The sequence below is a fragment of the Camelus dromedarius genome, chromosome 21, assembly GCF_036321535.1.
Source record: "Camelus dromedarius isolate mCamDro1 chromosome 21, mCamDro1.pat, whole genome shotgun sequence".
Lineage (NCBI taxonomy): Eukaryota > Metazoa > Chordata > Mammalia > Artiodactyla > Camelidae > Camelus > Camelus dromedarius.
In genome coordinates, this window is record NC_087456.1 from 4,450,365 (window position 1) to 4,511,312 (window position 60,948).

Genomic DNA, 60,948 nt, shown 5'->3' on the forward strand with positions numbered 1-60,948 from the left:
TTTGCTGTGTACCTTCCTGGGGCAGAACCCAGATGGATGAGTTTCCAAGCATGGTGTTCAACCATAAAACGGAAGTAATGAGCACCTAGCCTGGCATCTTCTTCCCAGCCCCCACCCTCTGGGCTGCGCTTGGATGCTCAGCTAACCTCTGTCTCTTTTTCTTTGTCTGTCTGTGTCTGTCTCCCTCTCTCTCTGCCTCTCTTTGTGGAAGGAGGCTCCGCCTCTTCTCTTTCATCCTCTGGATGTGTGCCCCTATGACGCTGGCCTCCGCCTCCTCTCTGTCTCTCTTTTTTTTCGTGCCTCTGCCTCCCTCCCCATGCCTACCCTGGTCTTTCTGCAGGACCTTCTGGTGGACATGGTGGGGGGCTCTGGGGCCAGCCTTGCTGCTCACCTCACTCCTTGATGCCTGGGCAGGGCTGGGCCCCGGGCAGGGCGAGCAGGCTGTGACGGTGGCCGTGGTGTTCGGCAGCTCAGGGCCATTGCAGGCCCAGGCCCATACCCGCCTCATCCCCCAGAGCTTCCTGGACCTGCTCCTAGAGATCCAACCACTCACCGTGGGGGTCAACACCACCAACCCCAGCAGTCTTCTCACCAAGATCTGCGGGCTGCTGGGTGCTGCCCGCGTCCAAGGCATCGTCTCTGAGGGCAACGTCGGCACTGAGGCCGTGGAGCAGATCCTGGACGTCATCTCCTCCCAGCCCCTCGTTCCTATCCTCAGCATCAGTGGGGGCTCTGCCGTGGTCCTCACCCCTAAGGTGCCTGTTCAGAATCATGTCCCCTCATCCCTGGAGCCTGGAGCCAGGCTGGGGCTGGGGGAGTGGGGCTGATTCTGGGCCAGGGAGACACTCAGGTCCTGGGAAGCTGGGATTGGGTGGGATCAGCAAGGAGGTGGGGGCTCAGGGAGACACGGGTGAGGCAGGAGAAGGCTGTGGGGATGACGTTCCCATGCTCTAGAGGAGAAACTTCCTGGGCTGCTTTGAAATTCATGTCTGGATGAGGGCTGGGCAGGTGGCAAACCCACCTTTGGTTCTGGGGGCAACCCTGGCCCACCTTCTCCCTGTTTCTCTGGCCTTCCTTGGTCAGGCTCCAGATCCAGGGCAAAGGGCCAGGCTGGGACCTGACGTAGATGACTGGCAGGGGAGGGCATTCCGGGACAGGCACTGCCTGAGGCCTGGGGGTGGCAGGCCCTCGCAGAGCTGGCCGTCCTGTGGGGAGAAAGTTCCAAACACATTCCTGCCCTCACAGCTGGGATAAGCCTCCTGAAGGAAGAACACAGGATGCCGTGCCACAAGGGAGTCTAATGGGGCCCCCTGTGGGTTGGTGGTTGATAAAAGTGCCTTAAGAAATATGTCTAAGCTGAGACCTGGGGGGTGAGGGAGGGTTGATAAGGTGTGTTGATAAGGTGGTGGGGGGCTTCAGGTAGAGGGGGCAGGTGGCAGGTGGTGCGAATGCCCAGCGGTGGGAAGGAGCTTGGGGTTTCTGAGGGACAGAGAGAAGCCTGCAGAAAGTGGTGGGGTCCCAACCACACAGGAAAATATTTGGATTTTACCCTAAGTAACTGCGGAGCTGAGGAAGCTTTTGAGGGGAGAGACTGATCTGATTTGCATTTCTTTTATGATTATTTTTCATTGTAGGGAATTTTGAGCAGACACAAAAGTAGACAATTATAATAATCCCATGTGCCCCTGGCTAAGCACGCCTCACCCTTACCCCCACCCACTTCCCCTCGTCTGTATTATTTTGAAGCAAAGCCCAGACATATTTATATCATCCATAAATACTTCAGTACACATATCTAGACGATAGGGCTTTAAAAATAAAACCACCATACATCATCACATTTAAAAAATAATAAAAATTCCTTATCCTCATTTACAAAAAGGATGTTTTTTACATTTTTGAAAGGGTGTCCAAAATAAAGAAATCAAAGAATATACCTGAAAAGCCACTGATAGGGATCAAAGAATACATCCATAAGTTAAAATTGCATATTTTAATATAACAAAAATTGTGCCAATTACCTGCTTATAGTTTAAATGTTGAATTTCTGGCATTTCTTTTGGCTTTGTATCAAGCATGTAATCTCCTGTAAAGAGAAATTGTAAAATTGCCTTTTAGAAATGTTTTCTTTCTAATTACGAAGGTAATATATTTTAATGATAAATTATAGCAACAAGCGACATACAAAAGTGACTCCTCAATCCCATTCAGAGAAAATCAATGTTAACTGTTAGTCACAGTCTCACATAAATTTTCCCAGTGTACATCCTACAATGTTTTGGAATTTTTTCTTACCCTTTACAATATATTTGAGCATCTTGCCATGTCACTACAATAAAGCTCTAAAAGGTTTAACCAAGTTTCATCAACAAGTATAAACATTACCTCCACACTTTTCCAAGAACAAGCGTTACCACTCTTCTAAATGTCTGCCATTCTTAGACATAAACAAACTTCTCCTTACATTAAAAAAACTGATATCTTAGCGATTACCTGTGGAGAGAGGGAAGGGGGAGGGGCAACACAGGGGTACGGAACTGAAAGATACAAACAATGATATACTGTATAGCACTTGGAATTATAACCATTATCTTGTAATAATTTTTAACAGAGGATAATCTATAAAAATACTGAATCACTATACTGTATATCTAAAACTAATATAATATTGTAAAGCAACTATACTTCAAAAAGTTTAATAGTTTTTATACATGTACTTTTATTGGTCTCACATTTTAATTAATTAATTTTACTTAAGTATAGTCAGTTTACACTGTGTCAATTTCTGGTGTATAGCATAATGTGCCAGTCATACATATACATACATATATTAATTTTCATATTTTTTATTATAGATTACTACAAGATATTGAATATAGTTCCCTGTGCTGTACAGAAGAAACCTGTTTATCTATTTTATATATAGTAGTTAATATTTCCAAAGCACAAACTCCCAATTTATCCCTTCCCACCTCCTATCCCCCAGTAACCATAAGTTTGTCATCTATGTCTGTAAGTCTGTTTCTGTTTTGTAAATAAGTTCATTTGTGTCTTTTTTCTTTTTATGGTTCCACATATGAGTGATATCATATGGTATTTTTCTTTCTTTTTCTGGCTTACTTCACTTAGAATAACGACCTCCAAGTCCACTGATATTGCAAATTGCATTATTTTATTATTTTTTATGGCTGAGTAGTATTCCATTGTACAAATACATCACAGCTTCTTTTTCTAGTCACCTGTTGATGCACATTTAAGTTGTTTCCATGTCTTAGCTATTGTATATAGTGCTGCTATGAACATTGGAGTGCACATATCTTTTAAAATCAGAGTTCCCTCTGGATATATGCTGAGTGGGATTGCTGGATCATAGGGTAAGTCTATGTTTAGTTTTTTGAGGAATCTCCATACTGTTTTCCATAATGGCAGCAGCAAACTACATTCCCACCAACAGTGTAGGAGGGTTCCCTTTTCTCCACATTCTCTCTAGCATTTATCATTTGTGGATCACATTTTTAATACATATATGACTTTTAGTGTATGTGGCACCTTTTAAACATATGTAGCACTATTTTAATATATGCAGTACCTTTTAAATCTATGTTTTGCCTTTTTAATTATGTATTAACTATATACACTTTTTTCTTTGAATCACTTGCCTATACAAGTTTTACTCTTTTCTTATTGAATTATAAAAGTTATTTTTCTATTAGACGAATTAGAACATTTCCTGTTATATGTGTGGTAAATATTTATTTTCCCCATTTTTTTGCCTATTTTCACCATTCAGAAATAATTAGTTTTAATACAGTCAGTTCTCCTATAATGGCTTCTGGGTTGGATGTCATGTTTAGAAAGATATTCACCTTTTCAGAGTCTACAAACATTTCCAAATGCATTCTTCATGTAATTTTATGTTTGCTTTTTTTAATGTTTAAATCTTTAACTTACCTGGAATTTATTTTGATATAAACAGTAACATATGGAACCAACTTCTCATCCAGCCTACCAAGTCACTAACATGTTGATGAAACTGTAAATATAATCTTTATTTTCTAATTTAATATAAACTTCTAAAGACTGCATCAAGTATTCTCTTAATCTTTCCAACTCTGATAATGAAAGAATTCCTATGAGCATCAATATATTATTATTTATGCTTTTAATTAGAACTTTAAGAGCAAAATCTAGTAGTAATTTTATTCCACCATAGGCACAGGAACTCTAAAAGCACTAAATTAATTGATTCACAGAAATATATAGCCCTAACAGCATTAAATTAACTGATTCATAGAATTATATAGCCCTAAAAGCATTAAACTAATTGATTCATAGAAATATATATGATATACACACACACACACACACACACACACACTTAACAAATATGTTTGTGTCCTTATCATACATGGCACATTATATATTTATATGTTGAGGTTTTAATACATTTAACTGAAAATTATGTTTTGAGTAAGTTTTATACATTATTTATTCAAATGATTGAGAGCATATTTGCTATACTTGTATCCTGTATTTCATTACAATTCTGTATTGATCCTGATAACAGACTGTAGTATATGCTTTCCTAACACTTTAGAAGGGTCAGGATGCAGAACACTATATTATTCAATATTAAAATGGCTCTAGAAAGGCTATCATTGATTAAAAACTTAAGTGCTAAGAATAGAATAATTTTGGAAAAGAATCCAGTTAAGAACTCCTCTTTTTCTGATGTCAGAAAACCTCTATGGACAAGAGAATAGCCTAGTTGAGAGAGGCAGCCTCTTCAATGGACCTCAATCATCCCCATCTCCTGACAGTCATACCTTTTTATAACCCCCTTCCCTTGAGTGTGGATTGGACTCCCTTCTAGTGAATAAAATGACAGAATTAATGAGATACCACTTCCAAAATAAGAATACAAACTATTGTGGCTTTGGGCACAGTGCTCCTCATTTGCTCCCTCTGAGGAATGCCAGCTGCCATATTTTGAGCTGTCCTGGAGAGACCTGCATGGAAAGGAGCTGAAGGAGGCCTCTGGGCACAGTGAGGAACTGAGGACCTCAATCCAACAACCTGTGAGGAGCTGAATCCTGCCAATAACCACATAAGCTTGAAAGCAGATCCTCCTGAGTTGGTCTGGAGACGAGACTGCATCCTAGCTGACACACTGAATGCAACTTCATGAGAGAGAGAGACCTTAAGCCAGAATCACTCACCTGCACCCAGCTTCCTGACCTACATGAGATAACAAAGGTTCATTATTTTAAGCAACCAAATTTTCAGCTGATATGTTATGCAGCAATAGATATCTATATTTTTAGGAAAACTTATAATAGAGAGTTAGATTTTTTACAAGACTGAGTTTGAGTTTCTAAGGGAGCAGCTTTCAGCTTCAGATATCTAAGTAAATCATCGCTTACGGATGCTGCTTTATCTCGCTTATCTAACCTTTCTATCACAATTGGTCAACAACACTATTTCAATCAAAAATATTGAGAATCTGTTCTGTGTTTAGTAACAGGTTAAAGCAAATAACTTGTTTGGAAATGCCTGTTCCCTTAAAGAAGCTAATAATCCAGTTGGGCAAAGAACATACAGGAAACAGAGATTAAGATAATGATAAAGTATAATAAAGTGTAAAATGTAATAAATGCCTTAAGCACCGAATGAGTTTGAAAAGAGATGTTGATAAATCCTGTAGCACTTAGAAATATCCTTTGGAGAGGATCATATCTAAACCAGATTCAGAAAAATGGACAGAACTTGCCAAGGTAGTGAGAGAAGCAGCATTCTCTGAGGGAGAACAAGTGATGGAAAAAACACACATAAGAAACATCGTGCCATATGGACAGATTATAAGAAGGTTTATACATAAGATTATGTTGCAGAGTGGTGGGAAATATGGCTGGATGGGCAAACTTGATCAGATTATAGAAAATCATAAATAATACATTAATAAGTTTGGCTATATGTGAAAAATCATAAGGGATCTTTATGCTTTTAATAAAGCAGACAAGTGAAGGATGAAATTGGTGCTTAGGAAGGTAACAATGGTACATAAGCTAATTTGGAGAGGAGAGGAAACAAAAGAGTCTGCACTAAACCCTGCTGTGAAGCACCAGCACACAGAGAGAGGAAAGGATTTCAGAGAAAGGATCCATCAGACTTTGCTACTAATGGGATATTCTAGACAAAGAGAAATCAAGGAACAAAAACCTGCAGCTAGCTACATTAAGCCAAAAATGGAAGAGAAGGCTTGGCAGAAGCCCCAGGTGAGCATTTGGAAAAAAGGAGAGACAGTCAACTCTGAACAAAATTAAAATGTTTCCACACTGACCTCCTTTTATTGTATTTGTTTTCAAAAGATGAACATAAGTTATCTTTTGAAAAGTCAGACAGCACCACCATCTCAATAACTATTTTCCTGACTGTGACACACAGTGCTAGTCTCACCATCACACAGACTGGCCTGCGCAGTTAAAGTCACGCTGCACGTTCTAGTTTGTGCTATGCTTTTTTACTTTGTCTTCCTACCCATTTTCTGCTTTCCACCTGCACGTCCTCCTCACCTTATTACTGAGATCCCCCAGGGCTTCCTAGGTACCCCAGCTTGCCGTGTTACTCTCCCCACGCTAGAGCCTCCAACAAGCTGTGCCCAGCTCTGGCCCTGCTCTAACACTCTAGGAACAGAAATTTCCAAATTAAAATTCACTCCTCCTCTAACCTTTGCCAGCCAAAATCCCCTTTCCCTGTGGTTCCTCAGCTAGGTGCTAGGGAAGCAATTAATTTTACAGTCTTTTGCAATCTTTCTTCTATTGTTTGCTTATTAATGCAAAAGTATCTCTGGTTTCTCCAGAGAACTGGAGTAAGCTCAAGAGGAGAAAATCCACAGAGCTTAGAAAATTAAACCATTTGTTCTGGCAGGATTGGCCTTGAATGAAGTTCGCTTTTGGTGAGGCCGAGTTTTCAGAATCTCTTTCCTCACATCATGCTGGCTCACTCCTCCCCCCTCCCATTAGGATCATACTACTCTCACGACATCCCTGGCAGCTGAGCCCCCTCATTAAGGATGTTCAGGCCTCTTTAGGTACCCCGGATCTGGATAGTCTTCATTGATTTTTCTTTTTTCCTAATTAAAAAAATTCTCTATTGTATGTCCTATTTCCTCAGGACTTTGCTAGCTAGATAAATTTAATATACCAAGTTACTTTCTTTTCAAGAAAAATACCATGTTAACGTTTTCATTGTAAAGTACGTTTATGTAGTCACACTGACTGTATTGCTGACACCTTCAAATAAGCTGTCCGCAGAACATAAGTCTGTGCTTGCTGGATAAGAAAAAAGGGAGAGGAGAAGAAAAAGAAAAGTATAGGAATTTAAAATATACTAAAAACACTTTTGAGGGGTGGAGAGGGAAAGGGGATATATTTTTGAGATTTTTAAAAATCTGACAAGAAGGTGTCCAGATAGAGACAGCTCGTTATCTCACCTTTCTGAGCTCACCTCATCTGTAAATGATGAGGCATTACAACTGACAATGCTTTTATTTCCACTCCAGTCCTACCCTTTTCTACCATTAGTTCCTCCACTCAGACACCCTCTGCCTCTGCTCATGGGTCTCTGCCACTACGTGTTCTTTAGTTATGGGAACTAACAGCAAATGAGCTCATTTTCTCACCGGGCAGTGTAGACAAAGACAAGTAGAGTGATGGCATTAACTAGCAGGGTGGAGGGCAGGTAGGTGGCATCAGCCTCTGACAGCACAGAGAGCAGAGCTAGAAAGCAGTTAGCAGCTGTGGCGTGGCGGCATGATTTAGGTTAGCGCTGTCCAGTAGGAATATAATGCAAACCACAAATGCGAGTCTATGTGTAACTTTAAATTTTTAGTAGCCACATTAAAAAAAGTAAAAAGAAACAGGTGAAATTAATAAATAACATTTTATTTAGCCTAGTATATTATAAATATTTAATTTCAACACATAATCATTTTAAATAATTATTGATATTTTATATTCTTTTTTGTGTGGGCTAAATCTTTGAAATCCAGGGTGTATTTTACACTTCGAGAACATCTCAGTTCACCCTGGCAATATTTCAAGCGCTCAATATCCACCCGTGGCTAGTGACTGCTATACTGGACAGTGCATGTTTAGGTGACTATGGTCACGATATGAGAACAAAAAAAGTAGGGCAGACAGTGGTTGGATAATGGAAGAGATGAATAGGAAACTGGGCTCAAAAATACACATTTTCTATATAGAGTAGGCATTCAAAAATCTGTTAATATTTGACTACATGTGAACTACTGTTTCCTGTTTGGTCTCAACCAGACCACCCTAAACATTGCACTTAACATGTTATTTACTCCACGTAAGAAACTAAGATAAATTAAGCGGCCTACCATAGTAAACCCAAACTGTCCTGCTTAGCTCCCAAGACTCTTGAGTTTAGCTGCAGCCTACTAATACAGTCTCCATCCCTAAAACAGTGTGACACACAGCTACCAACCACGGGCAAATTGTACTCCTTCACCGTTCTTCCAAATACGTCTTACATGTTTTCACCTCTAGCTTGAGCTTAAAATAGTTTCCACCTACCAAAACATTCTTTCTGCTTCTTTGTAAGGGTTTAGAGTCTAACTGTATCACACAACTGACAGCAAGGCTCATGTTCCCCATTAAGCCTCCTCCTGCTCTTCGCCGACTCCTCATACTCATCTACAGACAAGCTTCTCAAAGCCACCCTCACTTGAGCCTTCATTTACTCGCCTCTTAGATGCTCTTCACTCACCGCTGCATTTCTGGCCCGTCAGTTTGCTGACGCTGCTTCTGTGATGGTCACAGTAACCTCCATGTTGCCAAATCATGTGGAAAGTACTCTCCAGTATTCAGTACCCTTTCTTGTCCCTTCTCACACGCTCCTTCTCCTGGCTTCACTATGTCACCCTCTCCTGGCTTTTCTCCTGTCTTAGTGGTTACTCCTCCCCTCACTTCTCTATCCTGTGACCCATGCAGTTCAGTGGAGGCAACCTTGCCCCCAAAGGAGCAAAAAACGCTTCTTGGAAGGTGGGGGGAAATTATCTCAGATATTATAATGGTTTGTGGCCTTCAAAGGGTCACAGTACATGAAGAGACAAACAGTGTATCTGTGGTGTTAAAATTTCCTGGAGTGCATGATTAGGACACAAATGTCTACAAAGGCTCCTTGGGGAACAATGAAAAAAAAGGTGAGAAACACTGCTTTACCCAAATCTTGGCATGCTGGGAAGCTTCAGGGGACAATCCTGGACCCACTTCTGTTCTCTCTCTATACTTCCTCTCTTCATGATCTCACCAATTTCCGAAGATTTAAATACTATTTTTATATGAATGACTCCTAAATTCTTATCTTGAATTTCAGTGTCCCCTGGAACTCATGGTCTCTCAACAACAAAATTTTCCAAGTATTTTGTTTTCTTAATTTGTCCTTTACCTTCTTGCCTAAATTAAATTTGCCCTTTGATGATACTCCCACCCTCTCTAGTGAAAGCTCTTTTCTCTCATACATTCTTACCAGTGAGCCTGGAGGTAGATCAGGTATCTATTGCTCCTCATTGTCATTCCTTCTCCCTCTTCTCCCTGAAATGCCGAGTTGCAATACCCGTGCCATCATCTAATACTACCCATTATCCACCCGCCTGACTATAGTCCTCCTCCAACTTCTGACTGGTCTTGAGACGTTCTCACTGAATCTCCTCATTTCCAGCTCTCTTTCTGACACAAACCTTGCCATAAATTTCAGTAATTTCAATATTCATAGAGATAACTCATCTGATACCCTGGTCTTTGTTAATTGACATCTTCTCCAACAAAAATCTTCTATTTCACCTTATCTCAGATCTTATGGTCACATGGGTTTGTTATTATCAGGTTCCAAAAATTCTTCAGCTCTATCAGAGCCTACCATCCATTAACCCAATCACATCTTCCTTCCACATATTTATAGCCTTATTGTCTCTTAATGCAACTTAAATTCTATGGCTCATGTTTATAATCACTCTCTACACATATCTTCAATTTTGTAGACTCTTCAACGTGCTCACTTGGCAAAAACCCAGCTCTGGTTAAATCCCGCTATTCAGACCTGCCCTTGTGCAGCGGAATGTGACTGGAGAAGCCCTGCTGGCTGGTCTCACCAACCTCACAGGTGATGCTGAGGAATCGTCCTGCACCTCCCTCCTCACTCGTCTGTGTTACACCTTCCTTCCCATCCTCAAACAGCTCCTCCTTCATCCTCACTCTCAGCTGATGGTCTGGTTTCCCATTTCACTGAGAGAAAAAAAACCAGTCAAAAGACCTTCCAAAAAGCTACCACAACCACCATCTACCCACTTACCTGCATCTATTTTTAATACATCTTATCTTCCCTCCTGTTGCTAAGGATGAACTAGCTGTACTACCTAAGACTAATTCTTCTATTTGTCTCAAGTACTCTTGTCAATTCCTTACCTTTCTCTTTTTAAAAACAGCTTTATTGAAATACAATTCACATACCATATAATTAACCCATTTAAAGTATCAATGTTTTTAAAGTATATTAACAGGATTGTGAAATTAACATGATCTAATTTTAAAAATTTGTCTCCCTAACTAAAAGAAATTCTATACCTATTAGCAGTCAGTCTCTACTTCCCTCCTACCTCCCCCAGTTCTAAGCAACCACTGACCTACTCTCTGTATACATTTGCCCGTTCTGGACACTTCGTATAAATGGAATCACATAATATGTGGTCTTCTGTGACTTGGCTTCTTTGACTTATACCTTTAAAGCTTTTCCATACCTTAGCATGTATCAGTACATCCCTTTTTAAGGCTGAATAATGACTCAGCGTATGGCTACACCATGTTTGCTTACCCATTCATAAATTCATGGATAGCTGGGCTGTTTCTATGTTTTGGCTATTATGAATAATGTTGCTATGAATATTTCAGTACAGGTTTTTGTATGGACATGTATTTTTACTTCTCTTGGGTGAAACTGTAGGTTCCTATGGTAATTCTGTATTTACCTTTTTTTTAACATTTTTTATTGATTTATAATCATTTTACAATGTTGTGTCAAATTCCAGTGTTCAGCACAATTTATCAGTTATTCATGGACATATACACACTCATTGTCACATTTTTTTCTCTGTGAGTTATCATAACATTTTGTGTATATTTCCCTGTGCTATACAGTGTAGTCTATTCTACAATTTTGAAATCCCAGTCTATCCCTTCCCACCCTCCACCCCCCTGGTAACCACAAGTCTGTATTCTCTGTCTGTGAGTCTATTTCTGTCCTTTATTTATGCTTTGTTTTTGTTTGTTTGCTTTTGTTTTTGTTTTTTAGATTCCACATATGAGCGATCTCTTATGGTATTTTTCTTTCTCTTTCTGGCTTACTTCGCTTAGAATGACATTCTCCAGGAGCATCCATGTTGCTGCAAATGGCATTATGTTGTCAGTTTTTATGGCTGAGTAGTATTCCATTGTATAAATATACCACATCTTCTTTATCCAGTCACCTGTTGATGGACATTTAGGCTGTTTCCATGTTTTGGCTTGTATTTACCTTTTTAAGGAGCTGATAAATCATTTCCCACAGTGGCTGCACTGTGTTACATTCCTGCTGGCTATGTCTGAGGGCTTCTGATTTTCTCTTGTGCCCATTCTAGTCAGGTATTCATCCCACGTACTTGTCAAGGTTAATGATTACTTCCCTACAGCTCGATCAATGGTCATTTTTTCAGTCTTCATCCTGCAAAACCTATTAGCAGCATCTGATTCAGCTAATCTCTCACTTTTCTTTGAAACTCTTCATTTAGATTCTGGGCAATCAGTCTCCTGTTTGTCTTCGACAGAGCTGAACACCCCTATACTTCCTCTTCTTCAGCTTCTAATCACTGGCATGTCTCAGATTCAGTCCACTCATCTCCTCCCTCCTCTATCTACATTTATTCTATTCGTGATCTCACTCAGTCTAACTACCACTACAAAACTGGTGAGCACAGAAACAGAACATGTCCATCAACACAGGAAGTCTTATTGTACAGTGATGATTTACACTTCTTTTCTGAACTCTACACCCTGCTGCCTCCCTGGTATCTTCACTTGGATGTCAGTAAACATCTCAAAACCAAGCTCCTCAGGTTCCTCCCTAAACATGTTCCTTCCATTTTTTTCCTGTTTCAATTGATATTAACTCCAACTTTCTGGTTGTTCAAACCAAAAACTACAGGGTAACTAACCCTTGACTTCACTCACACTGCACATTCAACTGATCAGCAAATTCCATCAGCCCTGTATCCAGAATCTGAGCACAGTTTATAATCTCCACTTCTACCACCCTGTTTGAAGAACCACCACCTTTTGCCAGTGTAACAGCTTCCTGACTGATCTCCCTGCTTCTGTCTTTACCCCCTACCAACTTCTATTTTCAACATAACAGCCAGAGAATTCTAGTAAAACTCAAAGTCAGATCATGTCAATCCTCTGTCCAAAATCCTTGAATGGCTTCCCAGATCACTCACAGCAAAAGTCAAAGTTGCTACAATAGCCTAGCGCCCTATATGATATTACACTATTACCTCACTAATTTCATCTCCTAATACCTTCCCTTGGCATAGTCCTTGGCAGTCATACTGGCTGTTCCTCAAAAGCACCAAGCATATTTCAGCCTTCTCCATGAAATGTAATTCAGAAATCACAAAGTTTAAGAATCACCAAGAGGGGAGCAAGGGGCAGGTGTCATGGGAGGGAAGGAGTGAACCGGAGAACATCGTCCTGAGAGGAGTGAAGGCGGCAAGAGGGCAGACTGCTTCTCCCACTTCAACAAGGACCAAGATTTTCAGGGTAATCACTTTGATCAGTATGAAGAAAGACATTTGGAAATTGAACAAGCATCACTTGACAAGCCTATAGAACTGGAGAATATTGGACATCACTTACTCCAGACACATGGGTGGAAGCTGGGCCAGGCATTGGGGAAAATCTCTTCAGGGGAAAACTGATCCCATTCTGATTGTTGTCAAGTATGATGTCATGGGCATGGGTTTGCATGGAAATGGAGCTTGCTTATGCTGAAGATGCTACGGTATGGCGCCGTGTCCTAGAAGTGGAAAAAGAAGACACAGAAGAACTGAGACATAAGTACAGGGATTATGTTGACAAAGAAAAGGCAATTGCCAAAGCATTGGAAGATCTCAGAGCCAGCTTTTACTGTGAACTCCGTGATAAGCAATATCAGAAACACCAGGAATTTGACAACCATATCAACTCCTATGGTCATGCACACAAGCAGAGATGGAAGGATCTTAAGCAGAGAGAGTTTGCTTGAAATGTATCTTCAAAATCCCGCAAGGATGAGGGGAAACAGGAGAAAGCCCTACAGTGGCTCCATGAGCTGGCAGAGCAAAGAAAACAAGCTGAATGTGCACCTGGAAGTGGCCCGCTACTTGCGGTCTGGGATCTGAATTCTCCACAGATAAAGGAGGCCCTTTCACTGCAATACAAATCACTAATACCACTGGACTGGCACAGGCTCACTGGCTAGCCTCTCAAGGCATCAGCTTTGGCATTAAGAATAATCTGGGGACCCCACTGCAAAAACTGGGGCTGTCATTTTCCTTTGCCAAGAAGGATCCTGTCAAACTTGAATCAATAGCATCAGTTTTCAGTGACCAGGCAGAGGAAGGGACCTCTGAAGATGGAACAAAAGCTGCTGAGAAGGCTTCTGACTAAGGACTTCAGAAGGTGGGAGACTCTGATGGTAGCAATAATCTTGATGGTAAAAAAGAGGATGAACACGCTCAGGATGGAGGGTCCCTTGTCTCAACATTATCTAAGTTAAAAAGAATAAAGTAAGAAGAAGGAGCTGGGGCTGCAGAGCCAGAATACTACCACTACATCCCCCCAGCACAGTGCAAAGTAAAACCTAATCTTCCTTTCCTACTCTTCATGACAGCCAGTGAACAAAGGGAAGGTGATAATAGTACACAACCAAAGAATCCCCCAGAGAGCAAAACAAGTAGTTCTCCCAAGCCTAAGGGCTGCGTCAAGCTGGCAGCAAGCCAAGGATTAGAAAAGACCAATGGAAACCAGTGTGGCTGAGCCCACAGAGCGTAGGAGCAAAGCTGAGACAAAGACGACCTCAGGAGGGGATGAAAGTGAACAAAGCTTAGAAAGTCAGTCAGAAGGATTCAGAGTCTAACCCTTCTAAAGAACCCCCTCAGGCCCCTCCACCAGGGAAAGAAAGCCAGGAGGGGCCTAAACATCCTACTGGTCCCTTCTTTCCAGTTTTGAGCAAAGATGAAAGCACTGCCCTCCACTGGCCATCAGAACTATTAATTTTCAAGAAGGCAGAACCCTCCATTTCATACAGTTGTAACTCTTTGTACTTTGACTTTAAGCTTTCAAAGAACAACGATGCCAGAGCTAAAGGGACAGAAAAGCCAAAGGACATAGGAGGCTCCTCAAAGGACCGTCTCCAAGGCTGTGATCCTGGTGAGCCAAATAAAAGCAAGGAAGAGGGGGATAATGTAGAGCATTCTTCAGGAGGTGGATTGGATGCCCCTGCTTCAGGGTCTGCCTGTAGCAGCCTGAATAAGCAAGAATCCAGAGGCAGCCATGGGTCAGAGACAGAAGACACATGGAGAAGCCTTCCTAGCAAGAAAGAATGATCTGGTAAGTCCCACAGACACAAAACGAAAAAGCAACACAAAAAATCCAGCAAACACAAATGGAAACACAAAGCTGACCCAGAAGAGAAAAGCTCTAAGGCAGAGTCTGGGGAGCAGTCTAAGAAGCGCAAGAAATGAAAACAAAAGAAAAATAAGTCATCAGCCCCAGAAGCTTCTGAGCCGGGGCCTAAACCAGAACCGCTGGGAGTGGTAGCCCTGCACCAGCACGAAGAAGCGGCGAGCTCAGGACGGTTCCCAGAGGAGACCCCTTCTAGCTGAAGAAGGAAATAGCGGCAAGAAGGATGAAGGTGGGGCCGGTGGCACCTCCCAAGATCACGGTGAGAGGAAACACAAAGATGAACCTCCAGCTTCATCCTGCCAGCGAGGAGCTAGCACCAAACGGAGCAGCCGCTCCAGCCATCGGAGTCGACCCAGCAGAGGAGATGAGGATAGTGATGGTGCTTCGTCACGCCGGCTGCACAGGAAGTCCCCACCCCAGTACAGTGAGGAGGAGGGAGGAGGGGGAAGCAGGGGGTGGAGGAGCCGGGCAGCGAGCACTCCCGCAGCCGCTCAAGGCCTGGCCGGCGCCGCTCCTCACGCCGCTCCTCCCCGGCCTTCTTACTCAAGTAGCTCAGACGCGTCTTCAGACCAGAGCTGCCAGAGTAGGCCGCGCAGTTCCTCTGGTGACAGCTACAGTGGCTATAGTGACCGATCACGAAGGCACTCCAATAGCTCCCATGACTCGGATGACTCAGACTAAGCCAATTCCAAGCACCGGTCCAAAGCGCACAAATACTCATCTTCTGGTGATGACCACAGCCCCAGCTGCGGCCAGTCCCGGCGCCTGTCTCAGAGTCGCACGAGGGGGCGATCGAGGTCCCACAGCCGGCGGCGGAGCCGGAGCTGCAGCAGGGGCCGCGGCCGCACACCTGGAGCCCCTCCCAGAGGTCAGGCTCCAGGAAGGGATCATGGGGTCACGAGAGCCCCGAGGAGAGGTGGTCTGGTTGTCGAGACTTCATTCGCTCTAAAATCTACCGCTCCCGGTCGCCCCACTGTTTTCGATCGGGTTGGGGAAAAGGCCCCGGGGAGAAGAAGATGGCAGAGGGGTAGGCCCACCTTCCCAGAACAGCAACATCGGTGCAGGAAGAGGGTCAGAAGGTGACTGCAGCCCTGAAGACAAGAACTGTCACTGCCAAACTACTGGAGAAGATTCAGTCGAGGAAAGTGGAGAGGAAACCCAGTGTGAGTGAGGAGATGCTGGCCACCCCTAGTAAAGCTGGCTGAAGCTCAAGGACCCTCCACAAGGTCAGTTTGGGCCCAAGCTCCCACCTTCTCTTAGCAGTAAGCCTGTTCTTCCACCGATAGGAAAGCTCCCAGCTTCCCGAAAGCCTAGCCCCAAGAAATGTGAAGAGTCTGGCTGAGAAAGGGGGAAGAGCAAGAACAGTCAGACACAGGAGAAGGGCCTCCAGGGAGCAGAGATGCCCCATCTGGACATCAGCTCCCCTCAGAGGAAACAGCCGGCCCCTTATCAGACCTGCCCCCAGAAGAGCCAGAGTCTGAAGAAGCCACTGCTAATCACCCTGTGGCTCCGCTAGGCTCCCCAGTGCACTCTGACTGCTATCCTGGGGACCCAACCATCATCCATAACTGCTCCCTGACGCCAGTGCTGGGGACACCCTCGAGTCCTTGGAGAGTGGCAGCCAACCAGGCCCTGTGGAACCCGGCTTGCTGCCTACAGCGTCAGACCTGGCGCACTTCCCCAGTTATGCACCTCCGGGGTCGGGGGGAAGCCTAGGACTGACTCAGCTGATGGGCTGAGGTGCTTCCCTAGCCCCCCCCAGGGGCTGGAGAAGCACAGCAAGCTCCAGCAGGCCACACAGCACACACCCAGAGCAGCTGCTGGCCCAGCGAGCAAAGGCCTGCCCAGCCTCTGCTGCCCCGGCCCAGCCGCTCCAGCCCGGCAGCCCGTCCACACTCAGCAGCCAGCCACAGCCTCTGCCACCTCCGGCACAGCCGCTCAGCCTGCGTCTTACAGCATCACGCCGCAGCAACTGCCGCCACCATCGGCATCCACCCCTACTCTCACCCCAGCCCTTGCCCCAGTACATCATACTCCCCAGCCTCACCTGATCCTCATTTCCTTGTCCCACCTTACTCACGCAATCATCCCTGGCCACCCTGCCACCTTTCTCACTAGCCATCCCATCCACATCATTCCCGCCTCAGCGGTCCATCCTGGGCCTTTCACCTTCCGCCCCGTCCCACATGCTGCCCTCTACCCGGCCCTGCTTGCCTCGTGGCCTGCCGCAGCAGCTGCCACCACCCCCGCCTTCACCCACTGCTTCACCCCATCTTCTCAGGTCAGGACCTGCAACACCACCCCAGCCAGGGCACATGAGCTGAGGGATAGAAGTCCAGGTAGGGCCAGGGAAGGTGGCCCATAACTCTTCCTTTGGGAGTGTTGAGCCATTAATACCAGCAAGTAAAAGCTGGGATGGGCTGTCTGACAGCCAAAGAATTGAATTATGACTTGCAGGGGTGGTTTTAGATTTGAGGTTTGCTTTGGGTTTACTCTAAAAGGTTCGCTCTAAAATCTACTGCTATCCCCAAAAGGGATTTTGTTCCCTTTCCCCTTTCTGTTTGCCCCTCCCTCGCCTGTGTTCCTAAGCTACAGCGCACCAGGAAGTGCTACCCGTCCCTCTGCAGCAACACCGCCCAACTGTCAAGTTGAAATATTCCCCTCCTCCATCTACTTTTTATACTCTGCACTTCTAGCTATAAATTTTAAAACATTTTTCTCCTTTCTGGCTGGTGGGTTGTCTATCTTGTCCTGTCTTCTCAGTGTCTTTGACCTTGGTGACCTTATTTATCCAGGGTGAGGTGGAAAGGGGGTCTGACCTGGAATTAGATGCCACTCAGGCTGTCATTCGATCCACTTCCCACACAAAGAGTCACACATTTGGCACTGTTGTCCTCGTGTCCGTCACCCCAGAAGAGACACCTGCATATCCCAGAAAAGAAGATCGTGTCATGAATAGAAGCTCTGCAGGACAGAGTCGCCCACGTGCTTCCCCAGAGAGGATCTCGTGTGTCCAGCGGTTGTATTTTCTTCTGTCACGTTGTTGCCTTCTTAATTTATAGGATTTTTTAATGTAAACAATCGCACTGAACTCTATAAACATAAATGCTGCTTTTTGTAGTTCATATAAAAAGATTCCATATTTGTAGTATACTGCAATCATATTTTTTACATCCAGCTCTTTAAGTGATCCTTGTTCTGGTGGCTTTATGTAAATATGTTTGCCCTAGTTAAATTAAGAAACTTTAAAGGTTATAAACTGAAAACAAAAAAATAAAGTATTTGTTTTCTGCTAGATGCAAGAAAGAAAGAAAGAAAGAAAGAAAGAAAGAAAGAAAGAAAGAAAGAAAGAAAGAAAGAAAGAAAGAAAGAAAGAAAGAAAGAAAGAAAGAAAGAAAAGAAAAGAAAGAAAAGAAATAAAAGAAAAGAAAGAAAAGAAAAAAGAAAGAAGGAAGGAAGGAAAGTAGGAAGGAAGGAAGGAAGGAAGGAAGGAAGGAAGGAAGGAAGGAAGGAAGGAAGGAAGGAAGGGAGAAAGAAAAAAGAATCACCACCAAGCTAGACTAAAAAGGTTATAAACAGAAATTCTATTTCCAGATATCTAGGTATTCAAAATAGTCAACAGTTAACTATGAGTTTCCCTGGCTGGTGAATGGGATTAAATGATATTACTTACATAAAGAAAAAGGTCTTTGAAAAGATGCAATCTTAATTACTTCACTAGACCTACATCTCACAAAAAATCAGTTAGCTAGTTGTCTGGAATGGCACAGACAAACTAATCAACTAAAGAGATTTTTTTAAATAAAAATTTAATTACTAAAAAAGCTGTAAATATGGATTAAGATTTCCTATTTGGTAACAGTATTAACATAAAAGTTTTTATTTGCTAAATCATAAAATATTTCAGTGTGATATATAACTACCTGCTCCGTAAACAAGTTCTACTCAATGCAGCTGGTCTGCAAACTGTGCATTACTGGTCTGTTTTGAAATAAGAAGCTTTTGTAAGAATGCAATTTAATATACTGTTTCCTTCATCAAGAAAATTTTGCTCTGAAAAAATTTCAGATGGACTAAACAGTGTGCTTACTAATTTAAATGCTCTACATTCTAATACAAGCCTCTGTCTCACTGCAGACTAGTAACTAGCATTTTATAGACAGGCAGAGATCAGTGAATTATATTCAGGGTAGCACTGTTCTAAAGTGCTTCCCGGGTTTTAATTCAAGTCTACTGAATATTTTTCAACACTTTCTGCATGAAGTGTTAGAGTTTCTGTGCCATTTTCCATTCTGCAATTTATTGGAATTAATACATATCTTGTTACTTTCCAGATGTCACCAGTCTCCATATTTACATTACAAAATTTTAATGCTGGTCAGAAAGAAGGCTTGAACATCCAAGACAGTAATATACAGATACATTTTTTAAAGTAAGAGATTAAAAATTATAATTTAAAAATAGCTCATATAATAGCACTTCAAAAGGTGAAATTTGATAATATATTTGTAAGTTTTGAAAACTTTGTTTTATATTAAAAGATCTAAAAATCATTCACTTTTCAACACTAACCTAAATATTCCATCAGTTGCTCAGCAGTTATGATTTCCATCGTCGGTGGAAATTTCACCTGAAAAACAAAATATTTTTTATGTAAAATCAAATGTTTTGGTGATTAAAGTGTTTCTTTAGTCAGAAACACAAGTTTGTACATGTGCTATGTGTATCTACTATATGTATACAACATTCACATTTTTAAGATCTTTATAACCAGTCTTTAACACAACAAAGTCAATCCTATCACCGTAAAACTTAGGGTGATAAAAGGTGAAAGGTGCGCCTTTCACCACCCACCCTGGTCATCATTAAGCGCCTGCAACAGCTTCCTGCATGGTAGAAAATGCAATTAAAGGGCAGGAAGAGACACCAACAATTTGACAGGTCACTCATGGGAGCAGTTCTACTGAACACAGCCTTGAACACAGCTCAGTATTTCATCATTTCAGTCTACCATGGCCATTTATATTGTTGAATAGCTAAAATGAATACAGTACAAAGGATTACTCATAAACTGAAGGATTCATACTATATGCGTCCAAATGTAAAATTTAAAAAGAGGCAAAATTAAACTATACTGTTTAGAGCTGTACACATATAAAGAAAAGGAAAGGGCTACTACAAAAATCACAACTGTAGTTAGCCCTAGGATTTAGGGAAGGAGTTATGGTTGGACTGGGGCATACAAGAAGTCTCTGAGACGGTGGCTATGCTCCATATCCTGACTTGCCTGCTAGTTCCACTGTTTGCTTTATGATAACTTGTTAAACTGGACATCTCTGTCTCATGCACATTTCTGTATGTGCTGTATGTCACAATAGAAAGGTTAAAAGTAAATACATATATTATAGTCACATTTAAGTTTCAAAAGTTAGTTCAGCTACAACACATTAGTTTAAATGAATTTTTCAAATTAATTGTCAGATGAGTTATCTAGGTATTACAGCCAATGACTGTAAATATTTTAGCTGACTTACTGAAACACATATTCCTTGCTATATTCATAGAATAGAAAAAAATAGATACTGTAGGGTCGAAACTCAAAGTAATTAACATATAAATGACTGGAGAATAGCAGTATAATTAAAAACTCTTCAGGAATGATTTTCTGTTCAACCAAGGACATATTTTAAATGATCAATTTCTCTAACAAGTCCCCCACGCATCAAAGAAGGTGCTCTGGGCATTGATGCTATGCTTCATAAGGTAACAGTATGTCACAATTTTTTGTTTGTTTTAATCAATGAATAAAGTAAGTCTTAAAAAAGATCCCTGTAAAACAGAATAGTATGAGACCCTCTGAGAGCATATGTGCCAGTCAGGACTTGTGAGTTAATCATCCAGTAGATTATCATTCAGTGAAAACCAAGCAATGCCATGGAAATTTTAATCTTGATTCCCAATTATTTTTATTTTCTGGGACTTTTTAAAAATAGCAATACTTTTTTTTTTTTTGAGTAGTTTTAGGTTTACAGAAAAATTGAACAGAAAGTACAGAGTTCCCATATATAGTGTATTTTAAAACTGAAACTCATTGGCAAATTATAGTCTCTTGCTTGTTTTTCTAAATAAACTTTTATTGAGTGTCACTCTCATTTGTTTATGTACTGTCTTTGGCTGCTTTTGCACTATAATAGCACAGCTGGGTCTTTGCAACAGAGAGCATATGGCCCACAATACCTAAAATATTTACTGTCTGATTCTTTACAGGAGAAGTCTGTTGATCCCTGAATTAGGTGATTTTAACTGCTATTTAATAATATTTTATCAAGGTGTTTGAGTACAACTTTGGAGGTCAAATATTTAAACCATTAATTTATATACACTGAATATTTATGTTCTGAACAACTGTCAAACCAATTGGAAAGTCCCATTTACACCTAACAGTGTTTTGTAAATAAAATGAGACCTATACATTCTTTTACTCTAGGCAGATTCACTGCAGAAGTATATTCACCAGAAAATCCCCCAAACAGCTTATTCTTTTCTGGTCAATGCAGTAGTCCTACTATAAAGTTGTCAAAATAAGGAACCAAGGCACTAACAAGTATATGTATTCGGGAAATACATTCTCAATTCTAGATTTCTGCAAAGAGACGATTTCAGGGCTTACTCTTGAAATTTCCAAATAACAACTGCCTACCATGTCTTTCTTCAAACATCTGAAATAGGAAATGACATTTATACAGATTTTTAGAAGTGGAACAACAAAGATGCAAATATTTTAACTGACTTATTCACAAGCAAACTCAGTTATATATTCATTTCTTGAATCTTAGCCAATAAAATATTTTGGTTGTTCATTAAAACTAGGGACAGAAGACTATAATAGTGAAGAAATGCCTGTTTCCCACTAACACTGAATCTTTGCAACAGAGACCAAATGACCCAAGGACAAAAATAAAAACAACAAAAGCTTCTGTTTAAAGTATAAATAATTTGACACAACATTGTAAAATGACTGTAACTCAATAAAAAAAAGTTAAAAATAAAATATTAATAATATCCTAAACAGGAATGTAAAACATTCCAAAAGTGATATGCCAAGATTTTGATACCTGTGATTTTGATATTCTGAGCAGGGAGAGAAATGCAGAAGACTCAGTAGTAACTAGGAAATAAAAGCAGCTTATACAACTGATGGTAAGTATAAAAATGACCAGCCAAAGAACATTGTTAATGTTTAATCAGAATGTCAATTAATAAGTACTCAAGAAATACAAAGTTTAAATTTTAACACCTCCTTAAAGCTGGGAAGATATACTTGAGGAGATTAAAAAAAATTTAGTATTTACAGAGCAGAAACAAAATAAAGACTAGAAAAATGGAAAAAAAAATCAATGAAACTAAGAGCTGGTTCTTTGAGAAGATAAACAAAACTGATAAACCTTTAGCCAGAATTATCAAAAAAAGAAAGAGAGAGAGAGAGAGAGAGAGGGAGCCCAAATCAATAAAGTCAGAAATGAAAAGGAAATTACAACACCACAGAAATACAAAGGATCACAAGAAACTCCTGCCAAAAACTATATACCAATAACATGGACAACCTAGAAGAAATGAAAACATTTCTAGAAATGTGCAATCTCCCAAAACTGAACCAGGAGAAAAATATGGACAGATCAATTATAACTAATGAAACTGAATTAGTAAAAAAAAAAAAAAAAAAAAAAAAACTAAAAAACAAAAACAAAAACAAAAAACTCCTAACAAACAAAAGTCCAGGACCAAAAGGCTTCCACAAGTGAATTCTACCAAACATTTGGAGAGGTTAACACCTATCCTTTTCAAACCATTTCAGAACCTGCACAGGAAGGAACACTTCTGAACACATTCTAAGAAGCCAGCATCACCCTGACACAAAACCCAATGAAAATATCAGAAAAAAAAAAACAGGTCAATATCACTGATGAAGACAGATGCGAAAATCCTCAACAAAATATTAACTACAGTAAAAAGATCAGACACCATGATCACGTGGGGTTTATCCAGGGATGCAAGGATGGTTGAGTATCTGCAAATCAGTCAATGTGATACACCATATTAACAACCTGATGAATAAAAACACATAGTCATCTCAATAGATGCAGAAAAATGTTTTGACAAAATTTAACATCCTTTTTATGATAAAAACTCTCAACAAAGTGGGTACAGAGGGAACACACCTCAACATAATAAAGACCATTTATGACAAGCCCACAGCTAGCATCATACTCAATCATGAAAAGCTAATAGCATTTCCTCTTAGATCAGGAACAAGACAAGGATGCTCAATCTCACTACTTTTATTTAACATACTATTTAAGTCCTAGCCACAGCAACCAGACAAGGAAAAGAATAAAAGGAATCCAAATTGGAAAGAAAGAAGTAAAACTGTCACTGTTGACAGATGACATAATATATACATAGAAAATCCTAAAAATACATTCAGAAAACTACCAGAACTCATCAATGAATTCAGAAAAGTTGCAGGATACAAAATCAACATATAGAAATCTGTTGTATTTCTATACACTAACAACAAACTATTAGAAAGAGAAATTAAGAAAACAATCTCCTTTAGAGTTGCATCAAAAAGAATACCCAGGAATAAATCTAACTAAGGCAGTAAAAGACCTGTACACAGAAAAGTGTAAGACACTTATGAAAGAACCTGAAGACAACAGAAATAGTTGGAAAGATGTAACACACTCACGGACTGGAATAATTAGTATTGTTATATTCCCACACCACTCAAGGTAATCTACAGATCCAGTGCAATCTCTATCAAAATACCAATAGCATTTTTCACAGAAGTAGAACAAAAGTTACAAAATTTGCGTGGAAACAGAAAAGATCTTTGTAGCCAAAAGTTTTGAGAAAGAAGAAAAAGCTGGAGGTATCATGCTCCCTGATTTCAAATCACACTACAAAGCTACAGCATAGTGCTGGCCCCAAACAGACACACAGATCAAAGGGACAAAGCAGAAAGCCCAGAAGTGAACCCACATTTACATGGGCAATTAGTCTACAACAAAGGAGGCAAGAATATACACTGGGCAATGGACGGCCTCTTCAATAAATGGTGCTGGGAAAACAGGACAGCTACATGCAAAAAAAATAAATAAATAAACTGGACTATTTTCTCATGCCATGCAGAAAAATAAATTTAAAATGATTTAAAGACAAATGTAAGACTTGAAATCATAAAACTTCTAGAAGAAAACATAGGCAGTATCTCTTTGACATTAGTCTAATTAATATTTTTCTAGATTATGTTTCCCCTGGCAAGGGAAACAAAAGAAAAATAAACAATTGAGATTATATCAAACTGAAAAGCTTTTACACAGCAAAGGAATCTATCAACAAAATTAAAAGCACACCTACTAAATGGGAGGAGATATTTGCAAATGCTATATCCAATTAAAGATTAATATCCAAAACATACAAAGAACTCACACAATTTAACATCAAAACAAACAAACAAACAAACAAAAAACCCAATTAAAAAGTGGGCAGAGGATATGAATAGATATTTTTCCCAAGGAAACATACAGATGGCCAATATCACATGAAAAGACTTCCAATATCACTAATCATCAGGGAAATGCAAATCAAAACCACAATGAGCTATTTATCTCACAACTGTCAGAATGGCTGTTGTCAAAGAGACAACAAATAACAAGTGTTGGCAAGCATGTGGAGGAAAGGGAACCCTCGAGCAGTGGTGGGAATGTATATTGGTGCAGTCACTAAGAGAAACATGGAGGTTCTTCAAAAATTAAAAAAAGAACTATCATAGGATCCAGTAATTCTATTCCTGGGTATTTATCTGAAGAAAACAGAAATACTAATTCAAAAAGATACATGCACCCCAACATTCATGGCAGCATTATTTATAATAGCCAAGATATGGGAGCAACCTAAGTGGCCATCAATAGATGAATGGATAAAGAAGATGTGGCACATATGTCAATGAAATACTACTCAGCTATAAAAAAGAATGAAATCTTGCCATTTGAGACAACATGGACGGACCTGAAAGGTATTAGGTTAGGTGAAATACATCAGAGAGAAAAAGACAAATACTATTTGATTTTACTTTCATGTGGAACCTAACAAACAAATGAATGAACATAACAAGACAGTAACAGAGTCATAGATACAAAGAACAAACAGAAGGTTACCAAAAGGGAGGGGGATAAAGGGAGGAGAGAAATAAGTGAGGGAGATTAAGAGGTACAAACTTGCAGTTGCAAAATAAATGAGTCATGGGTATGAAATGTACAGTGTGGCGAATATAGTCAGTAATTAGCTGATACCTGTTTGGTGACAGATGGAAACCAGACTTACCATGGTGATCATTTTGAAATATATAGAAATATTGAATCACTATGTTTTGCAACAGGAACTCACAAAGTGTTGTAGGTCAATTACACTTCAAAAACAAACTCATAGGAAAAAAAGATCAGATTTATGGTTACCAGAGGTGGAGAGTGAGAAGAGGGGAAATTGGATAAAGGCATTCAAAAGGTATAAATGTCCAGTTATAGGTACTAGGGATGTAATGTACAACATGATAAGTATAATTAACACTGCTGTATGTTATGTAATAAAAGTTGTTAAGAGAGTAAATCCTAAGAGTTCTCACAAGGAAAAAAAAATTTCTATTTCTTTAATTTTGTATCTATATGAGATAATACATGTTCACTAAACTTGCTGTGGTGATCACTTCATGATATATTGAAGTCAAATCATTATGCTGTACAACTTAACCTTATATAGTGTAAATTATAACTCAATAAAACTGGAAGAAAAAAATGAGTATTTGCCAGTCTGTGCTCTTTAGGAAAGTCAGAACAAAAATTAAATATATTGAACTTCTACTAAATGCCATTCAATTTGCAAATTACCTTAATCCACAACAATGTTACAAAGAAGTTACCTTCATTTAAAGGATGAAGACATTAAAATATTAATTTGTCCAAAGTAGTAGAGCTATGATGTGCCTTGGAGGCTGACTCCAAAGCCAATCACCCCTTCTATTATACCACCATTTACAGACTTTTAAAAACAGCAACACTTAAGCTTTGCACAGTGGCAGTATCATAGCCGGTGAGGTTTATCCAAGGCATGATTATTGCTAATTGAAAAACAGCAACACTTTCTTTCAATGCAATCTTACATAAAACATAATCTGAAATATATTTTAAATGAAGAACTGACAGAACTTTGTGACCAATGAAAAGTGGAGTATCATGGAGAAAGAATAATTGAAGTTGACTCTAACGCTCAGAACACTCTAAAACTTAAGATCCATACAATTAATAAAAAATAAGAAGTTGGGTAAGGGAAGATAAGTTTATGGAAGAAAGTGATGTCAGCTTCATAAATGTAAAGTTTAGGGTCACACTCAAACAAAGTTGAGTTGGAACTCAGGAGACATTTTAAATTTGTCCATGAATTATCTCATTTCTGTGCTGTAGTCTATTTTTGCATTATTTATGGTAAAATGGACCACTATATAATATAATTTCTTCTCAGTTGAAGTTTCACTAATTTTGAATATGCTAGCAAAAATAAAATAAAATGCACATGGTTGAGAGCACGATCCAAAGCCCCCTTTCTTCCTCCCAGAGCTTGCTGGTCTCTCCTACCCAAGGCTGGGTCAGGGCTGGTCCACTGAGAGCTGCACAGTTTGAAGGCACTGGAGCAGCAGGCTTCAGGAGCTGAGACTTCCTGCATCCACCACCCTTGTGTGGGCTGAAGTTTATCCTGGGAGCCTGGAACTCTTTGCAGAGGGGGGCCAGTTTGTGTGCCAATCATTTGTGTTTTAGATTGTGCAGATGGATGACCAGAAGTATGTTGAGGTGAAGAATGGGGCAAACATTCAGCTATGACTTAGCTTATGAGCTGTTTGCCTTCATCAGAAAGATTATAAAATAAATCATTCCTACCATCTACCCATGAAAAAATGATGATACAGAAGGACTGCTTCCTCAAAATTTTTTGTTTTCTCCCTTGAGATGAGCTTGACTGGTGATACCATCATGTGACACATGTCCTGTCCCGTCTTTTTTCTTTTCTTTTCTTTCTTTCTTTTTTCTTGTTATAATCAGTTTACAATGTTGTGTCAATTTCCAGGGTAGAGCACAATTTTTCAGTTATATGTGAACATACATATATTCATTGCTTTTGTTGTTGTTGTTGTTGTTGTTGTTCTATTTATTTATTTAGTGAGTTAGTTAGTTAGTTAGTTAGTTAGTTAGTTAGTTAGTTAGTTAGTTAAATACATGTCCTCAACTCTTCTTCAGATGAAAATAAACATACTTTACAGGTCTTTTTCCTCTTTTAATTGAAACCATTCTTCCACCACCATCCTTTGAGTCCCAGTCAAGCCAGATCCACGTCTTCACAAGCACCCCGGCCTCACTCTGCTCTTGGCAGTGGAATTCCAGACGGACGTCTCCCAGTCTCCCCAAAACACTCCGTCTGTGGCCTGAGGGCTACGTCTCCTCTTTTTCAAAGAATGTCAGAAACATTTCAAGATTCAGTTAAAATTCTACTGTTTTAAAAATCCTCCAGGGGCCAGTTATTCTGTTTTGAACTTGTGTACTTAATTTCTTTCCTACTGGCCCCTTGGTTTGTTTGAATTTTGCCTCCGACCTGTTTCCTAGGGGCTGTGGAAGTTATTGATCATTCTGGTCATGCCAAGCTGCTTTCTCTCATCTCGCTAATGTGTCAATTTTCTGGCTCAAAAAATGAAACCAACATAAAATACTGTTTTCTTCTCTTCTATTAATTAATTTATTTCTCTTCAAATGATATCACATCCAAAGCTTCTACATTATGGTTAATATCTTCCACATGAAATAGATGATAGAGAAAAAAAGTGGAAAATAAAAAGGTAGTATGGTTTTAAAAAATTAAGTTTTAGAGACAAAGAGGAAAAGACAGGTAGAAAGAAGATGGAATAGCCTTAATACTTCCCTACAAAATGGCCTTAATAACAAATAGATCAAAGTAAGGCTAATAATAGCTACCCCAAAACAGAGGGGAAACAAAACCTAAAACTCAGTATTATTTTCGTATATAATCATTGTTATCATCAAGCCACAGTAGGGTGGGAAATAAAATCCAGAATTCCTTTAAGCAATTAGTAATATTTCCAATTAATACATATATAAAAATAATGGAAGTAGAAAATCTTTTTTGGCATATACCACTGTAATAACTTCTGCAGGAAAAAAACCATCAATGGATGCCAAAATTTGTGGCCAAAACTTCTGTATAATGGGAAGAAGGATATTTGCACATGTTTGTGTCTCCCCCCAAAATACTTTATAATTATAAATAGAAAAGCTAATTTTATAGTGAAAAAACCTACTGGATATAATTTTAGTCAAGTTTTCATTTAACACCACCAATAATGAGACATATTAATGTCATATACGCCTCAATATAAGGCACTGAGGAGGGCACAGAGCCATTTCTCTGGTGTTTTTGCAAAAAAAAAAAAAAAGACAATTTAAACATAAAACTGAGGAAAAGTCAGACAAACCCAAATGAGGGAAAATAGACAAAATGGCCTTTCTTCTTCCAAAGTGTCAAGTTCGTGAAGGACAGGAGGGCTGGGAACCGCCACAGATTGGAGGACACGGAGGACAGCTGATGACTAAACCCAGTGTGTGTCCTGGACCAGAGAAGGGACACTGGTGGAATGAAGGGTGAAACTTGAATAAAGCCTGTAGGTTAGTTAGTGACGTCTTGTTACTGTTAACTTCCCAGGGCTTGATGACTGCACCATGACTTTATAAGACATTCGTCTTTGGAGGAGCTGGGTAAAGGCTATATGGACAATATTTGTAATATTTTACCCTTTTTGAAAGTCTAAAATTATTTCAAAGTAAAATTAAGGAATGGAATAATGGAGAGTACAGGTGACCTCTAATTAAGAATGGAAGTTTAAAGATAAATTCAGGATCTCCAAATAAAACTTTCAGAAGTGGTCTCTTTCTTATTTTATTACTTACAAAGTAATAAAAGACTTGTCCAGTCAGCAAAGAATGAACTCTTTTGGTGTGTATTTAGCTAAAGAAGATTATATGGTTTATGGGGTGTCTCTGGAGCTGTAATGGTCTTGGATGACACTTGGTCAGCCTTCTATGTTTATTCTGAGGTTATTTTATTTTCTGCATCTAACACCAAATTAGAAGTCTAAAATTTCATTTTCATCCCAGAAGGAATGACACACTGATGTGCGACAACTCACCTGTCCTTTTAATCTCTTCCTAAACTAGAAATACACACAACATATACCCCAAACGTCCAGTTGCTTGGTATCCAAACTATATTATGAAAGGTGTGACCCTAGATTTTTTTTCACTCAGACTAACTCAAGAGGAAGATAACAGCCTATTTGTATTCAAAAGGACACTAAATATTTTTAAACTTTGGTAATTACTTCCAGAACCTAAAATTTAAATTGTGAAAAATCCTACAATGTAGATACAACCGATAGCTTAGCTTTTTATAAGTCATCTGTATCTAGGAAAACTCTCCAGGGTATTTCTTAAACCTGAGGTTTAAAATTTTATTTATTTACTTTTACAGTTTGAGCACTGTGATTCAGATTTCATAAGAGTGAGCACAAGGACCCTGCTGAGCCTCCCACCTGCAGGGCGGGTTTAGGATGGCCACGGTTGTCTGGCCATCCCTCCAGCAGGACGGGGCGTCTGTATGCCGTTTCTCCTCTCTTGCATTTGAAGGCTTGTCATGTCAGTTTCAAAGTCTGATTGCTAAGAGCCCGACAGTTTCCCCTTTTGCAAGGATCGCCCGCTCTGGGCGTCTAAGCCACCAGGTAGGAGAGCAGCTACCTGCCAGGGAGACTGTGTGGAGAAGCCCTGAGAATGCATGGGGAGGGACAGCACGCCCACTCAGCCAACCTTCGTATTGTGCCCACCAGAGTCTCGGGCACGTGGAAAAAGCCTTCTCAGACTAGGGACTGGCTGCTGCGAGCTGAATGCCACTGCGTGACCCCAGTCAAACCTAGGAGCAGAAGCATCACTCAGCTGAGTCCTAACTAAAGTCCTGACCCATAGATCCTGAACACAGAGAGGATTATTGCTTTGAGATGGTTTAACACGCAGCCATAGGTAACCAGAACATATGATGTAAGGAATGCTCTTTGCTGGGCGTGTTTTAGACTGCTCTTTCTGAACTAGTCTCACCTCACCTTTAGAATCTGAATCTCAAATACAAGTCTCAGTACACCCAGTTTAAGACAGAGAAAGACAAACACTATATGACAAATACTACATGATATCACTTACATGTGGAATCTAAAAAATAATAGAAATGAAACTATATACAAAACAGAAAGAGACTCACATAGAAAACAGATTTATGGTTACCAAAAAGGGGGATGCAAATTAGGCATATGGGGTTAACAGACACAAACCACCAAACATAAAATGGATAAGCAATGAGAAATTACTGTGCAGCATGGGGAATTATACCCAATATCTTGTAATAACCCAGAATGAAATATAATCTGTAAGGAAAAAGCCCAGCAAACGGAATCACTATGCTGTATGCCTGAAACTAACACAATATTGTAAATCAACTCTACTTCAGTTTTAAAAAAAGAAATCATAATTTTCAGACTCCTTTGAAGGTCTCTGTATGTGGTCAAGTGACAAAAATTCCCCCAGAGATAGAAATGGAAACACCGTTTGCACACTCGGGAAAATGTCCTTAAACCATCTCTTCTCCCTTCTCCGGGAGGAGTGTGGATGGGATTATTGGTGTCGCAGCCTCGTCAGGAGTTCTGAAGAGGAGGACTTCACCCTCAAGGTGTGAGAACTTAGTGCTGCAAGGATCACGAAACTTGGCGAGTTCAAGAAGCTAGTGCAAGACGGGAAGCTCGGTGCCCCAGAGAGCTCAATGTGTCTTCAGATGAGCGGCTGCGCCAACCGCGAATGGATGTCAGCGGAGAAGGCACAGGCGATATCCCCGAGCTGAGAGCATCACCCGATCCCGAATCCTCCTTTCTTTCCTCTGTTTTTTTTTTTTCATTTCCCCCTTCCCCCCTGCCTCCCCCTCCCCACTTCTTTCCTCCCCTTCCCCCCTCTCGTCCACGAGGACTGGCTGTTGACCCTGCTCAGGCCTGGGTGCGGATGCGGGTGGGACCGCAGCCCCGCAGCGGCCCAGCGGTGCCCTCTGGCGAGACGGCTGCCTTGCGCTCTGTGAAAGGGTGGCCCCAGGCTCCACAGCCCAGCCACACGGTTCTCCCCATCACTGATGGAGATGAAGGAGAAAGATAGTGTCCTTTTCCTGTGGTTGTTAGCTGAGACCACCGCCCAGGGACACAAGAGGAGCTCCGCAAGCGAGGGTAGACTCCGATGGAAAGCCAGCTCCCAGCTGTCGGGGGCAGCGGGCAGCGCGCACCTGTGACAAGGAGAAGCCGAGGGACAGCTGGCCCAGGCTGCAGGTTGAGGTGACTGTTGAGAAAAGCATTCAGGTGCTGGATGGGGTGTCCGTGCCCACCCTGCCTTTGTGAGTGGACTGTGCTCTTCCTCAGCCTTCCTGCCCCCAAGGGTGTTGTTCAAAGCCGGAACCGCCTGAGGTGGGGGTGAGTGGGTTGTGCTACCTGTCAGCTTAACCGGAAGAGACAAAAGTTGAGGGTTCCCCCTCACCCTGCCCTTTTCAGGGAGTCGAACAGAAATTTTAGAGAGGACAATCTCTGTCCTCAAGAGATTCGGGGAAGCACCACTAAAGAGGTGAGGATGAGGCCCCCCCTTCCTGATAACAAAGCTTCCTACTCCGCTACGTCCTTCTCGGGCAGCAAAGGAGAGGGGTCCTAAGCTTTTAGGTCACCCAGCGATCAGCTCCATACAGTTCTTGTCACCAAATTCCGTTCGGGACTGTGGAAGGACAGTCTCATTTTCTCCCAGCAATGGAAAAGCAGGCCTTGCTGCCGCTGCCGCCTCCAGTTTGAGACCCTTGACTTCCTGGCAGCTGCGACCCATCATTGGTCATTTCTCTCTGCACCAGCCAACCCCTGGTACCAGGTGTTTTGAGTGCTTGGGAAGTTAGGAGTGTTCAGGGACACACAGCAGTGACTAGCACGTGGGCTCTGTAAGTGAGCTTTTTGGGTTCTGTTCTTAGTTCTTCACAGGTGTGTTAACTTAGCAGGTGGCTTAACCTCTGTGTCTATTTCTTTATCCCTGCTTGTTGGGGGTGGATAAATGATAGTCTCTGACTCTCAGGTTTGTTCTGAGGATTAAATGAGCCAATCTATGAAAGATTTAGCAGTTCCTGGCACGTAGTAAACAATGGTCACTCAAACATTAGTAACCTTAGGAGCTTGGTTATTGAGACAAGAGTCGTTACAGCAAAAAGTCATGGTGTAACACTTCTATGTATAATTCCATTTTAGATTACTTTCAATGCTTAGTTTTAGAGACATTAAGGTATGGCTGTACTTTAAAAAGTTAGGTTTATTTCTGAAAGTTTTTAATGTCTTTTTATGAAGTCAGTGGATGGGGGAGCATTTCAAAGCAATGAAATTACCTGGGTAATAAACAGGACAAAAATATTAGTGTTTCTCTTATGCTAGGCATCTTCTACTTCACTCTTAAGATCGGCATTATGGTGAAGAAGAATTTGCACTGCCTGGCTATAAAATAAATTGTAAGGAATGGTCATCTAAGAGGTTTGTAGTTAGTTCTGCTTTTGCAGTGTCTGATTTTAATTTTTTCTCATTCTAGGCTTTTGGTTACTCCCCTTCCACCCTATCCCTTAATTTTATTTTTTGAAAGAGTCTGCATTTCAAGCTGCTAGGGCAAAGAGTGTGATTACAGAAGGAAAGACTCCCCATCCAGGTACCTTGCTCTCTAGCTGTCACTAGGAAAGCCAGAGTCAGGATCTAACATGAGGAGCCCGTGCTCACTCTGCAGCCAAATCATAAAGCTTAAATCAAAAGTAGCTATGTTTAGGCAGACCCTAAGTCTGAACGCCTAAACTTACAAAGCCAGCATTCTTTAGAGGTCCTAAAACTTGCATTACCTTTCCATTTAATTATGCTTTTTAAAAGCTATTCTATGAGGAATAAACCTATTAAAATGAGAGATTATGTTTTCATTAGGTCTTTGTTAAGCCTTCAGTAAAAAAATAATGGGATGCAGAGTAATCAGTAAAATATATACAGTACTTTTAATGAGTCTTATTCTGTATACTGTAAATATTTATGTACTTTTAAGTCCAGAGAAGTAGTAACTAACTTTCAGTTTATAGTTTATTTTTCAATGTTAACACACAGTATTTGGGATACAGCAGAATTCTGTGTCTTGCAAAACCTTGAACTGTGTTTGTGTGTTTTTGACATAGCTCATCAAAGAGTCTCTAGCCCTGAAAGCAGCTTTCAGATGTATAATGGTGTCAACAACGAGTGTGCCTAATGACAGCAGGCAGCAGAAAGCTAAAAGAGATTCCGGGATACTGTATCCATGAAAGGAGTTGGTAAATTTTAGCCCCATCCTAGTTTTGTAAATAGAGATGCATTGGGACACCCCTGTGCCCATTCTTTACCGTATTGCCTGTGGCTGCTGCCACAGCTACAAAACTGAGTGGTTGCAATACAGACCGTGTGGCCCCATAGAGTAAAAAATATTTACCGTGTGATCCTTTAGGGAAAAGTTTGCCAGCCCCTGCCATGGGACCTCGAAGTCCCTTCCTTAAAAATACACTTATGATCTCTTCATTATTTCTTAGTCCAATGGTTCCCAAACTGTCTTCTGCAGAATATTAATATTGTCTAAGTTAATAAGTGTTGTGGGAAAAAGATCCATGCTAACAGTAATTTTTCCTTTGTAATTTATTTTAAAATAAAATTTAAGACTACCAAACTCATTGCTATGGCTTTTATTTTTATGTGGTAACCTACCTTTAAGAAAAGGTGTCCCATGCCTGAGAGCACCAGGATGTCGAGTGAGAGATCACCTGATACATGAGCGTGCGATGCTCCACCTGCGCCTTGATGCCCAGGCAGCACTTAACACAGTCACTGATGAGATGCTTAGCATCATCTCTTTGATGATGGCTCATCTTCTGTGTCCTGACTTATAATTTCAACACATTTGTGATACTCAATGTTTATTCTAAATTAACCATGTTTTGTACCACAAACACATTGCCTGTGGATCTGTTGCTGAAACAAGGAAGACTTAAACAAGAAGTAGAATCTTTTTTGTTATCAAATTGTGTCTGAATCAAGTGATCAAAAGGTCAGAATATTACAAAGTAAAGATGAGCACTTGCAGCCTTCCGTTTCTAGAAATTCAGGAAGTGAGTTTTCCAGGGTCAAGTTTATGTCCAATTCCAACAAAATAACAACATTTAGTAAGAAACCACTAAGAAGAAAATATGAGGAAAGTTATTTGTTTTTTGGATTTACTTCCTTTGGAAATAGATTTGCACCTCATGCTCAGTGTGTGTTATGTAAGAAAATTTTATTGAAAAGCTCTTTGGCCCCTAGTAAGTTTTGAAGACATTTGGAAACTAAACATGCTGCATATAAAGACAAAGACATTATCTTTTTCAAGCAACATCTTGATTCACATGAAAACAATAAACCCCCAGCACCTAAAATTGTCAACACAGTTCATGGAAGCGCTAGAGAAGCATCATGCAGTGTAAGTTACAATGCAGCCCTGAGTGGAGGCTCATACATCAGAGAATTGCTCACCAAGCCTTGTGCAAAAGACGTTGTGATGTGGATGTGTGACGAACAGTATTGTAAAAACAAATAGACGCAGTGCAGTTGTCAGTATGGCTGCTGGTCGAATTAAGGCTCTAGCTGCTGCCACTGAAGAAGGGCCTGTTTGTAGACGGGAAACTTGTGGCAGGTTCTCACTGCAGCTTCCAGATCCAGCCGACGTCTCAGGACTCGCTGTGCTGCTCGTGTTTGCTTGTTGCAGGTTTAACAAGTCCACTGAGGACAACCTGCTCTTACGTGAATCTTTGCAAAGAATGCCGTTGGTGAGGACATTTTCAACTGCGTCCACAGCTTTATGCAAAACTGTGAAATTGAATGGGGAAAATGTGCTGGTGTTTGTAGTGATGCTTCTAGGGGGGTGGACCGGAAAATTGCTGGGACTGTCACCTGGATAAAATATGTGGCTCCCGAAAGCACCAGGAGTCACTGCCTATTACATAGACATGCACTTGCAGTTAAAATAATGCCTACATCTCTGGAAAACATGCTCGATCAGGCAGTCCAAATCATCAATTATATTGAAGCTTGGCTACATCAGCCCAGACTACTAAAAATTTTATGTGAAGAATTGGGTGCCCAGCACACAGCACTTCTAAATACAGAGGTGAGGCGGCTTTCCCGACGTAAAGATCTTGTAAGACTTTTTGAGCTTCGTTGTGAACGATTGGTTTTCATGGATTCTGCTTTTTGAAGATCTGATTGTTTAACAAATTCATCGTGGCTGCTAAGACTTGTATATCTTGCAGATATTTTTACTAAATTAAATGAGGTTAATCTGTCAATGCAAGGGGAAAATGTGACAGTTTTTACAGTATTTGATAAAATGTCATCAAAAGAAAACTTTGTTTTCCTACACTCAGTGACTTGACTGAAATTAATCCTATGGTTGATGGAGATACTTTCAGGGCCGCTGTGCAGCACCGCAGGGGTTTGCATTCTACTCTGTTAATATTTTCCTGTAACAAAAGGTAATAATGCTTGGGTTAGAAATTTATTTACAGTAACCTAACCCAACCTCATTAGTGTCATGGGACTATGAGAGCCTGATTGATTTAACATCTGATTCCCAGGTGAAGCAAAATTTCACTGAACTTTCATGAAATGATTTTTGGAGCAGCCTGAGTCAGGAGTAGACAAGCGTTGCAAGGCGTGCAGGTTGTGTACTGCTTCGTTTACTACCATGCACCTGTGTGAAGCAGGATTTTCCTATTATGCTGGAAAAAAACAACTAGATGTGGATCTGACTTAGCAATACCACACCTAACATTAAGCAGGTATGTGACAAAAAGACACAGAAGCACTGTTCTCATTAAAATCGGAGGGTTCTGCGTGCCTCTTGATAACCAAATATAAGATGCAAATTTAAAATGATTTACTTCAAAAAAAGGAAGCTAGTGCATTTATTTTTCATGAGTGAAAGCATATGATGTGGTATATTACTTTGCAGGTTTTGGTATCTGAGGCTGACTCACCAAAGCAGTGGGTAATTCAGTAAAGCAGGAACATGGGGAGGCAATCATTTATTTCAAAGAACATTAAGGTAGGAACATCACATGACTGGGCTTCAAGATGCTCACATTCACTTGTCACACCAGGGAATCCTTCATGTGTCCACTTCCATCATTAGCCAAGATCCAGGGGGTTCATGATGCACCCCAGTGTGTGTGTGTGTCACCTCTCAGCCATTTAACTTGCCTAATTGTCATGTTTTCTATTCAAAAAATAAATAAATTTCAGTACATAAAAATGAAGAGGAGCATAACAAATGATAATATATCCAACCTGACCAAAGAAACAAAAAGTACAAATGGAACAAACACACAGTGTGTACCTCTTCCCAACTGCCAGCTTGTGTCACCTGGTGGCCCCACATGGAGCATCCCCTACAAGGCACTCTACTGGGAGGGTGTGTGTGTGTGTGTACGCACGTGTGTCAGTGTGGGGTGGCACGTAGACCAGAGAGGTCCAGCAGTCATTCAGAAAGCACACAGCTGACCCAGGCAGGGGCCAAGCTTTAGACCTTCCTGGCTGAGCCTGTGCCCAGGGAGGTCTGCAACTCACACTGGCTAGGGGAGGCTGGGTCACACATGTCCCTCCATCCCCAGCCCAGCTGGAAGCCAGAAAGAGGCCCAGGTCAGCCTGTGGCCCATTTTTAACCCTGCCCCACCCTGGCCTGTCCAAATGCCACAGGGCCACGTCACACATCTGGCTGACAAGCGTTCCTTGGGCTAGAGCAGCTATCCCCTCTTTTCCACATTCGCCCCTTGCCTGGTGCCCCTCTGTAGCTGCCCTCCCGCTCCTCCAGCCTCTCAGCACCATCTCGCCTCCTCCTCCCCATAGTGTCTCAGCGTTTTCTTGCCTTTGGTGCGATGGGGCCATTTCTCTCAAGGGTCGTTTTAAATGTTCAGGTTTTTAAATTTTTATTTTATTGACGTATAGTCAGTTTACAATGTTGTGTCAATTTCTGGTGTACAGCACAATGCTTCAGTCATACATGGACATACGAATATTCATTTCATGTCCTTTCTCACCATGAGCTACTACAAGATACTGACTATGGTTCCCTGTGCTGTGTAGTATAAACTTGTTGCTCTATTTTATATTTACCAGTCACTAACTGCAAATCTCAAACTCCCAGTTTATCCCTTCCCACCCTGTTCCCCTCTGGTAACCATAAGTTTGTTTTCTATGTCTGTTTAATTTTAGATTCCACATGAGTGTTGTCATATTGTGTTTTTCTTTCTTTCTGGCTTACTTCACTTAGAATGACGTTTTCCAGGGCCATCCATGTTGCTGCAAATGGCATGATATTGTTTTTTTGGCTGAGTAGTATTCCATTGTATACATGACACGGCTTCTGTATCCAGTCATCTGTTGGTGGACATTTAAGCTGTCTCCATGTCTTGGCTATTGTAAATAGTGCTATGAACATTGGGGTGCAGGTGTCTTTCTGTATTAAGGCTCCCTTTGGACATATGCCCAGGAGTGGGATTATTGTATCATATAGTAAGTGTATTTTTAGTTTTTTGAGGAATCTCCATACCATTTTCCATAACTGCTGGACCAAACTGCATTCCCACCAGCAGTGCACAAGGGTTCAGTTTTCCACACCCTCTCCAGCATTTCCCGTTTGAATATTCATGTTTTAATTATTTTATTGCAGCAGCGACATGTAGGATAATGAAAAAGTGGCATCCTGGCGGCTGGGGGATGAGCCTGTGTGTGTGTCCCCATGCATGTGTGTGTGTTCCTGTATGTGTGTGCATGTCCCTGTGTGTGCATGTGTGCCCTCCATGTGCCTGCATGGGGGTGGGGAGTGGGGCTGGAGCCTGCGTGTGTGACTGAGTGACATCCCAGGCACGTGGGCTTGGAGGGGTGTGCGAGGCTGTGATGCTGGGCTGAGAGGCTGTGACCTGACCAAGGCCACACAGCCCGTCTTGGGGCTCAGGGCCCCACCCTTGCTTCCAGGCCTGCCACCAATCAGCTGGGGTGTTCCCTGCCGTGACACAGGGCTTGGAGTCCTGACCCTAAGGGCCCCACAACTTCCCTCAGGAGGAGGGGTCGCTGGGGCAGGAGGAGGCTGGGCTTGGCATGGGGAGGGGGGAGCAGGGAATCCAAGGGGGCGAACATGGCCCTGGAGTTTGGGTGTGACCAGCAGCAGTGAGGTGAGGGGAGTAAGAAGGGCCTCCTCACCAGGACTGAGTTTGTCATCCCGGCCAGGGGAGCTGCTCTTCTGCACAAGGACCAATTTAGAAAAATGTGGAAAACCAAGTTTCAGGCTCCATGGTAAATAAGTCCCATTCCAGACGGAAATAGCAGGATGTGACCCCATAAAAAGTGGTGAGCGCACATGAGCCATCGCCCCGCCCAGAAAGGAATTCCCCCGAGAGCCAGAGCTCACCCCACACCCAACCAGGGCCCTGGTAGGCCTGGAGTGACGGTCCTGCTGGGGTCCCACTTCCCAGGAAAATGGGGAGAAGGTCCGCTGGTCATACAGTCGAGGCCCAAGGAGGGGAAGAGACCTGCCCAGGTCACCCAGCACAGGAGGGCAGTCGGGTGGGACCCAGGCCTTCGGGCTTGTCACAGCCCCCCTTCTTAGGACAGGGGCACAGGCCTGCCTGGGAAAGAAGCATCGGGAAAGTGAATAACCCTGCAGACAGGGCCAAGTTGGCTGGCTGGCCGAGCCTCAGTTTCCCTTCTGTGGAACGGGGGACGGGACGGTGCCTGATCACAGGGTCTCTGTGAAGCTAGAGATGGTGCTGCAGTGGTGCTGGGGAGAGCCCTCCTGGTCCTCCTTACCTGGGAAGTGGCCGGAGGGCCCTGGGCGCGGCTGTCAGCCCCGTCCTGAGGGCCGATGGTTCCTGTCTAGCTGGGCGGGCTGCTGGTCCCTGCGGCCCTGACGGTGGCAGCTGCACGGCTTGGTGAAGGATGGGCCAACTCCCCTTCCCAGTCACCCTGGCCCATTGTCCCCCACCATGCACCCTGGGCTGGCTCCCTCTTTCCTTCCTGCCTCCTCTTGTCTCTGCTTCCCCCTACCCGGTGTCCCTCTCTTGTCACCTCCTGTCCCTCTCTAGGACTTGACCCCCACCTTTCTCTCACTCACACACTGTCTCTCCCTGCGTGTCTTTCTCTATCTCTCCCCCAGGCCCTCAGGCCCTGAGCTCAGGTCTAGCCCTGTCCAGGGCCACAGGGCCACATCTCTCCCAGCCCTCCCACCCTCACAGTGATGTTCCAGCCCCAGCTCTGCTCACAGTGGAGGCCGGTTACAGAGCTGCTCCTGCTGGCATTTACTGCTGCATCGCTGTTCCCCCCACTTCCCAGGCAGCGCAGCAGTCTCACCTTGACCTGTTTGTGGCCCAGCCTGGACCCCAGAGCTGCTGCAGGGCTGGCTGCCTCCCCCACCTGGAAGGAGGGAGGGCCCCGTGGGCTCCAGGGACAGCTGGCGCAGAGTAGAGTGGACTCTTTTTATACCCAACACCTTCTCCCTGGCAGTGGTGGCGTCCCACCCACTGACCCTGCCCCGCCCACCTCAGAGTCAGGAGGCTGTGGGAGGATGAGGGGTGCTCACGGGGCTCACTGAGAGCACTGCCGCCCTCAGCCCGCCTCAGGGCCTGCCTGGAGCCGGGGCTGCCGGGCAGCTGACACGGGGCGGGGGCATGGGCCTGGTCAGTGCAGGGCCTCTCGCTGGACGCCCATGGCCCCCTCCTGCACCTCATCCGTTCCTCACCATGAGACAAGGCCACTTCATTCTGGTCATCTAGCTCACGACCGGACACCCCTGTGACTGACAGGCCCCACATGCCCAGTGAGTGTTTACAGACTGAAGCAGCACAGCCATCACTAGATCTAGATACAGGCTGTACCCACCACCCAGGAGGAGCCCCGGGGCCCCTGCGGTCACTGCTGCCCTGAAGGGGTAATCTTGCGTCTGCCCTGTCATCTTAGTTCCTGCTGGTTTGTGAGTTGTGTGCCCGTAAATCACTGCGTGCCCTCAAGAGGGTGTGACCACTGGTCCTCCAGGAAGCAGACACTGACACAGAGAGAACTGTGACAATTTCATTAGGGGTGACAATAGGAGAGAATAGCAGAGGGGGCAGGTTGGAGCAGGGAAACATTCGGCCATAATGCACCTCTGACATCTTCTCTAAACACATCATTGCCACAGCTGAGGGGCCCCTTCAGTTGGCAGACTGTGCTGTAAGGCAAAAAGAGTTATTTATTTTAATAGGATCTTATTTTTTCCCAATTTTGTCTTCTCTAATGTATGTAAGGCCTCTGACGGACACTGTAGTCTGTGTGTGCATCTCCGTGTCTATACAGAATGAAAATAATTGTTTTCACATCTCAGACACAGATTTCAAAATGTGCACATTCTCATTATTATATTTCCTTCTTTAACTAGTAAGACCTAATATTTAATAGAAGAAAGGGACCTTTCGCCTTATCTTTAAAGCAGAGAGTGGTAAGCTCTGGGCCTGAGCTCTTATATCTTCAGTTTAATTTAATGTACTTCCTGAGGTCTCTTTTGATGATACTGTGTGCAGACACTTTCTTTTAAACTATGAGAATGCTGAGTGAGAAATATGTCCCAGTCATTTTGCAAAACAATATGTGTGCTTGACCCAACCCTCCTCACAATGACGTCAGGGAACAGGGTTACCCCCCGGCTCACAGACAACAACGCTGAGACCCTGTGGGGGCCCCACTGAGTCTTGGTGTTAGGGGATGAACTGCAAGAACTCAAAGAATCAGAAATTGGATCTTGTGACATAAATGTGGAGATGCCAAGCTGACAGTGGGCGTGGTGATGAGGGAGCAGGGGTGTGGGGACAGGGGTCCTACAGGGGGTCTCCTGATCACCCCTGACTTCCCCCAAAGAACCTGCCTCATGCTGAAGGGCAAGGCACCTGCTCAGCTGATCTAAATCCTGCCTGCACTTTTCAAATCAAAAGAAAATTTCAGCCACACAAATACCCTGAAAAAAACAAGCTAAACTTCAGTTTCTCTGATATCCACAGATTTCATCCAGACCCAGAACTTTCAGAAACCCAAGAGAACAATTATCTTTATATGAGGTTGTGAACTGAGGGCTTTCTGGAGGCAGTGGGTTCTGAAGGGGATACGTGCATGGCTGCACTGAGTCCCCTGCACACACACGTGGCTCTGAGTGGACCTCACACTGCATTCACACGGCCCACCTGAACTGCCCACCCTGCCGGGAGTGACCTTCCAGCTCCATCTGAGTGAACCCAACAAACGCCCACTGGGCAGCCCCTCAATTTCTTTCTTCCCCTCCACACCCTCCTATTCACTCCTGTGTGGCTCACGTGTCCTTCTTCTGCACTCTGAGGCCCTGCACAGGCACATCTGCTATGGTGACAAGCTGTCTGCTGTGAATGTCTCTCTCCCTCACTCGCTCCCTCACCCCTCGAGGCAACCCCGTGAGCCCCTGAAGTTAGGGGTGTGCTTCACCCCTCACAGAGCACATCACATGGTCCATGCAAGAGGCACATCGGCCAAACTGGGACTTCAAATTCACTTGATATTCTGTCAAAAGTCTCTTCTGTTCTATACAAGAGACGCCTGCTTCCCAGGTCAGGACGGGGAAATGACACAGTCCATCAGATGTGTGTGCTGGGAAGCTAGACAGACTTCACAATGTCCCAAGTCAGATTTCCTCAGGCATCGCAAGGCCCTGGAGTGCCATCTCCCCTTCTGCAAAGACTCGACAAGGGAGCAGAAGCACATACTCTCATCTTAACGAGTGCTGTAACTGGTGGTGGTGGGGGTGGCGGTGGCTGAGACCGCATAGGCCACAAGGGAGGTGGGGGTGGCGGTGACGAATAGCCTCTGAGAAGTGACACTGGGTGTCCCATCGGGCGAGGCACACCAAGTGGTCCTGGACAAGTACTGGGACCTCTGGAATCCACAGTGACTTGCAGAAGAGAGAGCTGTGTTGGATGACAGACAAAAGGAACAACACCTACAGAACCTGAAACCCAATGCAGCAGCTGTCAGCACCGGGCACCCTCCCCTCCACCGGGTGCCCAGACAGCAGCACAGGGCCACACACTCGACCTTGGGGATAAAACACTGTTGCCACACGACACCGCCAGTGTCTGTAAGTGGAGGAAGGCGAGAGTCCTGCCTGAGACGATGTACAGAGGTTCCAGCAAATTGATAAACTAGGGCCTCCCAAACAGGAAGCCTCTCTGTGCAGGACAACCCACCCTGACACCTTCCCCAGCTCCACAGAAGCATGGTCTGCATGAACCAGAAACACAGAGAAAGAAAGGAACCGAAGGCCTGGTTTCCCACACATAGAATGAGAGCCGCACCAGGGTACTTGCTCTGTCTGCAGGACCCTGCCAGACCCACTCTACTCCCTGCTCACAAAGGGCCCTCCTCCGCCAGCAGAAGCTGCCCCTGGGCGCAATGAGCTCTGAGGAGCTGGGCACCCCTCAGTCCTGTGGGGGAGCTGGCAATGTGCTTCTGAGGGGACAAGGCTGTCCTCAGAAGGGAGTCGGGCTCCGCTACAATCATCCTTATTCTCAGGGATGTCTGGATTTTAAGTTCGCTAGGAAAATCACACTACATTTGTCCTATGGGAAAGGGAAGGGGGAAGTTTCAATCCTGCAAATAACACGAATGGGATTTTAGCGCATGTGGAAAATCCCATGGTGTGTGATGAGACAGAGAAGCAGCTCTGACAGCTTCCAGGGCAGAATCGACCCAGCGCGGGATGAAGAACATGATGGCAGGACTTTGGTGCGAATTGGTCTTGCAGGGAAGGAGGCATTTTCACTGCGGGCTCTTTCCATTCCATCCTCTATTCCCTACTACAAATGCACCATCTCTGAGAGTCAGACTTTTCTGCCCAAAAGTACAACTGATGGCAGAGGGGAAGGCACCTTTACCTCCCCAGAAAAAACAGTGACGGGCTGTGATATTTACCACACACAGGAAGACTCAAAAGTTGCACAAACCACACGGTGTAAGGATGGAGGGGTGGCTTTTCTCAGTTATCAGTTACGAGAAATTGAATGGGCATTCTACAAAGGAGAATCCCCCAGCCTGAGCAAGGAAACCATTCAAAGAATGACAACAGGAACCAGTCTCAGTGACCCAGGAGCAATCCCAAGTGAAGGAGGTAAAAAGGAGTCAGCCGAGCCAGGAGAAGTCAGTATGGAGCAAGGGCTCACCATTCTTATGCTATTTTAAGAAACAAACAGTCAAAGCTGAGGTTCTCAGCCCTCATGTACTCCATTGCTGATGGCTTCTGCAAGCAACACTCAGGTGACTGGCTGAGAGGAAAAGCCAATGGACCCTGGGCAAGAGTTTCAATTTGAAAACGAAATGAGATGCCAGACACGAAACAGAACATAAAGTCTGCAGACAGGGCAGAAGAGGCTGCTGCTAAAAAAAAAAAAAAAAAAAAAAAAATACATATCCCAGAAAGACTTCCACCGAAAATGACATCCCAATTTAACTGGGCCTCCGTGGTCGCCTAAGGCAGGCAGGAGCTACCGGGGAACACTGGAGCCGCAGAGGTTCTGCATCAGAAAAAAACCAAAGAAAGGATGAAGGATTAGGCATTTCTGAGTAGAAATTATCAAAAGAAACAAAACTATGAGCTCTGTTTACCCGTATGACACTCGGTCTCATATCACACAGACTAGGAGACAGGTCTCAGGACCCTTGACTGAAGAGACAACAGGCCCCGGGTTCGGGTGTTTCTTCCATAACCGATCATCGGCTGTGGAAGGTCAGGGCTCCACTCGCTGCAGACAGTGACAGGGGCGGGCTTCTCCTCCAGGGAGCCCAGAACGTGGTCTCTGTTGAAGGCCCGTGTGCAGAACCGACACGTCTGCCCTCCGTCAGAGGACCCTCTTTCCCTCCACAAGAGACACCTCCCTCCCCAGGGCAGGACGGGGAAGACGCGGCCCATCAAGTGCGTCTGCTAAGGGACCAGAGGGACACGGCCGTGAGCCCGGTCAGGGCGGCCCGTGCACGGGGAAGCACTGGAGAGCGATCTGCCCTTCTTCTGCAGTGACTCAAGGAAGAAACAGAGGACTATGCTTTCCTCTTACCGAGCGGAGCAGCTGGCGGTGGGGGGCGAGGCTGCACAGGGCTCAAGGGGGGCCCAGGTGCAGGTGGCCCGCTGGACGACGACGGGCCGCTCTCGGGGCAGGCCACGCGGGCTGGTCCTCGGGAAGGTTGGGGCCCTCCGGCCCACGGGGTGGCCTGCGGGACAGAAGGGAGAGCTGGGTTGGATGACAGACAAAAGCGCCAACACCGACAAAAGCCGAAACCCAACGCAGCAGCTGTCGGCACCGGGCACCCTCCCCTCCACCGGGTGCCCAGAGAGCAGCACGGCGCCACACGCTCCGCCCAGCCCTCTGGGGCCTGCCTGCAGCCTGGGCCGCACAGGAGGACACGGGGATAGGACCCTGACGCCGCACGTCGCCGCCGCTGTCTCCAAGTGGAGGAAGCCAAGGGTCCTCCTGCCCGAGAGGCTGCACACAGGGCTTCCAGCACACGGGCAAACTAGCGCCTTCCCAAGAGCCAGCCGCTCTGCTCTGGGCGGGCGGGACGGCCCTCCCCGCCACCTTCCCCAGCTCCACGCAAGCTTGCCCGGCGCGGACCAGGAACACGGAGACGGGACGGGCGTGAAGAGCTCATTCTCCACCGGGGTCGCCGCTCTGCCTGCAGGGCTCTGCCTGCAGGGCCCTGCCAGGCCCTCTCTGCCCCCTCCTCACAAAGGGCCACTCCTCCGCCCCGCAGGGGCTGCCCCTGGGCGCAAAGAGCCCTGGGGAGCTGGGCATCCCGGAGTCCTGCGGCGGAGCTGCCCAAGGGCTCCTGAGGGGACAAGGCTGTCCTCAGAAGGGAGTCAGGCTCCGCTACAATCCTCCCTACCTTCAGGGACGTCTGGATTTTACGTTCGCTACAGAACGCACCCTACCCGCGTCCAAGGGAGACTGACGTGGGGAGTCTCAATCCCACACCTGACACCAAAGGGACTGCCCTAGCTCGTGCGCAAGGCCCCACGGTGTGCGATGAGGCCGAAGAGCAGCTCTGACAGCTTCCAGGGCAGGCCCGACCCGGCGCAGGGTGGGGAACACAACGTAGGCACTCTGGTGCGCATCGGAATTCCCCCGCAGGGGAGGAGGCATTTTCACGGCGGGCTCTTTCCCTTCCAGCCTCTACTCCCTGCTACAAATGCACCACCTCGGAGAGTCAGGCTTTTCTGCCCAGAGTACAACTGGAGGCAGCGGCCAAGACACACTTACCTCCCGAGAACAGACAGTGACGGGCTGTGATTTCAGTTACCAGGATCTGAATGGACATTCTAAACAGGAGTATCACCTGGCCTGAGCCGGGAAACCAGTCAGAAGAGTGACGACACAGAAATCCGTCTCAGTGACCCAGGAGCAACCCCAGGTGCAGGAGGACAGGAAGGAGTCAGCCGAGCCGGGAGAAGTCAGTGTGGAGCGCGGGCTCACCCTCCTCACGCTGCTTCGAGAAACCCGCAGTCAAAGTCTGCGGGCCCCGGCTTCTAAGCACTCCCTCATGGCTCCTGCAGGCACCAGCCAAGGCGACGGGCTCCCGGGAGAAACAGCCCACTAACCCTGGGCAAGAGTTGGAGTCTGAAAGGCAGCGACACGCCACGCCAGACCCGTCACAGAACACACAGTCTGGAGACGAGGCCAGGAACGGCTGCCGGGAAAACAGGAAGATCACCTTTCCCAGAACGACGTCCAACAGAGCACGACCACCTCACTTACCTGGGCCTCCGGGGTCGCCGCAGGCGGCAGGGAGCTGCCGGGCCGCACCGGAGCCGCGCCAGGTCCCGCGTCGGCTAAAAACCACAGAAAAGGATGGAGGATTAGGCTTTCCTGCGAAGACACTGCTGAAGCAAAACGAAACCTTTGTGCCTTCCTTCCTTACCGGTATCACACTCGTTTATTGGAGGACCTGGATACTGACCCCAGGAACTCCTGCACGCTAAGCATACATTCTGTCTACTGCTGAGCTATATGTACCCTTCTCCCCAGAGCACACTTGTTTCTAGGCACAGAGAAAAACAAATGCCATCCACGTTCACTAACTTACCCAGTGTATAAGCTCTGTTGGCTCCACCAACAGAGGTCCGTGTGTTATGATCTCTTAGCTCCCCTGGAGCAAATTCCACCGTCCCAGTAACGTATTCTGGTTTTCCTTTGTTTTTCTTTCTTTTGTTTTTCTTTTTGCATTCTGGGTTCTTAATTTCGGGCTCAGTCGCCCCTTCCTAGGAACACAAAACAACGTAAAACAAGAACCGAACTTCAGAAACCATCAAGTTCATACACTTGGTCATTCAGTCAGTCAGTCAGTCAGGAAGACAACAGTTATTTACTGTATCTATCAGATCATAAGCCCTATCCTGGGAGAAGCTGGCAGTACAAGTAAAAGGCAGATTCCTCTCTCCGTTCTGCCAGAGGCACAGGATCCATGAAAACAAATCAGCACAGAAAAGTCTCAACAGCTCTACAACTGAGGTGAACGGGTACAGTAACGCCACAAAGGACAGGAGAGTCTGCTGCACGTGGACAGCTCAGGGAATGCTGGGAACACCGCACTGTTTCGTAAAAGAGAGATCCAGTGCAGACGGGGGATGTGGAGGGGCTTTGGGGAAGGGCAGCCTGAGTGAAAGGAGCAGGTGGGAAAGAGCGCAAGGCATTAAGGAAACTAGAACACTGTTACTGGCGGTGGAATGGGAAGACAAAACATGCTGCCTTCAAAATGAAACATCACTTAATTAATTTCAAGTGAGGACGGCTAAAACAAGAACCAACTCCAAGATACACCTAACTTTCCCAGGGATGAATTTCTTTTCCATATCCTCTAATAAACTGTAACGGAAAGACCCTGAAAAAAAGAATTCACATACAGACACTGGTTTCACTAGGTGAGTCTGGAAAATTAACACAAGTGCATTATCCAGTCCTACGGCATTAAGCACAGAATCACATCCTAAATTGTAAGTTAAAAGTATAAGTCCAAAGTTCTCATCAGCAGGTGCAAACGTGAAAATGCACACTCACACCAACCCCCGGCTTATGTCTCAGAATCCCCTGGTACTTACATAGTCACACAAGGACATTAACAACAAGAGACAGTACCTCATCCCAGGAAGATCCTCTTCCTTTCTCTTCTGCAACGTGGCGCACTGTCATACCATCTGTAAAATGTAGTTACATGTACGTTAATGAGAATAATCACGAATGTAAATTAGAACCACCATGTGCGTCTATCTCCGTTTGTGGATTTGTGAAAATAAAAGTGGCAGAAAATTATTTCAAGGAGTTAGAGCATTTAAAAAAATAAGTGCTTAAGTCACGGTTGGGATATATTTCAAACCAAGTAGTAAGAGGAAAACACGTAAAAAGAATGGATATCGAAGTTGTGTTTGCGCACTATGTATTTCTAACATTTGAAGTTTGCTCTTGTTTTTGTTTTTCCTTTTCTTCTTCTTTTAAGTGGAGGTACTGGGAATGAGCACACGGAATTCTGCATGCTAAGCAAGCGTTCTATTTACCACTAACCTATATCCTTCCCCAAGTCAACTAGCTTCTCGGCAGAGATAAAATAAAATACAAAAAACGTTCACCGTTCACTACCTTACAAAACATGTTAGTTTGCTCAAGCACAAAAGATCTTTGTGGCTTTCTTCCCCGTATCACACTAAGCCTCACATCAGACAGAATGGGAGACAGGTCTCAGGACCCTGAGGGAGAGACCGCAGGCCCCGGGTTCGGGTGTTTCTTCCATAACCGATCATCGGCTGTGGAAGGTCAGGGCTCCACTCGCTGCAGACAGTGACAGGGGCGGGCTTCTCCTCCAGGGAGCCCAGAACGTGGTCTCTGTTGAAGGCCCGTGTGCAGAACCGACACGTCTGCCCTCCGTCAGAGGACCCTCTTTCCCTCCACAAGAGACACCTCCCTCCCCAGGGCAGGACGGGGAAGACGCGGCCCATCAAGTGCGTCTGCTAAGGGACCAGAGGGACACGGCCGTGAGCCCGGTCAGGGCGGCCCGTGCACGGGGAAGCACTGGAGAGCGATCTGCCCTTCTTCTGCAGTGACTCAAGGAAGAAACAGAGGACTATGCTTTCCTCTTACCGAGCGGAGCAGCTGGCGGTGGGGGGCGAGGCTGCACAGGGCTCAAGGGGGGCCCAGGTGCAGGTGGCCCGCTGGACGACGACGGGCCGCTCTCGGGGCAGGCCACGCGGGCTGGTCCTCGGGAAGGTTGGGGCCCTCCGGCCCACGGGGTGGCCTGCGGGACAGAAGGGAGAGCTGGGTTGGATGACAGACAAAAGCGCCAACACCGACAAAAGCTGTAATCCAGCGCAGCAGTCGTTGTCACCTATCACCCTCCCCTGCACTGGGTGCCCAGTTGGCAGCTACGCGCCATGCCCTTCATCAACCCTGGGGCCTGCCTGCAGCCTGGGCTGCACAGGAGGCCTTCGGGATAAAACTCTGTTGCCACACGTCACTGTGATGACAGGGCATACTTATCCCGGAATACCCAATCCATCGGCAAGGCCAAGAAAAATTTGTTCAAAAGTGAAATGGTAGTTCCAGAGATTATTTCAATACAAAATGACCACTGGAACACAGCTGAAATAAATTACTTACCTGGGTTTCCTCTGCCTCCTGAGCCGGAAATGTGGTGCCATTCCTAACAGGGGCGCCACCCCGCCCTGAAGCTGTAAAGGGAGAGCAGCGCTGAAGGCGGATTCTATCTGAAGTTGCCGTGCGGGGGAAGCAGGAGCCGAGCCCTCCGTGCCCTCCTCCAGGAGCTCTAACTCCCGCCCGCGCCCCGGGCTCTTCACAGAAGCCGCAGGTCTCCCTCCCGCCTCAGGTGACCCCGAGGACGAGGGGAGACTGGACCCCTGTCCCATGACGAGGACACCACAGTGCCTTTATTCAGGTGTTTTCGTAGCTAATCACCCTGGATGGGGGCTCAGTGCTCAGATCCCTGGCAACCAACACTGACACTCGGGACTCACAGCACACTTCAGGGCAAATCAGTCTGTATACAGATTATACATTAAAGTAAGAAGGGTCTTTCGTAGGAAGAGTATCAACAAGCCCTGACTGTGAGCTCCACCTCTTCCTCCTCAGCCTGTTGGTAAACTGTTATAAGCCTTCTCTCTGACAGTGCATGTCTTGTATAAGTGACCAGATGTCACATAAACATTTATGAAAGAAGTGGCCTCAATGACTCATGTTGTAATAAGCGGCAAAAGAATGGTGAGTTACATGGAGTAGCTGCTGGGAGACTTTAGAGTTACACGTTAACTCTGGGAGAGGGAGGCTACGTAGTCATGTCACTTACTAACTGGCTACTCTAAGTCACTGTGCAAGCTTTTTTATAAGAACGAAGGGACCTGAAAATTAGTGAAGAAATGCCTGCTGCCTTAAAGCAGATCTTGAATAGAATATTTATCCACCAAGGCAAATGAAGAAAAATGTTTTTCTCTTTATGACATACTGCCTTCATTCTAAAACGTCATCCATGTTATTTTCCTGAAATGAGAAGAAAATTCAGCCTTCAAAACCGTGTCCAGGCGGGAAGGGAGGGCTGACTCTCACGTCTTCTAGCTCACAGAAACCAGCCATGCCAGCCACGCCAGCCAACCAAGAGCCTGGGGGGGCGGCCCGCAGTCCCTGGAGGGGCTCGAGCTCCACTGCTCACAGGGGACAGAGCCCTGCTGGCTGGTGGCATGTAAAGAAAACAGCATCTTGTCACCCAGCTGTGAACCTGTTCCCCACAGTAAGTGTGTGGTGTGGTGTCCAGGAAACCCGACAACTACCCATGGGGACAAGCAGCCCACTGGGCTGCTCCTGCTGCAGAAATGGAGCTGCCGCACTTCACATTGTGCTCCTTACCTCTCAGGGGAGGGTGCAGCCTGTACGGTCCTCCTGGGGTGGGCTCCTGCCTCATGTATTCCTCTGCCTGCCTCCGTCTGCAGATTGCATCCAATCTTAAAGATAAAGAATGACTTCAATACAAATTACACCACGAATTCCTCTACTAGGCACAAAACAACCAGTCCTTAAAAATCTCAAAACACCCGTAAAAATGTGTCAAAATTCTGTACCTCTGTTTCAGGTGGGCAACTTCCCTTCTCAGCTCAGAGGAGTTTTCCCTTCTCAGGTCAGAATTTACCCTTCTCAGGTCAGAGTTTTCACTTCTCAATTCAGAGATTTCCCTCTCCAGCTCCTGAGACCTGAGCTGTGGGAGAAAAACATCCACGTTCAGTTGTGGCCGACTGTGCACAAAGGGAAGGAAGGAAACAAATTCTTACCGAGCTGTCTTGGGCCTTCTTCTCGGCAAGAGTGACCTGAAAAAGTCAACACATCAAGAAACACCCCATGGCAAGGGGTTCTCAGGGCCAAAATAACTTTCTGCATTAGGTGCTGAGGACTCGGTGTGTCAGGAGGAAGGCAGGTTACCTGGTGTCTCCAAGTGACCTCTGCTTCCCGCATTTGCCCATGACATTCTTCAAGTCTTATCCTATGAGTTACAAATTGTTGCATCAGAGAAGACACAATGCTGGGTATGCTGTTAAATAACCTGCCCCAGTCCACGTTATCTGCACTGCACACTCACACACATCATCTCACCGCTCAAGACACACTGCACACGGCTGCAGAAGCACAGCAGGTGCAAAGCTGTCGCTGCAGCCACCCCTTCCGTCACTGTTACTGAACGCCAGCCTGGTTCTGCGCTGACACAACTCCCCCTCCCGTTCTCAGCATTTCCCTCACGTGTCCTGTGCTGAGCATCTTTCATCACAAAGCTTGATTCTTCCTTTCCTTACATCCTGACCCTACTTCTTACCCCTGGGTCTCCCCAGCAGCACGGGAATGTTTATTGGTCCGACTGACGCTACACTAAACTGCTATCCTCAGGGTGACAACGGTTTATAGCACCTTCAGAAACATCTCTGTGAACCGTCTCTCCTCTCAGTCTGGCCAGCACTGGGGACCAGGAAATTCTTAGTAACTTAATACTTTTTAAAGTTAAACGTTTAACTTAATATGTGTAAAACTTAACACTTTTCCTCCTGTGTGAAGCCATGTATACAAATGTCTTTTGTTTGGGTCGGTTTATGATATTGTGTCTAAACATTTTAGAAAAGTTTTCAAAAAATCCAACAGGTGTTTTCAGAGCCGCAGGCGCAGAGGAGCTGAACTCACTTGTACCATCTTGTCTCCTCTTCAGCCAATTCTGCCTCCTCCTTTGCTGCCAACAGCTGCTGCTTTCCCACTAGCTCACTTCCGTTCATGTCCACCTTCCTGAGAGGGGAAAGAAACTGTGAAATTCTGCCAGTTTCCCTCCCAGAAACTGGAAGGGAAGAATTCCATGTTCCTTTCGCCCTTCCCTATAAATGCTCAGGCTGATAAACACACAGGAAAGAATTAAAGTACCCCCACTAATAAATATGAAAAAACTACACTCAGGCCATTGGCAAGTGTTTGGTATCTGGGCTTCCCTTCAGCTTCCCCACCCCTACTCATTTGTGCATAAAGTAAACACACAGGAAAAGCCCACGTGAGGTGTGCTCTGCGCCCCCTCCCCCCACCAGGCTCAGGCTCCTGTGCCTGGGACAGCACTAGCTCACTGTGTTTCAACGTGGGAATCAGGGTCTGACCAATTCACCACAACCAAACACATTAGGGTAAAGCAAGCGTTCATGACTTGTTTGATTTCTCCCACAGAGAGCCCAGATTTCAGTCAAAACCTGGAGCAAAACCTGATCCTTTAGGAAATATAAGGAAATGTTTGTTTTTGAAAGCGGGTTAATGGGTGTGATGTCCATGACCTCTCCCTGAGAATGACAGGAAACTCTGGACAAATTATGAAATCCATGATCAAATGTACCAAATTGCTAACAATCCAGAAAGGGACATGAGGCCAAGATGGAGAAGAAGAAAGCCCAGGACTGGGCCCACCTTCCCCGGGGGTCACCCGGTAACTGCAGAGGAAACCACTGAGATGCAGAGCAGCCCGGCAGCCGGTGCCCCCTACGCACGGGCACCGCAGTCAGGCAGCTGGAGCTCATGGTCCGTCAGCGAAGGTGATCCCTAGAAAGACCCGCAGGACTTAGCTGGGATCCGTGAGAGCTACATGCCAGAAACAAAGGTGGACAGGAGACACACGGGCCTCACGAGGGCTGGCTGCACTGACTGATCTCAGCTGCTAACCGGGTTAACAGGATGTAGCGCTGCTGGCGCCCTGACCACCTGCCAGCTGTAATGCCCACCTTCTCTGCAGCAAGTTAACCTCACACGAGGCCTCAAGTTTTCTCTATTTTCTACCCAATGTCTAGAGTTTATTAAAAATGATAGACACATGGCAGGTCATGACACTTTGATGTGGTTGAAACCTAAGGACAATAGAAATGGACCTAGAGGGATCCAGATAATGAAGTGACTAAATCTGGTCCAAGAACCCGCTAAAATCTCAAACTAAATACAAACAAGACTGGTAACCAGTTAGAATGAACAGAAGCAGCAGATTACAGAAATCAAGGTTGAAAAATAAATGCACATCTGTACTGATCGAATATGGTAACAAAAATATGGTGGTAAGTATTCTGAAACATATTACAATATCCACATAACTCCCCACATTCATTCACACATTGTCATAATTAACACGGGAACGTCTTACCCTTCAGTGTCCATAGTTCTCTGTCCACTGATTTCATCAAGGACGCGTACTTTCTTCACCTGCCTTTGGAAACCGTCTTCCTCACGTTCTTTCAGAGATCCCGATGCAGCATGGTGGTCTTGCATTTTCTTTTTACCCTCTATAAACATAAAACAATTGGCTTTGTGTGTGCACGTGTGCACTCAAGAGCTTGGCTGTGCTGGGGAGTGGAGAAAGGAGAGAATTCTGAAGGCAGGAATCCCCTTTTTACCTTCCCAGTGCAAATTCATTACTATTACAGGCATGTTTCATTTTATTGCCCTCCCTGGTAATGCATATTTTTAAACAATTGAAGATTTGTAACAACCCTGAGTACAGCAATTCCATTGGTGACATTTTTTTCTGGCAGCATTTGCTCATTTCTTATCTCTGTCACATTTTGGTAGTTTCTGAAATATTTCGTTCTTTATCATTTTAATTAAAACAGGCATGACATTCCTTTAAGGCAAAGCCTAATCCAGCGGAAGTCCCTAATTCTCAGCAATTCTATAAACCCTGAGAGAGGTGAAGAGGCTTCAGAAGAAAAGTGTGAAGCCAGCAGGGGTTGGCCAATGAAGTTTAAGGCAAGATTCCATCTCCACTGCATACCTGTGCAAGGTAAGGTGGGAAGAGCTGACCCAGAGGCTGCTGCAAGTGCTCCAGGAGATGAAGCTAAGACAGCTAATGAAGGTGGCTGCACTAAACAACAGGTTTTCAATGCAGAGAAGTGCAAGGGGAGGCCACCCAGCACCATCACAGCTGGAGAGAAGTCAGCGCCTGGCATCAAGGCTTCAATGGACAGGCTGACTTTCCCGTTAGTGGCTAACGAAGCCAATATTCATTTAACATTATGAAAATCCTATGTCCCATGAGAATCAAGTGACATCTACTCTGTGTTCTATAAATAGAACAAAGCGTGAATGACAGCACATCTATTTACAACATGAATATTTTAGCCCATTGTTGAGACCTACTGCTCAGAAAACAAAACAAAACAAAACACACAAAAAAAATTTCTTTCAAAATATTACTGCTCATGGACAATGCACAAGTCATCCAGGAGCTCTGATGGAGATGCATGAGATGAATGCTGTTTCCATGCTTAACACGACATCTATTCTGCAGCCCATGGATCAGGAGTAATTATGACTTTCAAGTCTTATTATTTAAGAAATACATTTTGGAAGGCTTTAGCTGCCATAGACAGTGACACCAATGATGGGTCTGGGCAAATGAATGGAAAATTTTCTGGAAAGGATTCACCATTTTACATGCCATTAAGAACATTCGTTATTCATGGGAAGAAGTCAAAATATCAACATGAACTGGGGTTTGGAAGGAATTGATTCCAATCCTGATGTGTGACTTTGAGGGGCTCAAGAGTTCAGTGCAGGATGGAGCTGCAGATGTGCTGAAAATAGCAGAACTAGAGTTACAAGTGGAGCCTGAAGATATGACTGATTGGCTGCAACCTCATGATAAAATGTGCATGAATGAGGAGCTGCTTCTTATGGACAAGCAAAGAAATTGGTTTCTTGAGATGGAATCTACTGGTGAAGATGCTGTGAAGAAGGTTGAAATAACAAAGGACTTAGAAGAGCGTATGAACTTAGCTGATAAATTACCGCAGGGATTGAGAGGACTGACTCCAATTTGGAAAGAAGTTCTACTGTGTGTAAAATGTGTCAAATTGCCTGCGACAGAGGACTTGTTCCTGAAAGGAAGAGAGAATCCTGTCACAAACTTCACTGTGGTCTTATGTTAAGAAATTGCAAAAGCCACACCGATCTTCAGCAACTGCCACAATGACCAGTCAGCAGCCACCAACATTAATTCAAAACCATCCACCAAAATGACTGTAACTCAATAAAAAAAAAAAAAGTTAAAAAAAAAGACCATCCACCAACAAAAAGATTACACCTCACTAAAGGCTCCAATGATGGCTAGCAGTTTTTAGTAATAAAGAGTATTTTCATTAAGTTATGAACATTGGGGTTTTTAGACACAGTGGTATTGCTCACTTAATAGACTACAGTATAGTGTAAACTTAACTGTTATTTGCGCTGGAAAACAACAAAAAAAAACCAATAAATTATTTGACTCTCTTAATTATATTTATTTTATTCTAGGGGTCTAGAACTGAAGCCACAACATCTCCCAGGAAGCCTGTATGTAAGGTTTTCTTCCCAACAAGCAACATACCTTCCAGGCTGCAGTCTCCAGTTGTCATAGCTCGCTGCATCGAACCCTCAGATCTGGTCTTCGAAACACCTGGCTGTAAGATAGATATGAGAAGACATTCAAGAAGTACTGATCTACAGCAATGTGAACATACTTAACACGAGAGGAATCGTACGCTTGGAATCAGCTAAGACGGACCATCTGCTTTCCGTGCGTTACAGCACAATTAAACTCTGACACACTGATGCTCGGTTCTCTGAGCTAAGCATCTCTGGTGGTGAGTAACATTCCTTACTCTCTTCTTGCTGCTGAGCTGAACGTCCTCCTGCACATGCATTTCTTCGGATTTCACTGTGGCTTCACAGACATGAGATTTATTAAGGGCAATTTCAACCTAAAACATTCTCATTGATGACTAAATTCCCAAGAAAAATAATTTGAATAGATATCAACATTTAATCTTCTAAAACATGAGATTGTTGTTCCTTGTGAAAGCTAATGTGTACAGTGGAAATCCTGCTGCAACTGGAGGCATTTACCTCAAATTCCTGAAGTGTTCATTGAAACAGTACCTTTCAAGTTCTCTGGAGATGTTCCTTTTTCCAGTATCTTCACACAGGACAGAAATAAAGTATGTACTAAGATTTCAATGAAAACTCAGGGTGATATGCTTAAAAAGTTTAACTTTTTTTTCCAGAAACAAAGTATTTTGTTAACTGCAAAACAAACCATAGAAAATAAATATATTAGCCCTGGTACATGTCCAAAGACTTTGGTGAGCATTCTCTCCAGAAGATATTAAGGCAGTGAAATGATTCTGAACGTACACATTTTATAAAGAAAGGAAAGCAAGTGTTATACGTTCCCTTACACATGCTTGAAAGCATCTGGTACTTTCCCTGAATTTCGGTTTGGGGCTGAAGACAGTGCTCCATTTGAGAGTTTACAGCAGACAGGGCCTCTTCCTTCAAGTTCTAGCACCGGGCGTCCTAGTAGCTCGTTCTGACCCTTTGCATCTTGCATTTCCTTCTTCAGCTGGTCCTTTTCCACTGCCAGCCTGTCAATCTCTTCCAGAAAGTCTTGGTTTGTTCTCATGGGCAGTTGCTTCTCTTCAACCATTTTGGAATCCTGTCTCTTCTCAGCCAGTATCCACAACTACCCCTAAGTTTCCTGTGATGGCAGCTGATCCAGGTTGAGCCCAGGACAAATGTCAAGCCCATAAAGAAATGCGGAAAAAAGAGACCTCCAGGCACAGATATTTCCTCGCCTCCACAGGCTTCCTCCTCACTGGACAATGGAGGGCACGACTGGACGACAAGGGGAAGCAAGGATGGGAAACTGCTCATGTCAAAGAGCTCACAAATGAGTGTCCCTGGTGAAATATAAACAAAGTTTACCCAAATTCACATGGAAAGTTCTCTGTTTAACATCAACAGGGCAAGGAGCTGTGCACCTAGTCTAGTAAATTCCTTCACCTACTGGGTATTTCCTGGCATCTTCTGTGTATCTTGGAGGGCAGTGTGAGTGGTGAGAAAACTCTCTAGGTTGTGAAAATAAGACATATTTCCTAGTCTCTGAAATAGAAAAAGTCACAGAGGTTTTAGTCCATGAAATTCTGGGTCATTGTTCACAGGGAGGTTCCGCTCCTGGGCTCTCACACTCTGCTGTGGTCAAAAGCAGGAGGAGCGGGAGCGCGCAGCTCACCCAGGGCACAAAAAGCCTCAGGAGCCCGGCTATGGTCAACGTGGCAGCTCTTACCAAGTGTGGACTCTTGGCGTTCTGGTCCCTCACTGCCTGCAGCTTAGCTCGAATAATCTGAATGATGTCATTCAAATGTTCATTCACCTTCTCAATGGTTTTCAAGTTCTCCTTCAATGAAACATTGAATTAGTAACAATTACTCATTACTTTCATTTCTGTTTTCAGAATGTAATCTAACAAGAGAAGAGGTTCGTACCTTAAACTTCAGTGCTTTCTCAGAGCGCATCTTCTTTTGCCTGATGGTCTCCTCTAAGCATTTCTTTACGTTGTTGGTCTATGCAAAAATGTAATGAAGGAAACAGAATTACAAATACTAATTACACTGCTAGCTGAACCTATCTTGTGTGTGGCCCCTTCCACTAATACAAAAAGTGGTGTTTTACATCTACGACACTTGCTTTGTTTATTTTTTTACTGATATATAGTCAGTTACAATGTGTCAATTTTCTGGTGTACAGCATGTTTCATTCATATATATATATATACACCTATGTTTGTCTTCACATTCTTTTTCATTATAGATTACAAGATATCAAGTAGAGTTCCCTGTGCTCTACAGAAGAAATTTGTTTTTTGGGGTTTTTTTGGTTTGTTTTTTTTTTTTTTCTAGACACTTGCTTTGAACCTAGACCTCTTATGGAACACATGGAACAGGACAGTAGGATGAAGGAAAAGAGAACCAAATAACTGAACTACCAGAGGGGGGAGGAACTGAAGGTGAAATCACACACACACAAAAAAAAAAAAAAATAGCAAAAAGACAAGGATACCTTCTGCACCCAAGCAGATATATTTTCTGCAAGTTCTCTGTTTTCATTCTCCAAATTCTTGCTCTGCTCAGTCATCTGCTTTAAAGTAACTAAAAGGAGATGAAGCAATTTCTCATATTGGCAAGAAAACCCAGTAGAATAGAATTATCATGATTTATTAGCAGTAGAGACATATCTGGCTGGCACTATGAGTATAATTAACTTTTTAGCTTTACTACTGTGCCTAAAGGAAGCAAATCTTAGTGGCATTCTAAATGTGAGATCATTGAGATTCCTAGTTTAATTTTTTTCAAAGATGCAGAAACACAATAAAAAGTCTTCACCTAAATTCTCTCCCAGCTATAAGCACCATTCTTAGAAAATTCAATCATTCAAATACTTCTGACATGACCAGAGATGAAAAAGAAAAACCAAGCATCCTGTCCCCTTAACATTCTCTCCTCCAATTACTAAGGTAAATAAACATGCCCCTGCTTAAAAAGAAATAGAACCCTTATCCCACGCAGGTTCACCCCACAGCCAGGCCCTATCTGCAGCACCACAGAAGTCAAGTTCAAAACGTCGCCTGCCTGGGCCTGCACAGGCTTCCAGTGTCTTCCTGCTGCCTGGAAGATCGTCTTTCATGAAAACCATGTTGGGGGCCCTGAAGGACAAGGTCGCTGGAATTAAACACTTTGGTACCATGTGGGCTTCCCCACCTAGTCACTGGAGGACCTGGATAATACACAGGCCCTAAATGACAAACTTTTCTATCGCCAGAATGAGAATGTTACAATCACTGCTTCAGGAAAGCAGCACATGTAAAACAGCCAGTCACAGGCGACTCCACGTGTGAAGCTCTAGAACGCAGCCCTCAGAACCAGACTCCTTTCTCAGGCATCTAAGTCCCTCATCTGACCACACAGTGCAAACGCGTCTTCTCTCTGCCCAGGGGGGCCCCTCTGATGCTGAGATCCCTCTTCTCAGCACCAGCCCTTCTGCATCAACTGTCACCAACAGCAGCCCTTGAGGGCCTACTGAGCGCCGGGCAGCCACCCTGCCCACCACGCACAGCCCCACTCGGTCAGCAGAGTGTGAAGCCTGCATAGAAAGCATCATCCTCAGGCTGAATCACTTCCATTAAGTCCCCACTGCCATGAATGGTTCCCTTCACTTCTGAGTCACAGCCCATGGTTTCCCCTCTGCTGTGACACACACTGCCTGGCTACATATGCATCCCTCCCTCAGCCTGGAGAGTCCTGACAGGCTCAAGTAGTGTTTCAGCATCTTTACTTTTCACCAAGAACCAGCTCATATTAGGGACACACTCCGAACATTAGACTCTTCTCATCACCTGCTCCCTCAAGGTTGCTATGCAAAATTAAACTCATCCTAGTCTCCCTACTCCTGTGACCCTCCTGGCCTCTTAGATCAATAGATGCCAACTTCCTCTACGATGTCATTTAGACACCATCGCAGGAGTAAAATTTTCAAGAGTTGAGAAGTCAGTTAGACATCAGAAGTCATGGTGTTTACTCTTAGTTGAATTAAAATCCACATCAAATCCTGGTACTGAGAAAATATTACAAAGGAAACTAAACCCTAATATCTTACCTTGACACACTGGAGGCTTTACCTAGGAGAGGAAGAAACATTAAATTTGAAGTCAAAACATATAATTAGTAAATCTATAATTTCTAATAAACTATCAAAACAGTAATCCATTGAAATCACAATTATCACTTTGGTTCAGCATAACAATTAATATGATTAAAAATCAGGAAAAATCAGAATTTCCTACTTAAGGCATGATCTTTCACTCACCATTTCTGATAGCACAATGGTAAATAACTTATTTTAGAACAAAAGATCTGCTTACATTCTATTAAATAAACATCACTCTATTCAATTTTCATAATGCATATTCATATTTAACAACACTGAACTATATTATTTTCATGATATGTTGTTGTAATGCATCATTTATCTAATTTTTTTTTTTTGTCAAACCAAACATCCACACTTAAGTCCAGAACCTGGATTGTTGTGTAACCTTCAAAAGAGAGAGAGAGACAGAGAGGAGAAAACTAAAAGAAAAATAAAGGCAAAATCTTTATACTAAGATTAAGATGCACCCCTTTCATTCACTGAAAGGTTTTCTGAAATCTTATACAGAGTTGACTGTTGAATTGATAAGCAATTGTAACATATGAGGTCGTAAGATTTGTCAAGACCACTAAAAACAAATGGACATCAGATGAGACATCAGATGAGAATGAAAGTGAGCAATGGCTGTAGTAAAAGCACACACAGCAGCAGGACGGACAGCGACCATTTTCAAGAAGCGAACGTGCTTCTTGACTCAGACACAAGTCATCATCTGCGGAGTAATAGTTCAGTAAAACCCAGGCAGGACTCCACTGTAATACCATGTAAAGACACATTTCCCTGACCCTTAACACATGTTTCTTCATTCAAAACTTTAAGTGATGATCAGAGACTGAGGCCAGCCCCTAACCTTGCCAAGATATTGGAGAATCATCACAGTGTCGAAGCTCCAGTGGCAATAATGTGGTAATAGAAGAATGCATCCACGGAGTGCAAACAGAAAACCGCAGATGTTCCCTTAACTCCACACTTGCTCAGGAACACTGAGCTTCCCTGTCCCCTGTCACCCAACACACAGGCAGGGGCAGGTGGAGATATAGATGGGCTCACCAAATACTTAACCTTCCTGTTTTGTTATTGAAGAGAAGAGTTTATAAATTGCCATTGTCTCATTGAGAATATACTGTTGTCTTGCTCAATGAGTTCTTACTATAAAGATTTTGCAACAAATTTCCATTTCAAAACTAATTTGTGTTCAAGTTAGTAATCTAAAAGGAAACAAAGAAAAGACTTCTGGATTCTGGCCCAGGCAGGCAAATAAAATGTCCAGTGACTATAAAAATTCCTATTAGGTGTGATTAAAAGGACACTGTCAGGTACTTTAGTAATACTCACAGCAAGGACGGTCCTCCAGACGAACAAGAGAAAATTAGAAACTCCCCAGGAGGCAGCAAGAAGAATAAGCTTCCACAGAAGTTCATAAACAACAGACCCAGGATGGAAAAGGAGAATCAGAGTGTCGAGGATCTGAAAAGATATTGGATATAATGAGGAACCTCAAAGATATTCGCAGTGTATATGTCACAGAGAATCATCTTTAGAAACTCTCAACCACATCCTCAATTAGCTCCACAGAGAGGCTAGAAGGGACACTTGAGTTCAAAGGAGCTCTTGGGAGTGTGGGCATGTTTACTGCCTTCATTTGGTAATAGTTTCACTGCTGCACACATACGTCAAATACCTGATACACAAAATGTTAGAGATTTGACTTTGCTGACAGGCACATTGCAAATATTTTTAAAATAGTTAACAGAACTTA

At 43.9% G+C, this 60,948-nt stretch overlaps 2 protein-coding genes, 1 long non-coding RNA gene and 2 pseudogenes across 3 annotated transcripts; 3 read left to right on the forward strand and 2 right to left on the reverse strand.

Annotated features, from left to right (window-relative positions):
* The first annotated feature begins 254 nt into the window (after positions 1-254).
* On the forward strand, positions 255-827 carry LOC116154499 (glutamate receptor ionotropic, NMDA 2C-like). Its single transcript, XM_064477349.1, has one exon. The coding sequence runs from the start codon at positions 255-257 to the stop codon at positions 825-827; it is 573 nt and encodes a 190-aa protein (XP_064333419.1).
* An 11,953-nt stretch (positions 828-12,780) lies between these two features.
* Positions 12,781-17,343, forward strand: LOC135318743 (G patch domain-containing protein 8-like; annotated as a pseudogene).
* Positions 17,344-25,899: 8,556 nt separating this feature from the next.
* LOC135318818 (U4 spliceosomal RNA) lies at positions 25,900-26,028 on the forward strand (annotated as a pseudogene).
* Positions 26,029-41,847: 15,819 nt separating this feature from the next.
* On the reverse strand, positions 41,848-57,038 carry LOC135318815 (uncharacterized). The gene is made up of 16 exons (XM_064477350.1): positions 56,969-57,038; positions 56,770-56,880; positions 55,033-55,105; positions 52,813-52,951; positions 51,336-51,434; positions 50,589-50,649; positions 50,441-50,476; positions 50,234-50,367; positions 50,022-50,116; positions 48,765-48,835; positions 48,249-48,402; positions 47,253-47,311; positions 46,204-46,378; positions 45,876-45,949; positions 44,181-44,334; positions 41,848-42,041 (listed from the first exon to the last, which is right to left on the reverse strand). The coding sequence occupies exons 1-16, from the start codon at positions 56,996-56,998 to the stop codon at positions 41,848-41,850; spliced, it is 1,659 nt and encodes a 552-aa protein (XP_064333420.1). The 5' UTR covers positions 56,999-57,038.
* A 510-nt stretch (positions 57,039-57,548) lies between these two features.
* On the reverse strand, positions 57,549-60,550 carry LOC135318744 (uncharacterized). Its single transcript, XR_010377068.1, has 3 exons — positions 60,525-60,550; positions 59,136-59,157; positions 57,549-57,631 (listed from the first exon to the last, which is right to left on the reverse strand). It is a non-coding gene; the product is annotated as an uncharacterized LOC135318744 (long non-coding RNA).
* Positions 60,551-60,948: the final 398 nt, after the last annotated feature.

Bases quoted from the DNA above. Each gene is read 5' to 3' on its own strand.
- LOC116154499 (XM_064477349.1), top strand. From the start codon at position 255: ATGACGCTGGCCTCCGCCTCCTCTCTGTCTCTCTTTTTTTTCGTGCCT.
- LOC135318815 (XM_064477350.1), bottom strand. From the start codon at position 56,998: ATGCGCTCTGAGAAAGCACTGAAGTTTAAG. The intron at 52,952-55,032 runs GTATGTTGCTTG...TTATGTTTATAG, and splicing joins TGGAGACTGCAGCCTGGAAG to AGGGTAAAAAGAAAATGCAA. The intron at 50,368-50,440 runs GTAAGAATTTGT...TTTCTCCCACAG, and splicing joins AGAAGGCCCAAGACAGCTCG to CTCAGGTCTCAGGAGCTGGA.